At 48.6% G+C, this 70,405-nt stretch overlaps 1 protein-coding gene across 1 annotated transcript; it reads right to left on the reverse strand.

Moving 5' to 3' along the window:
- Nucleotides 1–1,933: 1,933 nt before the first annotated feature.
- Nucleotides 1,934–25,529, reverse strand: ONECUT1 (one cut homeobox 1). Its single transcript, XM_061347433.1, has 2 exons — nucleotides 24,075–25,529; nucleotides 1,934–9,907 (listed from the first exon to the last, which is right to left on the reverse strand). Exons 1-2 carry the CDS (start codon nucleotides 25,153–25,155, stop codon nucleotides 9,615–9,617), a joined length of 1,374 nt encoding a protein of 457 aa, XP_061203417.1. The 5' UTR covers nucleotides 25,156–25,529; the 3' UTR covers nucleotides 1,934–9,614.
- Between the last annotated feature and the right edge of the window lie 44,876 nt (nucleotides 25,530–70,405).

Genomic DNA, 70,405 nt, shown 5'->3' on the forward strand with positions numbered 1-70,405 from the left:
AGCTTTTTCCTGTACATCAGTAACAGTGCCCAGCTCCAAGACACATGGGTGTGTGGTGCTGCTGTCTCCATCCTGCAGTGACTGTCACCCAGGGAGAGCAGCAACCCAGCACTGGGTGCTCTGCAGCTGCTCTCCCCGCACCAGTGCCCCTGGAGCCCCAGTGGGGAGAAAACCACTCAAGGCTTGTTCTGGAACAGCCCTGGCCTTTGGGCAGCCCCAGCACAGCCACCCCCTGTCCTGGTACCTGCTGGGAGCCCCCTCCCCGCAGGGGTGTTCCCTGCTGTGGGTCCCATTCCCGCAGGTAGCACCTCCCTCAACCCCCTGCCTGCCTCATTGGCCTTCCTCCTGCTTTAGGATTTCAGCACTTACTGTTAATTCATAAAGTTGACAGCAGCACTAGTCCATTCAAACAGGGCACCTGAGCCACCGCCCCGCACATCCAAACACAAAGCCCTGAACAACTAAAGCAGCCATGGCCAGGCCCCCTTGCTGAGAAACTATGGCCCATGCCTGGCAGCTTTATTGGCTTGGGCTGATCACCTGCAAATGGGCTGCAGCTGATGCATCACCCTGTGCTGCCACCGCGGTGGGCCTTATGCCACCTAAGTGGGTGAAGGCAGCACCCAGCCACCGCTGCTTTGTTCCTCACTCAAATGAGAGGGAAATATGGGATGGGAGGTGAAGAGAGATGTCACTGCCAGGGACCTGCTGCAGCTGAGCCAGGCCTGGAGAATGGTCCCCACAGCTGCCCAATGGGCTTCAACTGCTGTGGCATTTCCAGATCATTTTGTCTAGAAAAAAGCACTTTGCTGTGTCCCTGGAGGTGTTCTTCTATCCTGGGTGAGGATGCTGCACACAGCAGGGTATGCTGGAGCCCTCACTTTGCACTGTGGCCCTGGCCAGCACCACCCCACAGAGGTACCAACATGACTGAGTGGCAGATATTCCCAGGCTTGGTGTAAACTACGCTACAGAGAGCAAATCCCACAGGCCCTCCTGTAGACAAAGGACATTCCTGGCCTCCCACCTCCCCTTTGCTTTTGTTCTTGCCCTGGATGTGGGTTACTGGTGATGCTTTGGTTTCTGGCGTGGTCTTGGGATACCAAGCCCAAGGGGAGCCCTCTGAATGGATGCTCTCAGTGCCTCCCTCAGCTTAGCAGTAAAAAGAAATTGCACGTCAGGGCAGAAGCTGCAGGCGCTTCCAGAGATAAAATATCGTCAGTAGAGTCCAGACCATCCATCAGAATAAATGTAGCTGATGCCATGATTTATGGGAGGAAGATGAAGGTTTAATCCTCCTCTCAGCAGCGCAACCTGATTTGCCACAAAACCCTGTTAAATTCTGTGGCACACGCTCCATCACTTCATTAGGAGATAGAGAGAAAGCGGTTCAATGCATTGCTGAATCTTTTACAGCGGGGGACCCTCCTCCCACCACTCCCGAGTGATGGGTAATCTCTCTGATCAGATCCCCGGGAAAAGACCCTGTGGGATTACAGAGTGCGGAGGCATTAACAACAGTGACAGGAAAGGAATACAATATCCCTTTAAACAATTAAATATTGATCCTAGTGGCCTGAGGTGGACTCCATCACACAAAAGGAAACACCTCAGTGAATTAGTTTGGCGCCATCCGTACCCTAGGACGGTACGAAGGAAACCGACATTATTTGCTTCACTTATTTTCTTGATGTTTTTTTTTTCCCCTCAGTTAGAGAAATGCGCCTGGTGTGAGCTGCACTCCCCTTTCCACATGCAGCATGCGCTGCCCTGGAGCGCGGCGGGAGCTGGGATGGGGGCTGCAGAACTCAGCATGGATGGAAGCAGGAAAGAAGACAGAGCACCATGAAGCCAGGGTGCTGGTTTGTGTCCCCCTTCCGTGACCCCCACAGGAGAGCTGTACATGGAGAAACAAAAGAAGGCAAGAAATGTCTAAATTTAAAGTGCTGGAAAATCCAACCTTTTATTTACTACATTTTTGTGACTACATAAACGCTGAAACATTGTAACGCTGAAACATTGTAACACTGAAAAGCATGATGACATCATCACTTGCTTTTTTCTTTTTTTTTTTTATCTTTTTCTTTTTTTTTCCTTTTTTTGTTGTTTTTTTCTCTTTTTTTTTCTTTGCTTAGCAAACACAGCAGATGATATTGCACGGCATAAAGTGAGAACAGTAGCAAAGCTTAAAAAAAGTAACTGAAAGAAATCTTAACGCAGTACAGGAGATACTCATAACCAAACCAGAATAATGCCTAGCGCATTACACTTGTCATCGCTACACACAAAAATACAGAAGAAGAAGCGCTTGACTAAGAGAGAGAGATTGAGGAAATATCAGCAATCAACCGTAATTAGGTACAATAATCACTTAGTCTGAAATGCAGATGCAACGCATAAACTACTACTGCTTCCTAATGGGCAAACTAAAAATGACAGCAACGTTGTTGTTTATCAAAATCTTCGCTTGGTTTCTTTATTTTTTTTTTTTTTTTCTATTTTCTTTTTTTTTTTTTTTTTTTTTCTCTTTTGGTTTTGTTTCATTGCTCTGGAAGAACAACTCCCTCTTGCTCTTGGAAGAATTCCTACCTCTACGGATCTGGGACCTGTGATTGTCTCTGGCGCCCTCTTTGCGCGGCAGCGGATGAAGCTAACAGGGAGGCGGGGGGGGGGAACGGGGGGACGACAAGGGGGACCCAGGCTCCGGCTCAGCTGGGACTGGACTGTGGGCAGGGGGTTACGAAGACAACTACCAAAGCAAGTAAAACACAATGCTTTAACGTTTATTTTCATTTAATACTGTTGTTCGGGTCAGACTGCAAAACTAATGTGGTTCCATGGGGAGGATGAGATAAATGCAGAACAGGCTGTGAAAAGTCAAAGTACTGGAACAGGAAAGGAAACCATGTCTTCATGAGTACGGTTCTGTCCAGTGCTCGATGGCTCATGCTGGATTCGTAGACTAAAACTTTGCCTCCCCCCTCTATGTGAAGCGTAACTCATTGCACGGCATTAATTTAGGTATTAAAACCAGACATTTAGCCAATGCTTACCAACAGACCATTTAATGATCCTGCATTTCAGAGCATCTTTATTGCCCCATTTCAATACTTGAAGTACAAAAATGTATCTAGAAAGTGTAACTTCTGACCAAAAGCTCAAATCCTGCCCTTGTCCTTCCCTCCCTCAATCCCTCTGCTATCTCCCCAAAGGAAACCAAGGTACACCTGGAGCTCAGCTACCATGTGGGGAAAGGAAATATTTACAGTCATCACAAACCATGTCAGTACACAACATTTAGTTGAAACAGAACCTATTTTTTACGCAAATAAAATACAGGTGAGTGGCATCCTATTTCTGTGCCATGATGCCATCATCAGCTTTGCAGAATTATCATTGTCATTACTCCTTTTTTTATTTTTTTTTTTTTTTGCTTTTCAACTCAAAACTGCTTTTTCCTCCCTCGAGCTGCGGGCGCCCAGGGCAGACCAGCACTGGTCCCCTCAGAGGGATGCTGTGCCGGTCCCCTCAGAGGGATGCTGCACAGGTCCCTCCCAATTCTCTGGCAGCCAGGGCACTGGGGGTCTCCCGTGGTCCCTGAGCCTGGATGCAGCCACAGCTCCCAGGGGACTCGGCAGCATCCATGGACCCGACCCATCCCTGCCTGGGCCCTGGCTGGAGAGCAGGGACATAGCGGTGGCCCAAGCCCTCGAGCACTCTCTGAGCCGGGGTGGCTGGCACAATCCCATCACCCGCTGCCCCTTGGACATCCCGCATGCATCCCAGGGAGGAGAGCCCTGGGTGCTGGGGGACTGGCGAAGGCCTTTCCGTGAGCAAGGCTTCCAAATTCAAGTTAGCTTTTCTCCCAAGGCGTACGCCCGCTACTTGCGCTACCCGTGTGAATGGCGAAGGAAAACAAAAACTCAGCAAAGTCTCTCACAAATGCCAGTGCTTTTAAACATTAAACGACTTTTAAATTCTTTGGATGTGTGGGTCTCACCCACAAAGCAACCTCTCTAGAAAAAGACAAATAAATTAAAGGAAAAACACACTAATAATGCCTTTCTGCTTTCTAAGTGACAAAAGTACTACCTTGAAACACTCATTTTGGCATGTACAAGTTGGGGAGAAAGGAGGCCCGGGGGGATAACCTGGCAGTGTTTGTAACACGGGTGGAAGTGCATGCCAAGACGAGGCTGAAGATACACCCTGCAGTCAAGAGAAGCACTCTCCTTCAGTTCATCTCGGCATCAATAATGAAAAGATTGTAACATAAAGCTTTGGCCATTTTTGAATCTACTATATACATTTTTTTCTTTTTTTTTAAACTACATAGTCATAAATTAAAGCAGTGATTAAATAAGCGTATACAAAATGTAATTAAATTAAAGTCACAGCACATTATAGAGAAAAAATAGGAACCATTTATCACAGCAGAGAATATCTTTTTTTTACCCTGTGAAAAGAACATCGACTAGCAAACACAAAGCATCCTAGTTGAAACAAAAGAAATCGAAGCCACGTTTCCCTTTCTTGCATTCATTGCAAACAGCTATCTTTACCCACTTTGAAACATTCCCAGGAATAAGATCTTCCTTGAGTATAACAGAGAAGTTCTGCCAAAAAAAAAAAAAAAGAGGAAAAAAGAAGAAACCCAAACCAAACGATATAAAAGGAACATACAAACAAAACAACCCCTACAAAATAAATAAGAATTATAAAGCTTTTTTTAAGTAACCTTAACAATTATCAAACTAGTAAGTTCTGCCTTATCACATAGACTCTCTATACAACATAACCCTAAAGATTTATTACTATGAGGTATTTGGAGGAATTGGTAAAAGCGATGCACGGCCTGTCTGGGCTGAGGGACTCAAGCTGCTTTGGGGGAAAGAAGAGGGAACCTTTGGTTTGTCAGCAAGAAAGTGGAAAAAAACATTTTCCTTTGGTATCAAAGAAAGTTTCATTGCATGGTTGCACGGCAAAAAGCACCACGGTGAAGAATTATTCCTTTTTTTCATTAGTGGCCTTTCTAAGAGGCTGAGGTATTCAAAGAGTATAAGGTGAGAGATAAAGAGGTCAACAGCGGTTTAACACTTTGGTTCAAGCAAGGCACTCGTCCTATGAGTTTACAAAGTTTGCAACATGTTTGCCTAGAGCTTTATTATTATTATTATCCTTATCATCATCAGTAGTAGCAGTTGTAGCAAGAGAAGCATTCGTAAGGTTATTAGCATTACCATTAAGAATGAAGACAAGGTTACACACTGAGTGAAGGTGAGGAGGAGGGTCAGGGGTAAGAAGGAGGATGAGTTCCCTTTCCAGACTGAGGCCGTGCATGAAAAATCTTTGGTATTCTTTGGTATCATCAATGTGATTAAAATCACCAATGGAAATCGAGTGAGGTAGCGTCTTTGGTTCACACTATAAATAGTAGATCTTTACACACTTTTTTTTTCTTTTTTTTCTTTTTTTTTTTTTTTAACACGTGGAAGTAGCTATTCCTTACCTTTTGCTTCTTTGTCTTTAGCAAATAGTTACCAAATGTATTGTAAAGCTAACCACACCACAATAATAAACCAGGAGGCTAAGCAAAGTCTCAAAATTAGCCCCTGGGCCTTTGAATGCACCCAAACGCAGCAAGATAGAAAAGGGTAAGTGCTTTCTCTTTGTTTGCTAAATGCATAGTTATCATCCTTATGTACAAAGGAGGAGGAAGAGGAGGAGGATAGGAGGAAGAGTAGTAGAAAGAAGGACCGTTTCTCGGGGTAAAAATGTCTTGTTTACAACTCAGGTGAGGAGAGGTGTCCTAAGACTCTTTGGTATAAGCTCAGCAGTGTTCCCTCCAGGCAGAGCCCGCCACCACCACGGCCTTATCCTGAAATCCTTCTCAGGAGAAGAGCAGTGCCCGCGGCAGTCCTGGGCCTGGTCCCGTGACGGGGCACCCTCAGCCACTTTGGCTGCTTGGGAATTCACTTCTGCCATCGGTGGGAGCAGGAGCAAATTCTCAAGCAAAAGCCCTGTTCCTGGCTGGCTCTTGTTGGGATTGCTTTACCTGAGTAAGGAGAGGAGGCTGATGCCCCTGAAAGCAGTGCGGGTATTGCGGCAGAATGGGTCGCTCTGAAGGGGGGGTATTTTTTTTGGTTATTTTTCTTTTCCTGGAAAGCTAATAATGCCATTTACAATGGGGATGGATGTGGACAGTTCACCTCTCGGCCAGCCTCCCCTCGTGGGTTACTGTGGTCAGGTTTGGATACAGGCTATGAGCCGAATGAACGCTCCTAATGCCCTCTCGCCCATGGAGTCACCTTTGACTGAAGCCCCATCTCCTGGTGCTCCCAAATGGTTTCAGGTTCTGCTCCCTCTCCTAAACCTTCCTGGCAGATTTTTAGGTCCCTTTGTTGAATTTGAAACTATTTTATCAGGAATGAAGTGAACCAAAAGACTTAACACTGATAAGACAGAGATAGGCTTTCCTGTGTAACGTTAAGCACAGCATCAGAAAGGAGCCCCCTGTTAAGGATGCCCTTGCTGAGGAATGGCAATGGTCCGAGCCAGGGAGCACCAGGTAACCTGTCCATGCTTCAGTCGGTGTGGCCGGGCAGTCTGCTCAGAGGTAAATGAGCTTTACAGGTAGAATGAGCAGTTCCATAGTTATTTGCTTCATATTTTGAAAATAATTAAAGAAAAGTGTGTTCTTTGCCTGTTCGGAGTATGAGGCGCATATTGCTCACGGGAAGAGTGGTTTTGTTCCTAATGGCTTATAAAAAACCAAAACATTTCTATGTACTTAAACAGACATGTAAAAAAACCCAAACCACTTAAAATCTACAACTTGTGCATTGGGTTTTGTGTGTGTGGATACATGTGTGCACATGTATACATACAGCACCCCATAATAATGTGTGTGCTTGTATATATACACAGACCTATTGAGGGACTTGCACGTGTGTGTATCAGAGATCCTGAAATTGCATATTGGGTGCAAATTTAATGCTGGTATGAAAGTTCTCTTTGGTTTCAGCAAGTAGTCTCTAAAGACAATACAATGGAAATACTAAAAAATGCGGCAATGTACTTTGAATTTCCCTGCATTTTTAAATTCTCAAGTTTTAAATAAATAAGGCTCTCTTTTCTAACCTATAGGTACGTTACAAAGCAGTGTTTTGCTGGAAAGAAACCTAAAAAGTTAGTTATCACTGTCCTTTATTAACCTTGCACTAGTGAGACTGCATCCATAAGATACTTTGTATGTCAGCTTATTAATGTTTCCATGTCAATTATGTCTCTGTGTGGATGGAACACTTTAAAAGAAAGCTGCTAAAATTTAAGGTAAGCTAGAGACTCAAAAAACTCACAGATTAGATTATGTTTTCACGGGCAATTGTTTTGTCAGTCTTAAAGTGGGTTTAACATACGGAAATGGGGAGAAATATTCAGTGCCAAAAAGCTTGGGTTTATTTCGCTTTATTTTAATATAGAGATATTTCAGCTGTATTCTAAGCACTTACTGGAAATTAACTGTATACCCTGAACCTTGACTAGACCCTGTCCTCTCTGGGAAATAACTGGTGCTACAGAATTGCTTAACTTTGGTGTTGCTATTATTTTGAGTGGGATTCATCCCAAAACCCAGTATCTGATTTTGGTGGTGGTGGCTGGGTTCTAGTTTACCTTGAATTTTCCTTTCTCTCTCTCTTTTTTTTTTTTTTTTAATTTTTTTAAATTTTTTTTTAAGGGTGTAAGTAAGAATACCTATTTCTAATCCTTGCTTTGGGCTTAATCGTGCATATTTGGTTACTCTGGAATTTAATATACCTAGCAGAATTACCTCTGTAATTTGAAACACCAGTTAGAAATCTAACAGGCACATGTATGGTTTTTAAAGTCTATTTTTCCCTTACACTAGAATTTAATATGCAGATGTTGCACGCTCTTCTTTTTAATTTCATCAGAGTAGGAATGGGATGATTTCTCTTCTATGGGTCTGTTAGCAACAGAGCATTTAAAGCTTTTCAGCTACAAATGTTAAACTATTTCATGCATTATCCTGATTAATAGATGAGCAAGAAAGAATGCACAGGACAAAAGCTCAGCCTGCTAGACACAGATAGGAAGCCACAAAACATCAGGCTGCATCTCGGTGTCATGGGAATTTTGCTATTGACTTCAGAGGCATCACGATTCGGCCTCCTGAAACCACTACTGCAGCTCCTGTTGGAGCTCTTCTCACAAGCATTAACTGATGTTGTACCACCTTTTTCAATAGGAAAAGACCACGAGCCTTCAAAGCTACTGCTGTTCCTTTGCCTAGTAAAGTCAATAGGTAAAAAAAGCTCACTAATGTCAACGAGTATTGATCAGATGCTGAGCCCTGTGGTTTTACATTTCGTAATTCGTTTCATTTTTGCATACAAAGTGCCTCAGGTCTCCTGTTTGCAGGCTAGATGGCAGAGCTGAGCTGCATTTATATACAATGCACGGTTTGCAAAGAGCGCTGTTCAATGGGCTTCCAGCAATGTCAGCCTGGGAGACGGTAATAAGGGGATGCAGGTACGATAGCTGCCACACTGCCTTACACGTGGCAATAGCGGCCCTTCTTTTGCTCCCAGTGCAGTCAGCAGCAGAAGGGCTCACTGACTTCAATGGAAGCATCATCCCTTTATCAGTATCTGTGCTCCAAAAGGGGCTGTAATCTCCTCAGATGACATTCTTTCTTGCCAATCACGGAATTAGTGGTTTTACTAATTGTAAATAACAGTCTTGATTACAAGTTTTATGTGTTATACAGTTAGATTAGTTTATACCTATAACTCTACATAGTATTTTGTGTAAAAATAGCTTTGGAATAGTAAAATCATTGCAATAAAATACCTGCAATATAATTATTAAATGTGTTCTTTGGTAGCTAGTCGATTTTTTTTTTTTTTAATGGATGGAATAGTTTTCCTTTTTTAAATCTGAACATTCCTTAACAAACAAAGAGAATGCACTGGTTTAGGTACCATTCAAAATTTCTTTGCCTAGTTTGAACTTGCTTCCGGGCATTGCACCAGTTAAGTTCAAACCATGAAACAGCAAAATTCACACTACCGTTCAAATGAATTCAGACGACTCCACGCTTTGTCAGTCGTGCCATGGCACAACCCTCTCTGAAGACCAGCCCTGACTAAGTCCCTAACCACTGGTGTGTACGTTATACACCTTCATGGCAATTGCTGTGGAAATGAAGAGCCATATCTGAAGAGATGTCCGTTCAATGACAAGAAATCACTATGCTCCAAACCACTAAACAGCCAAGTACGGTGAAGATGAGAATGGGCAAAGGTGTAAAACCAGTGGTCTGCTTTTCTTCTCTTTGCATTCCATTTTGTTCCCTCCATTTCACTTTCTTCTTCCTCTGTTCTTTGCAAGTCGTCGTCCTACTAAAGTGTGTGTCTTAGAACAAAGTCATAATGCAGGTGAAATAAGTCTTTGGTTTCTTTGGACTTATAAATAACATTTATTTCAAATAGTTCTAAGTATAAACCTGCTATCTTGAGGTCCTGGTCTGTCTTTATTTATTTATTAATTTTTAAAGCTTTTCCACCGAGGTTTAGTTCGTGGTTATTCCTTCATGCTTTGGTACAAGTGCTTGATGAAGAAGATGAGTTGCCTGAATTGGAGCTGCCCTCGTCTTGCCACTTATCCAGACTCCTCCTCCGTGCATTCATGAAAAAGTTGCTGACGGTGCTCAGCTCCAACCCAAGCTGCTGGGAAATGGTGATTTGTAATTCTTTGGACGGACGCTTATTTTCCTTGAATATTGCATGTAGAGTTCGACGCTGGACATCCGTGAAGACCAACCGAGGCTTTTTGGGTGTATTCCCTCTATCCTTCCCGTGCTCTTGTTCTTTCCTCTTGCACGCTGCAAGAAAGGGGAGGATGGTTAGAGAGGGCTGGCAGAAGAGTGCACTGGTACACAGAACAGGACAAAAGGGATACAGGATTGCTCATGTCAGCTTCCAAATTTGGAGATGATTTGTGACACGTTTTAACTTACTATAAACTACAAAAAGAGATAAGGAATAGAAGTTAGAAAATGCTTTTGTTGTTGTCTGATAAAACTCAGCAAATGCTATTACATTTTAGTAACAGACATTACTGCTGGGACTATAACTATGTAATATTCCTATGAGGTGGAGTGGAAATTCACTGAGCTCTAAAATCAACCTTGCCAACCTCTTCAACCTTCATTATTTGTTGTCAATCCATTTCTGTAGCTTTTTATTGGCTAAGAAATAAGGAACTGGGAGAAACCAGGATGCTACTTACACACCAGATGATTACATACTCTGAACAAAATAAACCATGTTTCAACATGCAGAAAAATGATATCGTAAATGTTCTATATAGAATTTCACCTTATTTCATCTATCATCCTTTCTTTCCTACTCAGAACACTATTTTTGCTCTACATTACTAAAAAGCACTCAGAATTTGAATCTGCCTTGCAGATCACCTGCCAGTTAGGATCCAACAGGATGACAGAGTGACTCCCGGATTCCCCCCCACCAGCCTTTGACCAGTTCATCTTGTTAGCATTTTGCTAGGATAAAGGTTTCCTTGGGAGGGCAGATTGCTCTGCCTCACTTTCAGAAGAGTCTGAAGTTTGTTTCCCCCTTTTTTCTCTAACAATGACCTTTAATACTGATTTAGAGATGCATTTCTGAAGGTAACAAGGATGTTTTGTCTCTGTGCCTGCCTAGTCCTGAATTCTGTTGAGATCAGTGCTGATTATATGAAGAAGAATTTTGTGCACCTATTCCACAGTTATTGGAATGAAAACAGCAAATTACTTTACAAAGGTCCTTCCTACATCTTTTATTGCAACCAAGAGCCAGCCTTGGCATGAGGGTTTAATTGCTTGAGGGAAGTATAAAAATAGTCATCCACCTTTTGTATTTAGAGAAACAGCAACTGCACAGATCAGACAGCAAGATTCAGGAGATGCAAAGGCGCCTTCTGCCGGCCCAGCGGGCAGCGACCAAGACACTGGCATCTCAGCCCCCTCTGAGGAGAAGCTTTTGAAGAGCTCCCTAACAATATGTATTCCAGCCACACATTCTTTCATAAGCAATGACACATCAATCAAATGGACTGGGATACCAAACTCATACCTTCTACAGTTATTTTTATATGAAACCCTTTGAAGAGTGCTTTGAAGTTACATCCTGACCTCTAAAACTCTGTGGAGCTTCTGGGCTGAAACCCAGGTTTCCTTATGGAAGTGAGCCCCCACTGAAGTCAAGATGCTGAATTCACTGTGGGAATCAGTGCCTGCTGAAATAATTCTGCATCCTCAAGTGAAAGTTAACATGGATAACTCAAGGATTAAAAATACTTTTGCGAGAGTAGTCTGTTATTTACTGACATATATTAGGAACGAGGAGCAAAGGACATATCAACAGCATCTCAATCTTTTTTACACGTCTATCCATTTGAAAATCATGGGTTCCCATGAAAGCACATGCCGAAGCTCAGCTCTGTAACAGCCTCAGCCTCCAGCTCTGACTTTGCCCTGCTGACAGGCTCATGCAGGAAAGGAGACAAACCAAGCTCAGGCAAGGTTTGCTTGCCTAATGATTTCTGCTTATGCTGCTTTGCACCTTCCGGTTTCAAAGACTACACTAATTACAGCTTTCACCCAGACTCTCTGTCCAGAGTTTGTCACAAAATCTTAACTACACAGATAGCATGATCTGAGTTGGCCCTGCACAATACTTCAGCAGGGATAGTCGCACCATAAATGACGGTCACAGCAGTAGATACAAACCTAGTTCAATTAGCCATGAAAACCTCCGGGGTTTCCATCACAAACTAGTACCTGAGTTCTCCAAAATCACAGAGGATAACAACAAAACAACAGTCCGCTGTGGCTGTGAAACTAACTTGCTGAACACATTGTCTTCCTGAACTTGTGCTCATCTCCTGAAACATAATATTCCTGAGTAATTATTTCCTTACTCCCAAGAGTTACAGCTTCTCTTGTTGCATCAGAGACCTTATAATTACTGCTCATAACATCACAGAGGTAAGAACAAAGTGCTCATTACTGGAGAGAAAAAAATAAATCCTCTCCAGTCTATGGCACAAACAGGCCAACTGTAGTGTTTTGCAAATAAAGCTTCATGTCAGTCAACCCCATCAGAAAGCAAGCACTGAGGCTCCCGTGGTGCTCTCTGGAGAAGCTGGCAGCCATCCCTTGCTCCTGCAAACCAGTGTGGACTCAATTTTTTAACAAACTATCCTGCAGGATTGCTGATTTCCTAAGGCTTGGTCCACACCTCATGGGAGCAAGGGAAGATACGCTCTAGTTTTGCTTATGAAATGGGATGATTCTTATCTTCACATCCAAGTTGGAGTTCTTCTTCTAGTTTGAATTAGGCACTAATAATGTACTGGTTCAGAGGGATAGAAAGAGATTGACTCGGTTGCAATTGTGACCTTATCTAAGACACGAAGACCCACACGCACGAGTTCAGTTCTCACTGGACACAGCACACCCCCAGGAGGTGGAATTGAGGCAGGCATTGCCCAGGACAGCCCGGCCAAGCCAGCCCGGGCTGAGCAGCACACCACAGAGCCTTTCTTCACCATGGGATGATGGGGCATGGCTTCCAAACCTGGATCATTTCCATTCAAAGCTAAAGATGTTGTCTTCTGAGCTCTACCCCTGTTAGCATTCACCAGAGGTAGATTGAGGGCAAAGACTTTCCAATACATTTAATTGTTCAAAGCGCACTTGCAGACAGTGCTGCAAGGCCTCAGGTTGTGAGCAGCAAGGGTGGATACCACCTCTCATCTTCTGCCTTGTCCAGGCTCAGAAATATTAATAGCACTTAAAAATAAATAATGGTGATAATGAAAAACCGTAATAGGGTTTCCTTACGATCGTTTTTCCTGCACTGGAGCCGATCAATTTTAATAATAAATTGTAGCTTCCAGCTTGCCAGAGAACAAATGTACACCACGGGATAAAATCTGCTCCAACGTGAGACTCTACCCAGAGCAGGCACAGAGACCAGCCAGCTCACATGGCAAGGGCTGACAAATAGGGGCCATCCAGCCCAGTGACAGCAGCCTAAGCCAGCTCAGACAATGCAGCTATGCCTGCCTGGGCCAGGTCCTCCTCCAGCACCAGCGATGGTGTTCACTGCAGTCAGAGGCTTCGGAAACACTGACCGAAACCCTTTTCTTGTGTAGAAACACCAGAGCCTGTCCTCAAAACCCTTTATCACACACCTCCATCTGGATTTTAGTAGAAGGTAATAAAAGTAATTTGCACTGATGTGCCCATACCCATGAGCACTGTGAGCAGACCCTGTCCCACAGCACAGAAGCTGAATTCAGGTGCTTTGTGGGGTGCTGTGCTCCCCGGAGGCGTGCACCTCTCCCCTGCACACCCGCTCTCATGCTGCCCTGGCTCCCTGTGGCAGACAGCCGTGCTCTTTGTCTCTGGGCTGCCCCAGCCGAGCAATGCCCCTTGTGATGCCTTCTGAAAAAGCCTTAACAAAGTCTAGTTAAGAAAAAAATAAAGCAGAGGATAAAGAAAGAGTCGCTATGGCTCTGGCAACACATGCGCAGATATGACAATGTAATATTATCAGTGCCAGAAGGAGCCTTATAAATCCACTGCTGAACTCTGGCCTCTTCCAGTCACTTCCATCTTCCTCTGCCCTGAGCAACAGATATTTTTGACACTTGCAATTCTCCTGATGCAGTCCATCAATCTATTTTTGTCTCCCTTTGTTCCTTCCAAGTAGCCCAAGGGATTTGGCTGAGTTAACTTGCCAACCCTGTAAGGTCTGTACATCTCACTGAGGCCCGGTTGCCTGTGCTTGGTGCCGAACTGGGTCTCACTGCTTCAGCACCATCATCTGTCACTGCTCTCCTGCAGCACCCAGCTGGTCTGGCTCTGTGCAGCATGGTGGGATCAGTCCTGCTCTGCCGCAGGTGTGGCAGGATCATGTCCCCTCTGAAAACGCACTAATTGCATCATCAGGTTGAGATAGCAAAGATGATGTTTTGCCCACCTGTGATGTGAACTACACTGGTCTGTCAGTCTAAAAGTCAAGATTACAGTAAGCTCAGGTGTTAACCCTGACGCTTGATCTAGTCTTTCATCCCTAGAGAGTGGATTTCTCTTTTAAATCTAAGGAAAAAACCATGATTACCATAAATCAATTTTCAGGAGCACCTGGTGCATACACATGTGCCTATCTGTATCTGCCAAACACAAATTTTCCTTTCTAAGAACCAGAGGCACAGAATGAAAACACTAATACTCTCAACAAACCCTCTAGTTTGTTTTGGGCACATGATATACCATAGAATTACAGAATGGTTTGGGTTGGAAGGGACCTTAAAGCTCATCTAATTCCAGCCCCTATGCCACAGGCAGGGACACCTTCCACTAGACCAGGCTGCTCCAAACCACGTCCAACCTGGCCTTGAACACTGCCAGGGATGGAGAATAAAACATCACCACTAGTTCTGCTGGCTGTTTTTGTTAAAATTGGCACTGGTGTAGGGGCAAAGACAATGGAAAACCCTACTTGGGCAAACCCCAGCCCAAGCCCTGTGGCTAGCTGTGGAGGCAGAGGACCACTCTCACTGCCAGAGGCACTCCTCTGCTGGCGGCCAACCACACCACCATCACTAAGCGTGTGCTCTCAGACACAGGGTGGAAAGGCAGCAGATGCTGAGGAAGAAGGTGGATTTAGGGGGGTTCAGACCTGACACTGAGTAAGCCATGCCATTCCATGCACACCAATAGGTCACACTGCTCACCAGATGCCAGCAGCAGTTCCCATTACTCCAGGACAGGCACACGCAATGGCCACAACTGTTTTTTTAACTGTACAAAGTGGTTGGAAAGGGAGGAGAGACACAGGGCAGGAAGAAGGGAGCACTCCCACCCCAGTGCACCACAACAGCACAGCATTACAGCTCCTCTTGGAATGGTCCCATCACTGCCTTGGCATGAGCTTTCTCACCCCATGGAGGTGGGAGACAAGGCACACAGTGTGTCTCTGCTTACAGGGAGCCCTTTTTCCTCTCTGTATCCAGAGCAGATCCAGACAAGCAATGGGGAGACACACACACAGAGTAATGTCTCCAGCTATGCTGAATTCAGAGCCTGGTTGGCATGGGGAGGAGACCATAGCCACCAGTGATGGGATACAGAGCCTTTCACCCTGAAGTGACAGGTCACATTTCCAGCTCTGGCCCAGGTCATGGCTGGCCATTACTGCTTGATGTCCATTGAGTGCCCTGTACAAAAGAGGTAGTGGTCTTGGTTCAGCTCCCTGTGAGCAGGTTCACAACACACACACTAATTTCCATCACATTTGACACATCATTTGACACCAATTAGTGCTGTGGCTGGAAGATTGAGCTGGACACTATGGACAGGAGGAGTCTGTAGGAACTCATTTGTAGCTTTTTGGGTAGTAAAGATGATTGGGGATCTCTCATGACTGTGGGCTGGCTTTGCCTTGCCTCAGGAGGCACTTTCTGGTTGCTTCACACTGGAAGGTAAAGCCAGCACTGAGCCCTGAGATCTTCAAAAGTACCCTCACTAGACTGGTTTAATTTGGGGGACTTCCTCACCCTTACTATTCATGAGCATGATATTTGCTTCAGACAGGTAGGAGAAAAAAAGAACTCTTATGCTTCCTCAGACTTCAGTGTGAGATTCCCCAAAAGCAATGGGGAGTTTACAAGCTTCGTACCTGTGGGTTCAGACCAGTCACCCTTCCCATTAGTGGGAAACCCCCAAGAAATGGTGCAGCCTACCTTGAAGAAGTGCATCAAAAGCCCTGCATTTCTGCAGGGGTCATAGGAGAGAAAAGGAGATGTATTTCAGACTGCCTGGAAAGAGTTCTTAGAAGTCTTGTGATTATCATGTTTCCCCCTCTTCTTGCAAAGTCTTTTATCTATCCCAACCTCTTGTGTTCAGGACATGTCTTAGAGACATAAAAACCCTTTTAGAATCCTCTCCTTATATGTATTTTCTAACCTCTGTTGTGTCAGGTCTACAAACCTGTCCCCGTTACAGTTTGAGCTGTGCCCACTAAGACCCTGGGAATCTTTCTAAAGCATCTGCTTGTAGTTTTGAAACATCACATAATACCCAATAACAGTGAAAACTCTTCACTGGTACAAGCTAGAGAATATCCTCCTTCTGAAGGAGGCTCTACCTTTGGGTAGAAAAGGCAGCAAGATTTCCATTGGAGGTTGAAGCCACTTAAGGACTTCAGCCATCAGAGACAGTCATAATCACACTGCCTACAACAGCTCACTGGGAGTAAGTCACCAAAAGTTTACGGTAAATTCATGGTGATGATAATACATAATAAAGCATGATAAGCTCCATCCTTATCATGCAAATAACACCTCGAGCATGCAGAGAGACAGATGATGACAGACCTTTCCTAATTACCAAAAACTCCACGTTTGGGGCAATAAGAGAACAAGATAAGGTGCCTGTAAGACACATGCTACCTGAGGGCAGACTTCACCACACCAACTAAAAAGCAAGCAAATCTGGCCTGGATTCACTCTGGTACCTCACCATTTGGTGGTCGCCTTGTCACTGGCCTGGGGCCTTTGCAGGGACCTTGGGAATAGGATCCCTCCAGAGAGATGCTGCGTGAGACAGAGACTCTGCATGTCAGGACAGCTTTGGCCACGTGCTCCTGCTCTAGCAGGCAGTGGGCAGCAATGGTGCTGCAAAGAGCATCCCCAAAAGCTCCAACCCACCATAGAACAAGGCCATTCATGTGTCAGTGATGAAAGCCTATATGGGTGATGCAGTTCATTGGTTGCTCCCCAAAACTTTCTCCTTTCAGCTGAAGAGAGCACTGCTCTGAAATGTCTGAACCCACACTAAAGTATTTCTTGGCATTACTACTCCTGGCACCCTTCAGCATTTTGCACTTGTCACTCTAATGATTTGTATTTACATTCATTTAGAGTGCTGGTGCATACATCTACTCAGAGGTCATTTGACCTCTCTCTTATTGCTCTGCCTTTGAGCCCAGGCAATACTCCTCTTTTGTTGTTCCATAACATGAAAAGAGATAAAAATACATTTCTATATGCTCACAGAGTGACATCAACCTGCCAACATATAGATCCCAGCTGAGACTGGACTGTAAACATCTCACTCCGTGCACTGTATTAAAACGAGTGACCTTAATTTGCTGGCCCTGGAATAATAAAGTCAATCTGACTAAGGAGCGCTGACTCAACACTTTGGGATTCTGGGGTTTACACAAACTTACAGTGTTGATGGATCTGTAACCACTGGAGTGAGCTGACATCACCATTACAGAATATGTTGTTAAGTGGATCAATCAGGGGAAAGCACCCGATTTTCCTGCGATATCATTTAAAGTAAACGTTAAATTTCTTTAGCTGGGTCTTTAGTTAACCATATTACTGTGACAAATATTTCTTTGTCCAGCATAAGTAATTAGAATTTAATCACTTAAACTGCATCTTAATTACCCCAAATGAATTGAAAGGACATTTAATAGCAAAGATTAAATTGCCTTAATGAACGATTTTTGCGACTACATCAATATTTTAATCGTGTTAGCCCTTCCCGGCCGCCCCCCCCTCGACCCTGCCGCATGGCTCAAGCAGCACCCGGCCCCTGGGTGGCGCCCGCTCCCTGCGCTGCCGCGGCCGCTGCCCAGCGGGGGGCCCGCACCGCACCCGCGCTGCTCCTCGCTGCCCAGCGGGGGAGCCCGCACCGCCCCGCACCGCTCCACGCAGCATCGCCCAGCCGGGAGCACCGGCCGCTCCGCCAGGAAACACCGCCAGCTTCGCCCCGCACTTAACCTCGCCCAGCCGGGCACCGCCGCCCGCTCCGCACCCGTCTGCTCCTTTCCACGCCGCTCCTCAGCCCGCTCCTTGCCGCTTCACACCGCTCCGCACCGCCCGCGCCGTGTGCGGGACGCATCCCGCTGCGGAGCCACGTCCGGCCGGCCCCTGCTCGCTGCCGCTTGTTTTCATTAGCGCAGCAGGAGCGGATCTTCCCGCGGGGCGGGAGGGGTGGCAAGGCACTTCTGTAACGGGCTCGACGCTAGACCGGCTTATTCCGCCCCTTCCTGCTGCTCCAGCCGCCGAAAATGGGGTTTCTGAGCTGTGGAAGCGACGCAGTGCGTTGCCAAACCTTCGCTGGAATATTAGGGATCGTCGAATTTACTTAAAACCCGGCCAGCTTCTCGCGCCCCTTCCCTAAGGACCTACCTGACCCTTCCCGCTTCCCCTGCTCCAGTTTTTAAGCCTTCAGCTAATTCCGACAGTGTATTCAGCAACGAGATAAGTCTCAAACGGACGAGAAATGCGGCCCCGGTGACACGAGGAAAGTCCCCGCTTTGGAGGCGTTACGGCAGCACCGCGGCAGCCGCTCTGCTCCCCGGGAGGGGGCTGCGAGGATCGCCCTACGGGGGTGGGGGGGGAGAGAATCTCCTTACCCACACCCCCGGGCTGCAGTAAACGTGTGCGGCACTGCTGCACCTGAGAGACACCCGGGCCTTGGGGCGGGATCACGGCAGCAGCTGCTGCACGTAAGTAACTAAGGAAAAGTGCCCCCGTGCCATCCGACAGAACGCTTTTGGCTGTTCGGAGCAGCAGCCTTTCTGATGCCCCAGAAGGTACCTGCGCACCCTAGCCCGCAGCAGCTTGCAGTGCTGCTTGTACGCCCGCGAAACGGCAACACCCGGGTCTGAATTGCCATCCGCATAAAATGTTACCGCTGAGACTTCCTATTGCCCTAAAACGGGAAAAATCAAAACTAATGTTGAGCTAATAAATTGTTCCTATAAATTACGCTTTCAGCATCATAAACATGACTTCCTCTTAAGCAAAATGGCTCAAGCAAGCTGCATTTCCGAAGAAAGTCAGTAAGCATCGGTCGCTTCTCTGTCAGTGTATGGTTAATCCAGATAGATTTATGTTTGAAACGCGAATCAACATTTATCGATTTGATCATGGAAGAACCCGACGTGATGCCATGCTAGGTCTCTGCTCGGTCCTCAGGAAATCCCTCCTCGATGCCTGCAGTCTTCACGTTAAAGCCACCAGCACTTCAACAATAACTCCTGTGCTTAAGAGTCACCTTAGGTGTCCCTCGAAACGAACTTGTCCCTTGTGCGGAGGTTATGGGGATCCTTTTGCTACACTGAGGACAGGAGCAGGCTGCCTGAGGCAAAGCACGAGCTTTAGTGCCGGAACACGCAAACACAGGCACCGATGTGTGCCCAGCCTGTGCATTTCCAGGGAATCTTGCCTTACTCCAACCAGCACGTTCCTTCCCGGCGGTGTAGGGGACAGGGGGCATTCCTGACAGTGCCCGGGCTCCCACCCGTGGCATTTGCGGCGGGCGCCACGCTGCTCTCCTTCTCCCTTATCACTCACCTCCTCCTCCTGAGGCACCCGACCCCTCCAGCTGGATGCAGTGCTGCCGGAGCTCCCTTTCCCTTTCCTCACACACCCCTACGAAGACACCCGTCCACAAACCAGCTGCTCTCGGGGCTCAGTGACTGGTCTGGAGCCGCTGCGCTCCCGCGGGCAACCCGGCCCCGGCCCCGGCCCCGGCCCCAGGGGGGTGATGACGCACAAGGCTTCCCCCCGCCGCGGCCGCACAGCCCTCATTGCCGGCTCCCTCCTCACAGGTGCGGCTCCGGCCCGGCCAATCCCTGCTCCAGGGCGGGACAGCCCGGGAGCCGCTGTCCACGGTACTGAAGCCGAGCCGCGCTCTCCCCGAAGCCTCGGGGCGGTACCCGCGGGCGGAGGCAGTCCGGGCTCCGGCACAGGGCACCCTCAGAGCTCAGTCGGTCTGCAGTCCTCGCCAGAGCCGTTGCAACGCGGGTGGGGTGCCCGGGCCGGCGGGGTCGGCTCCCGCCCTCCAACGGTCAGCAGATGGCGCAGAGCCCCCGGGAAGCGCGGGCCGATGTGCGAGGACCATGGGCAGCGGAGTGGCCCTGGCCGGTGAGGACGGGCAGACGCGGCGGGCCAAGCCGGCATCCCGCCTGCAGCCCCGTCCCCGGGGCGGCCACAGTGGTGCCCTTGGTGGGGAGCAGCCCCGCTGTGAGGCTGCTTCAAACAAACGGGAGCGAGGGTGGGAGCGGAGCACGGCCCCCGGCGCCGCCCCCCACGCGGCGGGTAATTAAAGCAAACAAGCGAACAAACAAGCACGGGCCGAGCCGTGCTATGGGCCGGGGGCTCCGCGGGGCAGGCCCGGCCCGGCCCGGAGGAACGCGGCTGGCAGCCGTCGCCCGGCCCCTCTTCTCCTCCCGCCGGGCAAACATTAACGAAGGGCAAACGCAGCTATGTGCGAGCGGCTGTAAATCAATCCCGCCGCAAGGACACGGCCGGCAAACAACCGCGGCCCCAGCTCCCGCCCGGTGCGGCGGGGCACGACCGCTCCGGGGGCGGGCTGCGTTCCCATCCTCCGATCCCACCGGGCCGGGGCACCGCGTCTCGGGCCCAGCACCGCGCCGGCAGCTGCGCATCGGCCGCTGTCACCACCCACCGTGCGTGGAGCCAGGCCCGTGCCCGTCCCCGCGACGTCCGGGCGGCCCGGGCCGAGAGTGACAGGGTCTGTGCCCCAGGCCCACGCCGCTCTCAGGCTGTCATCGGCCAAGCCCCCGGTCGATGCCCTCCGCCTCCCTGATGCAAATGCGTTTATGCAAAGTTCCCGCCGGGTAAATATTAATCAGGCCGTAATGAGGCAATCGGGGCCGGGGAAGCATCGACCTTCCTTGGCGAGGGGGGCAAGCGGCGCTCATTAGATTTCATATTTAATGTGGAAAACGCTCTGATTACGGTATCGATTTCTTTACAGTTAATTTGGCGAGAATTTCTCGCCGGCTTCCCAAGGCTTCAGCTTCGCCGAGATTCAGACTGGGAGGGGGAAAGGAAACGAGGAGGGAAGAAGAGCTGCGACTACGGAAAATATCAGCCTGGGCACAGGCAAAGACCGAGCAGCTCCGGAGGGCCAGAATGGGCCCCGCTCCCCTCGCCCAGACGTGCTTGGGACACCGGAGCGGGAGGGTGCGCCTCGGCAAGGTGGCCCCTCCTGCAGCGGATCCAGAGAGGCCTCTGTGCTCCCTTGGACCCCCTCGCCTGCTCCTGAAACGTTTATTTGCCTCATTCCTCCCGCGGGGCCATGGCCCAGGGCACATTGGTTTTCCTGAACAAGAGGAGTCAGGTTCTGCCTTCTTTATCCCTTTCTATTTCCCTCCCTATTCGAAAATAACGTGGAATAAATTCCCCTTAAATCCCATCAGGCTGCAGAAGGGCTGTGCATTCTCTTTGAACTGTATTTTTGCTTTCGGTATCACTTCACCGCCCTGCCAAATGTCCATGACAGCGAGGGAAGGCAGGAAACACCATCTAACAGAGAAATGGCCGAATAAATAAATATTCAGTGATCGAGGGGGCGAGAGAGTGGGACAAAGGACAAGAGAAGAGAGAGGGGAAGGAAGATGGGATGAATAAGATGGAGGCTGGAAGAGGTCAGCTTTGCAATTAGCAGTTCTGCTTACATTTCAAGAGACAGCCCAGGAAGTGTCAAGACCTCAATCCTGCTTCCATGTAACTACCAATTTTTCCACTATTTGTCGCAGCTTCTGTAATCTGGGAGGTAGGAATCCCCCAGGGATGGCTGGAAGGGGCAAATACTCAAGATAAAGTGCCATGCAAGACCGTGAGGCCTGAAATAAGAAGGCTCCATCCCCCTCACCACCTCCCGGCTGCTCCCTGCAGGAAATCAGGAAGGGAAGAAATGAAGGCAGCGAGGGCTCTGCTCTGGCTATTTATCTACCTGATAATTCTCTGAACGCCCAGGAGCGAGTTATAATTTGGACATGAAATTTAATTTGCGTCGGCTGGAGTAATTTATAGTATTTTGAATTGATGTTCATACATCAATATCAGCTGGGGCAGATTTTTACCACTTAGTAAGATCATCACACAGTTAAAACGTGTACAACCCGGGATCAATACTTGCTGCATGTGCAGCGCGGTGCTGGCAGCGCAGAGAGGCGCGCAACCTCCGCAGGGTGGGGCTGGGTCCTCCGCGGCCGCCCCCATTGGCTGGGACGCCGCGTTATGCAAATGACCACGTGCTGTGGGGCTGCCGGCGCGTGGGTGCGGTAGAGCCTCCCGAGGCCGGTGCTGGATGGGGACGCAGGGCCCGGCCCGGCCGCTCCTGTGAGGTGGCAGCGTTTGGGTTTCATCGGGAAGGGAAGGCGGAATAATGAGGCTTTGTCTGTCTAACGGGATTACCGGGATCCGTTTGTGCCAGCGCAGCACTGAGGTGGTGGGAGGAAGGGGCGGTGCAGGGGCAGAAGAGAACAATGGGTCCCCTCCGGACACGGCAGCGGGTCAGAGCACGGGGAACTGTCCCCTCCCTCCTGCTCAGGCCTCCCTCCAGCCAAGGCCATGGAGCCTCTGCCAGCAGTGCCGGCAAGGGGAGGCCAGCAGACTCCAGAGAGAGGGGTTGCTTCCAGTATCGATCGATGTAAATGAGCGGAAATTCAGGTCGACCGAATTGTCGTAAAAACATGTTCCAAATCGAAGAAAGCTCGCCTTAGCAATCGCTAGGGGGATACTGCAAACACAAACTCCATCGTCCTCCCACGGGTAGCACCAACAACATGAGGGTTTTCTCCTGGCGGGATGGCTGTCGAGGAAGGGAAGGTGGAAAGGGCATTTTCTGAGAGCTTAGAGCTCTGACACCGACTCGGCATGAGTGGAAGCCAAAGGGAACAATGTCCTCCCACCGGCGTGCACCGCAGGGCCGGGATGGCAGGAGGGAGACGCTGCCCCAGGCCCTTCCCCGTACCGCTTCAGGCTTTAGAAAAGAGAAAGGAGCTAAAAGCGGGTAAGGAGTGCGATGTGGCCCAGCCGGGTCCCTGCAGACTCCCAGCTCCCACTGTCACAGCAGTGGAAAGCGCAGCAGCCTTTGTGCTTGTGCGAGGAGAAAGATTCAATCCTTCCCTTATTTTTGTCTGTGAAACGGATCAGTGACCCCGGCTCCAACTCGGATCGACTGCCTCGCGTTCTCCAGGGACAAATTAATGGAGACCTATCACTTAATTAACAAACCCTCACTCACAGCATATTAAACTCGGGCTCCGCGCTGGGAGTGCAGGCGGGCAGGGGGCGGCGAGCAGGCACCGAGTGGGACGGGACGACTGCTCCGGGCGGGCAACACGGAGCCGATGGGAGGGGGGTGTCTCCGGAGCAGCTCGGAGACACGACACGGACTGCGAGTCTCAGCAGGGGCATCCACGCGCAATTCAAACTCCACGGCCTAATGATAATCACAACCAATTAAAACAAATTAAGTAAATGAACTGATTCCAGCCATCAGCCTCTCTCAGCCCGCAGTCACCCGCCGGGCACGTATCGCTTGCGGGAGAGCCCCTTCCCAGCACACCGAACCCAGCCCAAGCGCGACGCGGGGCTGGAGCCGGCCAGAACCCAGCCGGGCGCTGCACCGGAGCCCGGGGTCGCCGCCACCGGCACAAAGCGGACGCATCGACACCCCTCGGCAGCGCGTTACCGACCCCCCCCCCCCGTCAGCGGGCCGTACCGGGCAGTGCCGGGCACGATCGCTCACAGAACCGCCGAGCAGAGCATTTCCGCCTCGCCCTGCCCGCTGCGGGCAGCGCTGCCGGCGGGCCGTGCGCGTGTCACCGCGCCCCGTTACCAGACATGCTGGGTGCCGTCCCGCTGGCCACGGGCAGGTTGGCGGGTGCGCCCCGCCCGGGCTAACGGGGAGAGCCGGGACGCCGCAGTGCGCAGCCTGGGCCCCGGCTCGGCTTTGTCTGGCAGCCGGGAGCGCGGAGCGGCGGAGCCGGACTGTGCCGGTGCGCGGAGCGAAACGGAGCGGAGGAGCGGGGCTGGGGCCTCTCCGCGGGGGCAGGCAGAAACCGGGGCGGCTTGCCCAGGCCCGGGGCCCCAGCCCCGTCGCCACCGTGCCCCCCCCCGCCCCGCAGCGGGCTCACCTGCCAGCCGCAGAGCAGACATTCGCTGAAACTCCGGCTCCTGGAGCCACTTCCACATCCTGCGGAAGGTCTCCCGGCCGGATTTGAGCTTGCTCCAGGGCTTGGGGTTCCTCAGCAGGTCTGAGAGGGTCCCTTGAGAGCGGCACAGCACCCTCTGGGCGAAGATAGCCTGGGGGATGCTGTACCGTTTGAGCTCGGTGGTGATCCTCTGAGCTACTTCTTTGGTATTGATTTCTTCCATTTGCCCTGAATTACTTCCACTGTTGACCTGCGAACCAGTTACAGAAGGGTTTTGCTCCCTGGCAGAGCCCAGGATCTGCCCGTGGCTCTGGGCATTCAAGTGGGCATGGGGGTGGTGTGGGATCCCGTTGATAGGCACCATGCCAGCGGAGGTGGGGGTGAGGTGTTGGTCGCCATGCCTGGCCAACATGGCAGGGTGGTGGGCTTCAAATCCATTTGGGGTGAGCATTTTCTCGGCGGGCATGGTGGCACTGGGGTGAGCGTAGTGGGGCAGCCCTTGCTGGGAGTTGTGGATGCTCCCCAGGCCCGATCCAGACAACGGAGAGAGGCTCTGCCCCATGCCGGTAACATCCTTATGGTAAGGGGTGTAGAGATTGTTCATAGATGCCAGACCCCTCTCGTCCCGCATGAGCGTGAAGCTGCCGCTCACGTTGCCCGGTATCCGCTGGTGGGGGTGGTGGTGATGGTGATGGTGGTGGTGGTGGTGAGGGAACTTGTCCGAGACCGTCGAGATGGGAGGTAGAGGCTGCAGCGGGGTGAGCGTGGTGTAGGTGCTGCTCATGCTCATGCCGGGGGGGGTCTCGCAGGCCATGGTCATGGTGGGGTGCAGGGGGCCCGTCAGCGCGTGGTCGGGCGGCCGGTGGTGGTGGTGGTAGTCGCCGCCGTCGAGGATGGACGCCATGCCCATGGAGCGCGGGTGTGCGGGCAGGTGGCTGCCGCGGTGGGCCACGGCGCTCCGGTGGTGGGGGCTGCCGCTCATCAGGTCGGCAGCCGCGGGCACCGGCTCATGGCTCACCCCGTGCAGGTCGCCGATGTTCTCCATCGCCAGCTGCGCGTTCATCGTCGGCCAGGCGGGCGGCCGGACCGCACATCTATCTGGTGGGGAGCGGGGCGTCCCGGGGCTCTTCGCGGCGGCCGCGGGCCGGTTCCTCCCGCTGGCTGGCGGCGGCGGGCGGGCGCTGCGGGCTGGCGGCGGTGCTGCTGCTGCCGCGGGGCTGCGGGATCTTCCTTTTTTTTTTCCTTTTTCCCTTCTTCTCGGCTCTGTCTTTATTCGTTGCTTTCCCCGCTGCCGGGTGACGCCGCCCGGCCGGTGCTCTGGCCCCGCTCGGTCAGGCCGGGCCCCGCCGCCGCGGCGGGAGCCTGCCGCGCCGCTCGCCCTCCCGAGCCATGGCTCTCTCTGCGCTCCGCCGCCCGGGCAGCGGCTCGGCTGCTGCAGCGCCGCGGCCGCCACAACGGCGCATGCGCACGGTGTCCCCGCCCCGCCCCGCCCGCCTCGGCCCCTCCCCCTCGTGACGTCACCGCCCCTATTAAGGAGGCGAGCTCCGCGCGGCGGCGTCCAGAGCCGGTGGTGTCTTGCGCCGCCGCCCCGGGCCCTAGCGCCCCCCTCCGCCTCACTCCCGGGCACAAAGGGCCGAACCCTCCCGCACTCCGCCTCTCCCGGGCCGGCGGCTCCCGGGTATCGGGGCTGCCCGCCCGCTCCGCCCCTTCGGTGACTCCTCGTTTTCCGTGAGCGAGGAGCCTCCTCGCCCTCACCTCACAGTGAGCTTCCGGGGGGGGAGACACCCTGCCCCCGGAGCCCGCGGGCTGTGCCCGTCCTATGCCCCTTCTGTGTTCCCCCTAGTGTCCCGCTGTGTGCTGTCCTACAGGGAAACTTCCCTTTAACCGTCCTGGGAATGAGCGCTGGGAGCCCCACAGCGCTGCGTCCGGGTCCAGCTGGGTTCTCCCCTCGCTTCAGCTCCCGCTTACCCTCCCCAGAGCTCTTGTCCCGTGTGTCCCCCTCCGAGATCCCGCTGGGCCCAGCCAGTCGATGCGATGCTGGGACCTCCCCCTTCAGCCCCCTCCGGAGACCTCGATAGCCCGGGGGCCGTGCCCAGCGGCCCAAGGAGAGCATATGCCCCGAGGCGCCCGGCAGCCGGACGTGCCGCTGGTTTTCTTTTATTTTTTTTCTCCCAAAAGAAAGAAAAGGAGGAGGAGGAGAAAGAAAAAGCAAGCGCACCCGCCAGCCCCCCTCGTTAGCTAAGGTGCCTTTATGCTGGAAGAAAGGGCAGATGTGCCTATTGTTCGCCCATTAACAATAACGAACCACGCCGGGCAGAGTGCCGCGCGTCCGCGGCGCCGAGCTGCGGGAGGGACGGGGCACGCCGCGGGAGATCCGCGGGGCCGCAGCCGGGAGGCACCGGGCCGGCCGTGCACAAAGGCCGCCCCTGCTGCCGCCGCTCCCCCCTCTCCGCCGTCGGAGCGCGATGTTGCTCCTGGGCACCCGCGGAGCCGCCTGGGACCCTCGCCCCTGAGAGGCCCTGGGACGGCGAGTAGGTCCCCGCCGCGGTGGGGCTCACCCTGGGGACCGGGTGTCTTTTCTGTGGAGTGTAGGACAGGGCTGGAGCACCTGCCCCTGCAAAGAACCGCAGGCGGGATGCCAAGTAAAAGCACACAGCCCCTTTCCGCCGATGCCCGGTGTGAGCCGAGGTCTGTAACAGGGGGATGCCGCCTGCAAAAAGAGCCTAGGCCCCTTCCCTGGTGAGAGCCAGGAGACCGCTGCAGCAGGGCACCGACCCCACGGGGGATGCAGACCACAGTAGTAGGGACTGGAGCCGGTCCTCGGGCAGGAGTCACCCTGGGAGAGAGCCGAAATTGAACCCTGGGGTTACTTCCCTTGGAGCTGTTGCCCCAGCTCTATGGCCAAGGCCCCTGGAGGTTTCCCTGGGGGCGAGGGCGCCGCACTGCTCCGAGCCCGTGTTGGCACCCGCTCCCGCACTCGCTGCACCAGGCACCGACACCCCTCGCTCCACACTTTGAGCCCGAAGCACCGCGGCAGAGGCCGATGCGGGAGGCGCGGAAGGGCCTCGGCCAGGACCCCCGCAGGCAAAGCCAGGCCCGGCCCCGCTCCAGTCCCGGCCGCCCCCAGAAAGCACCTGGGGGAAAGAGGTGACCCAGCGGGGTGCAGGCATGGGGACCGGCCTCCCCGCACCGGGCACCCGCCGCCCTCCTGTCGTCCAGGCACTATGGAGCATAGCGGTCCCCCGTGGGGTGTTCAGGGGACTGTGCCCTGGGTGCCCGGATTGGGGGCTGCTGCTCGGGACCGGCCATGTGCATGTCTGCAGGTGCAGTCTGTGACAGTGTGTGTGCCATCCGTGAGCTAAAACCAGACCCAGACGCCGGGCAAGCTCGCAGGAAACTTTCAGAATCACGACAAGTATCTGCTAAGCAAGCCCGCATCATGAGCTTTTTTTTTCCCCCTATAAATTCAGAATTTCCAAAGAGGGTTTATTCATTTCCTACAATTAACACACACACGAGGATTTGTAAGAACTCAGCGCCATTGACCCACAGGTCCGAGGGACATCCGTTACTCACCTCCGATCACTCCCCCTGGGTGCACGAAGCTCCTCCGTATTTTATTTTGCGCTAAACCCCACATATACAGATCCCGCTCAGTTCCGGTCTCTCCAGTCCTTCCTGTCCCTAAACCGCTTTCACATCTCTGAATTTTTGTAATGTTACCGTTAACATACTCTCCGTTTCTTACAGAGAGGGACAGATGAGGAGAGGTGTAACTGCGAGAGAAGAAAAAACAGATCCGAAACCTAATCAATGATCTTAGGAAATGTTTAGGATAAAATAAAACAAAATTATCGAGAGCTTTTCGTGACCGAAGTGAACGGTTGCGATTGTTTCCCAGGCCAACGCGAGGTGATGTCACGCATCTAATCGAAACGTTGCCAGCTTCTTCTTCATCAGTATCTGTGTACAATTTACAGTTTAATTTAAAATGTTTCATCTCCACGTTTTTAGCGATTGGTTACCAAAGCGAGCACCTCCGCGGCTGTTCGGAAGTTACTCCCTCGAGTTTGTAGGAAATTACAGCATCAAATTTTTCTTCAAGCACTGAGCTCAGACCCATCCGCAGTTTATCTGGTCCCGAGATGCGCCGGCCTCTGCCGGGGTCCGGTTCCTAACCCCAGACCCGCACCCTCCTCTCTGCTCTCACACGCCTCTCTGCTTTCAAAACTATTTCTCCCCGCTACTCTTCGGGGGGATCCTCACGACGAAGCGGCCCTGGTGCGCAACAGCCGCGGCGCGGAGGGCAGCGCTTGGGCACTGTCCCGGCGGTGCCGCGTTCCCCGACGGTGCCCGGGCCCGTCTCTGCCGCAGGGAGTCCCGAGCTCCCCAGGTGGGCTTACAGGGGCCCGGGACTGGAGAAGCGAGACCGGGCCAGCGACCCGGCTCCAGCCGTCGGGGTGTCCGGGGAGGGCTTCCCTTTACGCGGACCCGTCCGGTTCCTCCGCGGAGTCCCCGGCCCTGCTGGTGGAGTGGGGAGAGCCGGAGAGAGATAATTTCGGTGCGGTAATCAATTACTGCTTGTGCAGTCAAGTACCATATATTTAACAGAATAATCGTTACCGCCCTTAAGTCTTTATTTGATCAGCAGATACTCGGAGCGGACTTAAAACGCAACTTTGCTTGTTTGAATTGCGTTGCGTGTGTGTGCTTTTTAAATCCGAGATAATGACACCATGAAACGGCCGTAATCTCCCACCTGACGCCAGCGAACACCGCCGGGCACCGGGGCCAGCCCGGACGGGGCGGCGCAGCCAGAGACACAGCGATCACGGTGCGGAGCGGACATGGGCTTGGGTTCTACTAATATTATTCTTATTTCCCTTTTTCTCCCCCAGTTCTCATTATTTGTTTTAATTGCGCTGCCCCAGCCCTGCGCGGCTCTCCGCGCCTCCTGCGCAGTGACAGCTTGCGGCATCGGGTACCCCCGCACGGGGAGCGTGTCAAAGGTGACGCTCGAAGGCTCCCGAAGCCAACAGCTGCCGGGGGGGATTAACTTTTCCAGACTTTCCCCTGTCGAGCTTCTTGGAAACTTGCTTGGCGACAAAAACACACACATCTGTCGGGGGCAGGCACAGAAAGGGGCCGCACGGCCGGGGCCGGCGGGGCAGGACCGGCCTTTCAGGGCAGCCTGCGGCGCGGCGGGAGGCACGGCGGGTGCCTGCCCGGGGAGGTGGGGGTGGTCCCGGCTCCCCCCGCAGCCCTCGGGCCCGGGGCTCCCCCCGCTCCCGGTCCGGACGCCCCCCGGCCGAGCCGCCTCGGTCCGTCTTGCAGCCGCGCTCTCTCGCACTCCCCGGAGCAAACCGCAGCGCTTGTTAATGAAGGAACTTAGGGAAGATTGCAAAACACCGTAAATAATTTAGCATTGTATTTCAGGAAAAAAAAAATAGCTTTCTTAAATCACCTCCTCAATATAACTTGCAGACTTACAGTATGGCCCTGGTAAGCCTAAATTTTTAAAGTAGCAATATTCAAAGAGACAGAGATGTCTGTATTAATTATTTATCCGCTGGTGCCTTCCTTCGTTTCTAACTTATTATTAATTAGGCGCCTCTAGTCTTTCGCAGAGAGCTCCACAGAGCCAGTTGCAGCTTTAAATATGAATTAAAAGCAAATCCAAGCTACTGTAATGCGAAAATTATTCCGTGTCTTCCATGGCAGAGATGAATAGCTGCGCAGATCAATACTGTGAAGCTATGCTCCAAACGACAGGGTTATTGATAGCTTATATTAATGATGTTAATGATGGAAAAAGGAAAACAAGAACCCGACCAAGTTATAAACTTTTTATCTGCTGAAACCCCGCAATCAAGCGGACGGGAGCATGAATTACGGTGGCTGGAGATAATAAGGACGTTATTTATGAAACCGGGTAAATGACTTCTGAGAGTTTGATGCCTTTGAACTCTGCGCCGCCGCCTGCTCGGATGCAGGTCGGGGCTGGACCGGCGCTGTTCCCCGGCCCCCAGGGTGCGTGTGATCCACGCGTGACCCACGCGCTCCCCGCCCCGGTGTTTCGGGTCCTGCGAGGATGCCCCAGGAAACTCGCAGGGCCCCGCCGCGGGGGGCGCAGGACCCGCTCCCGGAGCTCGCCGCCAGCTCCCGGCACGGGCACAGTTACGCGCGACGGGGACAGCTCACGAGGCCTGCAGCAGCCGCTCACGGCGTGCCCCGGACACGGGGGGCCGGGCTGGGCCTTCCCGCCCGCGGAGCGTGTGCCGTGGGGCAGGACCCGGGGCCTGTCCAGCTCCTCTACCCCCACGGACACGCGTGGAACCCCCGACACCAGCCCAGCGCCGAGCCGTGCGGGGCCAGCCGAACGCGGAACCCCCGGCGGGACCAACAGAGCCTTGGCCAGCGCTCGCCGTGCGCTCTGTCGTTCAGGAAAGCAGCGGCCGAGCCCTGCGGGCTCCGGATGAGGCTCTGCCGGGAAGGGCAGGCTGCAGGCAGCGTGTGCCCTGCAGTATCAATTCAGGCCGGAACACAGTCCGGTCAGGCAGGGCTGCTCGCTGTGCTGAGGTCTCTATTAGTTACATGCACGAGCGAATACAGTCGCTCACCTTTTCCTTTCCCCTTTTCCCCTTCTCCGGCCGAGGGCTCAGTCAGCGGCTCCCTCCGCAATCCATTCGCAATAGACACTTCCCGTACAACGCTCTGCTGTGCCCGTCGTAACGCGTTTTATAAAACTCTTTGTCTAGATCCCTTCTCAGATACGCATCAAGTTCGTAGAGAATTTTTTTAATGCTTTAAAAAGCTGCTGCCTTTAAACACTATATTTAAAAATATTTTTTATAATCATTATTTATAAAACCAGCTTCTGCTAGGAGAAAGTCGCACTTGTTTCCAAAAACAATCCACAGCAGATCACTTAATTCCTACAGAAATCAATGTGAAAATTAGATTTATTGGCTACTTACATTGTTAAAAATGACAAAGTGCTGCCTTTTATTTTCATAAAACAACAGAAGACCGAAAATCATTTAATAAAGAATCCACCTAGTTTAATTTCACCGTAGGTCTCTTGCATCGAAACCAATTCTTCAAGCCTCTCTCTCATAAACTTGCCTTCCCTTCTAGTACTAGAAGAAACAATAATATTCTCAAAGAGAGTTAAAATAGTAGCATTTGTTTGATGGCTGAAAAACCTTTCATGTCATTAGTTAACTTGAAGGAAGCGTGTAAATGAAACGGGACGTGCTGTTTCACATCGCCCGGTATCCCCGATTAACCCACAGGTTTGTGGATTTCTGTTTGCATTTGGTTTTGTTTTTAAACAAGATGCCCTTTTAGAAAACACTTTATTTATGCAGCGTGTTTAATAAAGGGGGGAAATAAAAAGCGGGCGAGAGCACAGCCTGGCTCTGCGGGGCGAGAGGACAGCCTGGCTTTGCTGCGCTCCTAGGGCGGCCGTTGCGGGACCGGCTGCGCGGCCGTTTCTCCTCCCGCTACTTGTTGGGTTGCGATGCCAGGGACAGGATATGCGGGCAAAGGCGGAAAAGGGCGGGCGCCTTCCCTCCGCGAGCACCCCCAAGGCGGGCCCTGTGCGTCCCGTCGGGCCCGGTACAAGAGGGGTGTGCGCTGACCCCAACCCCCGGGGGTTCCTCCCCGGTTTTCGGCGGGGGAAGTGCTGGGGGAGGTGGTCCCGGCCCCACGGAGGCCCCGGGCCGGAGGGGCCCGGGCAGAGCCCGCCCCACTGCGCAGCCGCGCATCTCCGCGCCTCTCCGCTCCCAGCACCGCCGGGATTTAGGATTCGCGCCCCGACCGGAGAGAGCGTCGATAAAACTCTCCGTATCAAATGAGCAATCATTTGTTGTGGTTACGTGTTGGGTAATGAAAGATGTTAGCAGGATCAATAAAAATGAAAACACTTTTACTTACATCTTGAATTACTGTTTTAAGGGACGAGCTGTGGTGATGCAACAAACCAGAGAAAGATCTACAACCACCAAATGTCCTCAAATGAAACCAAACTGAACGCGTGTGTCCGGGGCTCAGCCTTGTGCCAGTCCGGCTCTCCCGCAGCCCCGCACCCAGGTGAGGGCCGCCCCCCCCCTTCCTCCACCCCCCCCGCCCGGGCCGCTTTATTGCTGCTTCGAAAGGAAAACTCCGCTATCTTCGGGGGTCTCTAAAGGTCAAAGAACGGGTCGCGGCCCAGGGGAAATGTGGATTTTAGAGAGGCGAGGAGCCAGCTTCACAGCTCCACAGCATCCTGAAAGCTTTCCCTTAGCCGTGGCTAAATAACAAAATACCCACGTATCCCAGGCATTTGTTACTGCGCACAGCGACTCGGCGGACACATACTCAGGCATCCCTGCGCCTGGTCTCCATCGCGCACGAACATGCGGAGAAACCGGCCCGCAATCGATCCCCGGTCCGCAACGGCCGCAGCAGCGCTCCGCGCCCCAACGGGAACAAAAGCGGGGCCCTTGTTAGCAGAAAATTATCGGGATCGATTCGAGGGATGTTGGCGGTGAAATTCGCAAGGAGCAGCCCCAAACATGGAGGCTGGCGGAGCTCTGGGGCCGCTCTCGCCTCGGCCGCGCCGGCGGGCAGCAGCCACAGCATGCGCCGGGCTGCGCGGCGGCGGAGCGGGTGCGGACGGTGGCACGGTGCTGGAGGTTGCGCACGGCAAATCTGCCGGCCCCGCGGCTGGCCCGGCACCGAGCAGCGACCGCGGCTCCGAGGGCGCGGAGGCCACCGGACGGGGCTTCCCCCCCCCCCATGTCCCTCCTTCGCGCAACCATCTCCGCGGGTGCGGGGCAGGCTGCGGGCGCCGCGTGGCACCCGCTCCACCACCCGCCGCAGCTGCTGCGCGCCCGCGGCCGCTGCGCCCCGCCCCGCCCGCCCCGTGCCCCGCTGGGCACGCTTACCCCGCCGTCCGCCGCACGCCGCCGGGACGGGCATCCGATGGGGGATCGCCTCTAGATTTGCCCCTGGGAGGAGAAAAATCAAAATAACAAACAAAAAATTTTCTACCTGCAACAATTCAAGTGAGAACGAGAAGAAGAAAAAGAAGAAGAAAAAAATGCAACCGCCGCGGCTGCCACGCCAGTCCCGTTAAAAAATAAAGCACCGAACCCTCACAAGGTGTGGGAGAGATCTTTTATTGCACCAACTTAAACGCAAGAATTTACAGCCAGAATTACCCGTTCTTCATCAGCCCAACATGCGCCAGAGGCAGAGGCAGCAGTTTGTGTATTCCCTGGGTCTGCAGGAGCAGAGATGGTTTTGGTGGAGGAAGGGGGTGGGAGAGGGGATAAACCCTCTTTCTCCCCCAAAGAGCCTCAGTTTGTGGCTTAGGTAAAAACAAAAATAGGAAAAAAGGAAGAAGAAAAAAAAGCTCAACGAAAAATCTCTCCAGCGCCCCATTTTTCTCCATCTTTAAGTCCAGTCCAGGATCAATTCTCTCCCTTACATCCCCAGCCATAAACAAACAGCTTCCAGCTACATCTTTTAAAGGTTAAAAGGAACAAAAATAGAAATAATAATCAAAGGTTTTTTTCTTCTCCTCCTGCTTGTTGGACAGCGCATTTTGGTCAGCCTAGCCTTGCATTTAGGGATGCTACTTGCATTTGAATAGCTGCCTGCCTGGTTATGGATCGGGAAGCTATGAGAGGAATCAGTATGCAAATTGTTTCAGTTACAATCGAAGGGTTCGATCTGGAGAAGGTGCCTGAGCGGAAGTCGCTGTCAGCCAGCGGTGCATTAGGCTGCCATTGCCTCCGCTGTCTGGGCCTGCTCTCCCTTTCCCTCACCCTTTTTTATGCTTGTGTACAGGTTTCTCCGGCGGTAATTAAAACATACACACAAATCAGGGGCTGCTGCATATCACGTTGGTGCCTTTTGCAGGCTGCGGGCACGGGGAAAGGGGGAGTAGAGAGAATATATCACCATGCTGCTGGGGTTATTATTATGCAGCAAGGGTGAGGCGATCAGTGAAATAAAACATTTATAAATGGTTTCGTGCTTACAGTAGGAGAGGTGGCCCGGGGGGGCCGCCCGGGCGCTGATCACACAGTGCAGGCTGCAAATCGATAATCCTTTCCTTGTAATCCCAGTAATTGTGGGAATCACGGCTCTCTGTTAAAGGGACAGCGGGCTGCAGTGGGGGCAAAGGGGCTGCGCTCGGCAGGCGGGCAGCACAGCTCCTGCACCCAAAGGGTCCACCCGGGCCCCCAGCTCTGTCTTGATGGAAGCCGGAGGGGCTGTGGGCAGGAGGCAGGGACAAGATCTGGCTCCACAGAGAGCCCTTTCCTCAGTTCCCTTTGCGGTTGCAGTTAAGGCCCCTCTTGTCACCTGTGGCATTCTCCATCCAGGGCAGGATGTGGCTGGAGCCCCCGCTTGAGGCATGGTGGGGAGAGAGCAGCCCTTGGAGTGCAGGCAGGAGTAGGGGCTGCCCACAGTGCTGCCACGCCTGCCCAGGCTCCCTGAGGTGACCCATGTCCTTATGGAGGCCCAGAAGCTCAGTGCAGCTCTCATTCCTCGGCTATGGCACTGCCAGAAGCAGTGAAAAGCCTTGGCAGCTCTGCACCCATCAGGTGTCCATGAATTCGGTGACGTTTTGTGGTGTGACAGAGGGATGGACAAGGACTAGAGAGGTGCTGGGATCTGGCTGGCCCCAGGGTGCCCCCCGCGCAGCACCCAACCCCAGCCCTGCCCCAGCTCCCTGCGGCTGCGGGGCGCAGTGCCGGGCAGCCTGGGGGTGTGCGGGCAGGAGCGCCGGGGGCTGGGGCCCTGCTCCTGCCCTCTCCCTGCCGCTGACCATCTGTCATTCAATTAGGGCTGGGAGGCAGCTGAGGGGCTGTGGGGAGTGGGGCTGGGGGTCAGCGACCCCGCACACAACGGCCTGCTGCCTCGCAGACGAGAAGAAGTTCAAATGTTAAATGCTCTCCGGCCCCGGCTCATCCAGGGCACTCGCCTTTGGAGGCAGCAGAGGGGTGAAGGGCATCAGTCATTAGCACTTAGATTTCAGCTCCGAGGCTGACCCTGCCTTCTGTTGGGGGATTTTGGCCTGAAAAGCCTTAACCCTTCCAGGGCAGCCCACCCCCTCCCCAGCCCCTGCCCTGGCCAGGCTGCTCCCCGCAGCATCCCTGGCAGCCTGGAGCTGCCCCCCGGGCAGGTGGGCCTGAGGGAGAGGAGGGATCCCGGCAGCCCTGCCCCATAGCTGGTCTCTCCCCCGACCCTGACCAAGGGGTAACAAGTCCTGACCAGGGCAACAAGTCTCAGCATGAGAGGGAGCTGGGATGTGGGCTGGTGATGGAGGCAGCCCACACGCCCTGCCCACCCACTGCTGCATCTCCTGCGGGTGCCTGATCCCCCCCCCTCTTCTTACAAACAGACCAGAACAAATTGATGAATTGAGCTTTCACTATGCTAATTTGGACATTATAAATATTTAACTATCAACCCTAGCAGCCAGCCAGAAAGCTCTCCTCTCTCTGCTTTACATGCCACTTAATCTAAACTAAACGTTTGCCCCAGAAGTGGCTGGGGCATTCTAAGCATCCTATTCCCTGCCCCTTCCTCCCACAGGGGAGCTGAGTGGATCCAAAAGGGGGGGGTCTTGTCATGCCTGACTCATTTCTGAGGCCTCCCTGGTGGCTGCCTTCATTTGGGTGTGCTAAGAAGCTAAGCTAAGGCAGAGATGCAGCACTGCTCTGGCTAGGAGGATGCTAACACTGTGCCCCACTTCAGAGAGGGCCTGTGGCCACATCACCCAACACTGGGGATGCTTTGCCTGCAGCAGGTTTCACTATTCAGAGAGGGAGAGATTCCTGACTTGGGATCAAGCCCTTGAAGAATGAGTTTTCACTCTCTTTCGAGGGGAACTGCTGCATGCAAGCCCACAACATTTATTATTCTTGTGGGATGGTACCTGGCAAGTGAACCTGATGGCCTTCATTTTGACAACAGATTATATACCCTCATGACATCAGCATTTGATAGATTTTCTTGTTGGATATACTTACTGTTTGCTGCTGAAAGGGAGCAGTTTTCTCTTTCAATGTGGTAGCACATCACAAGTATTTGTTAGTGACTGCAGAGCTTCGGTTTTTGTGAAGGGCTTGAGCAGCTGTTTGATACCCTTGGCTGTAACAGTTTTATGAGTTATTCACCTTAGAGACTGTAGAAGCAGAAGAAAATGTCACTCAGAGTGGTACAGGGGCCTGGGGGCTTCCAACAGCTCAGCTGGGGCTTGGTCTGGCAGTTTTAAACCATTTGTGTGGCATCTGTGCCACTTATCAGAAGCAGCAGATCTTGGAATGCTGCTTCTCTCTAGTTTTGAGCTCTGTTAATTTGTTAATGAGACACTTATGGCACCTGTCACTTATCCTGACTCTGGCTCTCACCTGCTAGCAAAAAGTGAAGTTCTCCTCTAAGAAGGAGTGCCCTGTTGTTTTGTCAGCTGGCTCAGGCGGGCACCATGTGCCACCACACAAACAGGGCTCACAGCTCATGTTGTGCTAGCTGTGTCAAGAGAATAGCAATAACTGTGGGTTGTCTTTACCTGAGCACACACAGGGACCTGACATCAATCCCTACATTAAGATACACACAAGAACAGGAAATGATATCTTGGAATGACCCTGCAAATCTGGGAGGCTTCCTTCCCGCTCTCAGCCCTCAATTGTTTAGAAACACAGGGGATGTCGGTGTACTTTTGTGCTCGCTGACTCTCCCTTGCCCAGGACAAGCTGGCAGCAGCCTGGTAAGGTCCCAGGAGAAGGGAGGATCCAGCCTGAAACCTGCCCTGAGCTCATGCTGCAAAAGGGGCGTGGGTGCCACACCAGAGATATGAAGCACCAGTTACTTTGCTAAGGGGTCAGATGTTGGATTATCAGCAAAAGTTAATCCCAGTCACATGATAGATCTTACATTTGCTGTCATAAAATCTATCATTATTTAATAGGCATGGAAATCAAATTCTTCTGTGGACTATGAAGCAGGAATCTTTTAAAAATGTCTGTTTACCACGACAGACAACATATCGATCATTAGTTTTGAGACATCACAGGCAATTCAGAAATGTGTGTGAATACAAGCTGGCAGCCATAGTTTTGCTTTATTCACTGTCCAGACCCAAGCCCTACCAAATGGGTGCACACCCAGCTTTCCAAGCAGGTAGGGTTTAATTCCTTTGCTTTAAAGACTGCTCTTTTGTTAAAGACAAAGAACAAGGAGTTTATATGACATTGACCTGCCTTTTGTGATGCTGCTGTTTGCAGTGATGCTCAGTGGAGTACACAGTGAGGAGATACACTCCTGCCTTTTACCACAGAAAAAAAGCTGCCTTCTCTAGTATTTACTGCTGTGAACACCCTCATTTATTCTGACAGCACAAAGGGGCTGATCTTGTCCCTGCTTGAGTCAAGACAAATTGTTTTCCTGGTATTAGGGGCCCTGTCCTGGGTGGAAGGTGGCCCAGGTTGCTTTGTTGCTTTGCAAAGGCTACAGATATTGTTTCCATTCCTCAGTCCCCCTATTTCTGCTGTAGAATCCCTGGATGAGAGTTCTGGGGGATGTAGAGGCTCCAGCAGGTTACAGCACTGTCCCAGCACTTGGGTTCCCCCAGCACATGACAGAGAGGTGCCCACTCCTCCTCTGTGCCATGGAGAGAAGGTATCTCAAGTCATGAGAAAGAGTTCTCCTGCATGAGGACTGTTAACTACAGCTGTGGTTTGCACCAGCTTTCCTCATAGATGCTAAGCCATTTCACATGGATTGCAACAGACCATTTATAAAGGAGTGCTCTTCCCAGTCCACACTTGTGGACACCTTGGGCACTCCATGAGCTGCCACAGCTCCAGGGTCCTCTCAGGCTGCTCCCACCCTGCCCCTGCTGCCAGTGGCACTGCTGCGACACCCTGGCACTGAGGAGAGCGGAGCAGATCTCCCTCCTTCTTTAGAATCAGCACAGTCTTACATATTCACATATTTGAAAGTGTGGGGATCCCATAAATCCTTCCACATCTGGGATCGCTTGTAATGGCCAGTGTCAGGAGTGTGCAGAGCTTTCCTAAGATCTACCGCCCAGTATCAATAGCAGCTGCAATTCTAGGCAGGGGGATAGGTTGAATCCCTATTTGATTCTCAGGTGTTTTCAATTGTATTGCTAGCAAAAAAAAATACTGTTGTTAAGCGATTCTGCTGGTCTGCTTGTGCCTTTTGAAGTTGCCTTCATTTCTTTGAGCTCAGATTCCTTGAGATCCTCTTGCTGTGCCGTCCCCAAACCCGCATGTGTCTAATAAATCTGACAGCTTCCCAGCAGATGTCTCCATCTTCTCCATTCTCTCCTTTATTGAGGAGACAGACTTGCACTGCAGAGTGCACCTTAGTGTGTGGGGTCAATGCAAGCTCTTCAGAGAACTCCCAGACGCCCAACTCATCTGCTCCAGCCACGGAGAAACAAGTGGGCATTCCCTGGCAAGGCAGGTTTGAAGCATCCAGCAGCTCCCACTCCCTTTATTTTCTGTTTTCCTGCTTATTGTTGCACAGTGCACACCACAACATCCTCTCCCATTTGCCTGGAAGCCCACATGCTGCTCTGGGATGAGCTTCTGGAGGTTTCAGCAACCCCACTCCCTACAGGGACTGCCCCTCATCAATAACATCGCTCCCAGGGCTGCCAGGGAGCTTTCCGCAAATGGAGCCTGGAGAAAAGGGCTCTGTCGTGCAGCAGCCTTTGGCCTGGGTCACAATGTGCTAGCTGGAATCTGCCCTCTCCACAAGGCCTTTCTCCATGCTAAACCACAGGCAAGCTGGGGCCAGACACCCTTGCCCATTCCAGTTTGCTCTCAAGTGCCTACATCTGAATTCCTTGTGAGGGGAAGAAAGGAACATGGAGGTGATAGGCAACATCTATAATAGGAAATTGCTGTCTGCAGATGTGTGTGTGAAGGAAAGCCTGTGTCAGGCAATAGTATCAAGAGATAAATTCCACAAGTGAGTGAATCCATCTGAGTGTAAGACACAGGTTGTGCATTTTCTTCAAGAAGGAGTTGAACAGCTTCAAGGACATTAATCCACCTTATGAATGACATGGTTTCCCTAGCGTTGCCCATGCTTACTCAATAGGAGAGAACACAACAGGCAAATAAACAGGTATTTGGCTGATCTTGGAGCAGCTTTTGAATCCTCACTCCCTTTGTACTTACATGGAGCTGTGCTGGAAGTTTTGCTTGAATAATGAGCATGATTACATTCCTCTTTCAAAGGAGTAGTGTGATAGCATCCAAGCTGAAACACCTTCAGGAAAACGCAGCCTTCTCTCCTGGCTTGCTCTGCAGGTGGGAGGTATGCAGTGGGAGATGTTCCAGCTCTTTTAGGACAAGAATTTTGCCCACTGAATATAGTGGAAAGCAGCCTGTTACCACCTCTAAGTATAGAAATGTTTCCTGCCTTTGCTCTGAACAAATGGAAATCTGATTGTTCCTCCTAATCTTCCCCTGTACACCTGGTGTTGTAGGGACCAGCCACAACCTGGCCCTGATAAAGACTTCAAGAGTGGACCCATTACCTATATCCCAGAAACAGTCCGATCATGTGGGAATAGTTAAAAGGTAAGAAAATATATAACAGGTCATCTGTCTTTCAGCTATAGACAGCTCAGAGGTGGAAACAGATTGACATAGCTGGGTGCAGCCATCATGCTGGAGCCTGCAAATGCCGGCCAGCAGAGCTTGCAGCAGGCACAGGGCGCAGCCTGCACGTTTCCCTTGGAAGTGGTTTGGCTGTGGGGGCTTAGCCACTAGCTTAGGAGAGCCCAGCCAGATCACTGAAGGTGTTTTCTGCTGAGCCTGCTCTGATGAGTTAGCAAGACCTAAGACAGGGTTTGATTCTGTCCTGTAGGCACGTGGGGTGACATGACCTTTTCTCATGCAGCAATCTCTGCAGCCCCTGGCACTGTGCTGAGGGCAGCGATTGCTGGCAGCAGGCTGGTGCCTGCAGACAAGGGCTCTTGGGCGCGTCAGGCAATGCATCCCTTCCCTGCCATCCAGCCCTGATGATGTGGAAAGTATCATGCTGGGGAAGCAGTTGGATGCCCAAGAGGAGCAAGCCTTCATCTGTACACTGCTCTCTGGGTATATGCTCATACACAAGATTGTTGTAGGCAGGGTGTAACCCGGTCTCTGGTGCAGATGGTTGCATGAAAACAATTAGTCTTTCAGAGAGCAGCAAATGGAAACATCAGCGTTTTGAGCCCCTAACACAAGTGAGCATCACTGCCCAATTCAATGGCTCATGTGCACAGGGACCCTTTGCTGACTGCTAGGTTCTGGAGGCTTGTGTGGCTGTAAGGAAAGGCCCAGAAGGCTGGAGAAAGGGATATAAGGAAGCAGAGAAGCATCATATTCATCATAGGCAAGCAGTGGGGCAGGAACCCCAAGGAAAGCCAGGGAGCCCTGCTGGGTGCAGCCTGGCAGAGGGGCTGGGAGAGGCAGGCAGCAAATACCCCTCTCTCTGATTCCTGCTGCAGAAAAGGCAGCATGACATAGCTGTTTGCTCCTGGCAGATAACCTGGAAGCCATCTAACAAATACCCCCGCTTCACCTATTTCTATCCCAGGGGGAATCAACCATCTGCAGTTTGCTAGCTGTGCTGGATAGGAAGCGATAGTTCATTAGCAATTTATGCATTTGGTTTGCCTCCTAAAATGGATCCTTCCAGCAGCGGCAATGTGTCATTTCCCTGTTGAGATGCTCCTGCTTTCACAGGAGTGACTCCCAAGCCAATCACTCTCAGTGTGAGCTGGAGTTACCAGCCTATGTAAATGACGTAAATAAGCTGCAGGAGCAGGGTCACATAACCGTTTTGTTAGGTTCTGCCCTGTCACTCCTATTTCATGGGTTCTGATGGAATATTAACATGTTTGCATATGTAAATGTGTTAAAGAGAGCATCAGCTGAGGGAATACATTAAACTCAGTCGTCCTCCCAAGTTGATTTAATCTGACAGCACCTCCATTAAAAAAATAAAAAGCATCAGTTTTCCCTTTGTGACTTGATGTACAGTAATTAGCTTGTTAGAGCAGGAAACACCTCCTTTCATAATTGATTTTGCACCCCTTTTACTTGGATATCTCTGACAAGCTGTTTCTAGTTCCCCAAGGACACCATCAGTACTTCCCATGTGTTTGGAATTTCATGAATGTGAATAATGAATATGATTTATCCCTCCCACACTCCCACGCACAGATTAATATATGTAGCCAATTTGTGAACTGGACCTTGCGTCGGAAAGATCGGTGTCAAAGTATTAACAGTGAGGTGCCAACCGTGCGCAGGAATTACAGCGCAGCTAAGCAGTGATTTTCTGGGCATTAGAGAGATGGGAACAGGTTGCACCATGTGTTTGTCCACCGGGGAGTTAAAAAATGGAGGAAGATTTTCTGAATGGTCCTGTGTATCTAAGTTAGCATGCCAAATTGGTTGCTTATTACAGCTGGCACAGTGCCTTAGCGGGCTAATGTGTTAATAATCTGTAATGTTTCTCTTAGGCAATGGCACCACTCTTCATTAGTGCTTCTCAAGCCCTGTCACTGTTGCTTAGCTCAACATTTTGTTTCTGATGTTCGAGTGAGGGTATTTGAAATCAGGATTTCAGATCTGCTAATACATGTCACACACTCTTTAAAAATGGATTTTAAAAGGGCCTCGATAATTTTATGGCTACTAATAACATTTGTAGCTATGTGAGCTAAGCTAATGATAAGAGTAATCAAATTTCATGTTTCACGGCATAAAATGAGCAACTGTAGGGGTCAGGAAGGTATTCACTCCCTGCCCTCCTCCCCTGGGAACCACTGTCTTTTCCGGTTGGTTCAGGAGATGAGCAGTGTTTGGGATGTAAAACAGCACAGTGCTGCAGGAAAGTTCAGGGTCTCACACTGAACAGAGCAAGGATCTTATTTATAAGCATTGGAACTCTGGTTTTGGTTAGTAAATGGAGTGAAAGATTTGAACTATTTGTTTCACTCCAATTATCTCCTACCTCAGCAGCCAATATATGGGGCTTGCTTTGGGTCTGTTTGCTCAAGCCCCCTCGACTCAGATGTATAAAACTCCTGTTTCTGAATGGCCGAAGCCCGGCTGTGTAACTTGCATCCCAATTTTTCAGTCATTGAAGGTGCCTGCTTAGACTTTCCTCACCTTCCTGTGTTTTCACTCACTCTATTAGCAAGTCTGTTTCGAGCCCTTCTTTAACACTGAGACTGACTGTGAGAGGTGGCTGGAGCCACCAGCAAACACCTTCCTCAGCAGCTGCCCCTGCAGCATCCACCCGGTGCTGAATGGCAGAGTCAGAGCCAAGAGGCTGGCATTTGGCAAGGCAATGACCTGTTTAATGGATGTCTGGCTTTGATAAAGACTTTCAGTCCTGTGTTCTGCCATATAATGCCCAGAGCATTCTCTAGCACCCATACTTTTAGTGTGATGTGTTTTCTAAAGCCTTTTAGTGCATTGTACCAGTGATGTACTGATGAGTCTAAAAGGACTCACTTAACGCAATGCGTAATAAACTAAAAAGGTTTATTACTAGGTACTGAGTTATAAAATCTAGCAGATACAGTCAAAAAGTTCTCTCTATGTTTTAAAGAATGAAATACCTTTTACTTCTTAAATACCTTTTACTTCCTCTTTTCCTAAATGTAGATACTCATTTAAATGAGTAAATAATTTGAGAAGTTTTTTTGTTCACCTACATTTAACCTGAGATCTTTTGATTGCTCAAGTGGCATTTTCAGGGATTTGGTATTATTTTACAAAAATGCAAAAAAAGTTAAAAAGCATCTAAAATAGTTTCCATTTCAAAACCACGTTTTGTAGGAGTGCTCTCAGTGAGCTGTGTCTAACCTGATGTAATTTGCCTTTGGGCTGTGTTCCCAGGCAGAGGTCCATTGGCCAGGAGAGTGGTAGTGGAGCCTGTGCACAGGCAGGGAGCAGCTCAGGGCAGATGCTACCCCAGAGAATGGCAGGGTGGGCTCTGCAGGGCTGCCCAGGGCAGCTGGCTGGCTCATGTAAGCAAGGAGTGTGCAAACCCACAAACAAAAACAGAATGTTTATAGAGGCAGCCTTGGACATAATCAAATTAAAGGCAGAGATCAGAAGAGTGCTCTAGAAAACAGTTTTGAATAGCATGGTTAGAGCTGAGCACAAGATAACATGAGACTCTAAAAAGGATCTAGCACAGCAAACGAAGTCCTGCTCAGTTCAGGCTTCCCAAGTGCTGCTCCCATGCCCTAGCTGGGGCAGTGCTGGGGATTCCTTCCCACAGCCTCCCACTGGCACCAGCCTGTGTCCCTTCCAGGGGACAAAATCCCCACATGCCAGCAAGTGTTGCCTGCTCCCATCCTACAGACACGTGGCCCTTCTGGCAAGAAACATGGTTAAAATTCTATGATTATAGGTTGAAACAGCACCATAGAAACCCCCCTGTTTTGCTTCCCTTATCCTGTCACTCTCTGTTAGGTTTTCTCAGAGGCTGATGAGACGCTGCCCCCCAGCCCGTGTCCCTGCTTGTGCACAGCACAACCGATGCATCTGCAGCAGCCTGTGTGCTGTTACACCCCTGATGCTGCCCCTGCCCGTGCACCTCCTGGCTTTTGTGCCGGCGGTGCCCAGGGCTGCCCTGGAGCTGCTGGGCTCTGTGGGCCTGCAGGAGATGTGGGCTGATGGGGATGCTGAGGTGCCTGCTCCTCCCTGTGCTGGCTGGCTGGTTCATTCAGTGCTTGAGCAGGGAAGGGGACTGCTGAGGGAGGGATAAAGCTTGGCTGAGCAGCATCAGGCACTGCCAAGAGCATCTTTTTTGAGGCTCAGATTGGGCTGCTGTGAGGAGGGGGCTCCCTGGTACGCCAGGGAACATAATGGGAAAGGCTAGAGTTAAAGACCCTGTAATTGAGGCCTTCAGAATGGCAAGTACAACACTGCACCACTCTGTTTAGGGGATTTGGCGTATCTCTACCATCAAGGCTACATTTGTCTGTAGGATTAATCACTTTTTGATCCAGAGGGTTTAAGACAGACAGCTTACTAGGAATGTGCTGCACGGCTCTCCCAGGCTGGCAATTAGCTTTGTTTCCTCATATTGTCTTGTTTATTATGCCCTTCTCCACCTCCTTTTTTTCTGACTAGCATGTTAATACACTAATTCATTTTTAATCCATTTGTAACCGTGATTTTATGCCTTTTTAACAGAGGATTTTTAGTAAAAGCTCTATGTCAAATACAGAAAATGAAAATCTCCTAGTGCAGAGAACAGGTTTGTATATAGATGACACTGAGAAGAAATTCTTGAAGAAGTTCAAAGACAATGTTTTGCTCTATTTTATTGCTTTGTCTCTAGACTTGCTGAGGTTCTCCTATTTTCCTGAAGGTCATCAAGAACCTAAATTACGCCCATTGCCATTTAACTTGAATGCAAACAGATTTCTTTGAGACATTATTTGTACTCCACATGAAAGTGTGTCCTGGGAGCTGCATGTGTGCACATCCACTGAGTTCTCTTCAGACATTAAGAAACTATCTCTCTCTTGTGACAGGGTGTTTTCTCCTGCACATCAGTCTCTGACCAGCAGAGAAATCTCATGCCCCTATGTTCCTTCATGCAGCCTTCCCTCCCATACTCTGAATCCTTTACTGGCTACCACAGAAGCTGGGCAAAGTCTTTACCTCCTTTTCATGTGTGCTGTTTGAGCGGAGAGGACAAGCAGCAAACTGTCCTTGGGCTCTAGACCAAAAACATCCACCAAGGCTGCGTTGGGAGGTATCCATCTGCAGCTCTCATATGGGATTGCACAGGTATTGGACCTGTGAGCAACAAGCAAGTAACATGGCACTTGGCAAAATCCTCCTCCAGACCTGGCAGCTTGTGTTGTGGCTGAAACCAACCCCAACACACTTGAGCATTACCTAAAGTCTCAGAGTTTTCCTGGCTTTTCCTTGAATCTCCTGGGTGACCTTGGTCAAGCAAGTTCGCTGCTCTGCTTCCATTTCCTGCTTGGTAACCTGTGGGAATGATGATGACCACCTTTATACAGCATTTTGCTGTGCCCTGAGGACAAACACAATGTAAGGACTTAATATTGCTGTGTAGAACAGCACTTTGTTGATGTAACTACTTTGCACCAAGTCAAAGCTTATTGAAATACATGGGAGCTTTTCATTGACTTTGGTTGGGTTTGGATCAGATGCTAAAAGCTGTAAAATTGTTTTGGCCTTCTGACATCTCCAGTGTGAAGTTACTAGCACGGTCAGAGCTGGATGCAGCACAAGCCATGCTTTTCTGTCACAGGCAGTTTGTCTTCCTTTTTCTTGGCTCCTCTTTTAATAAATGTAACCTTTTCTCCTATGGCTCAGGCACTGTGTTGAACCACCCCGACAAATGTTCTCAGGTTTTTAAAATATTCGGTATTAAAGAGATCAGGCCAGATGTGTTCTGCTGCCTTCATCACTCTAGGTTGTGTACTCTGTGTTGAAATGATTATTGTCATCACCCGGTGAAAGGCAGCTGATGAAAGGCTCTCTCTCCCTCTGATGAGCTATCCATCCGCCCATGCCCCGTGCAGAGTGCACAGGTTTTGTTTTTGAATGATATATTGCTGTGTCAAAGTGGCTTATGTGCTGCTTAAACTTCGGCTGGTGAATGATAGAGAGTATGTATTAAACAATCTCATTGCAGTGGGAGCTGTATTTTCTCATGTCTAGCTTTGGGAGCACTGCAGCAAAGCACCTCACTGTGAGTCCATCAGGGGCTCCTGGAGCAGGAGGTCCGGGTACCCCTGCCTTCATGTTTGGGTGTTCACACTGGGCAGTTTTAAAGAACTGCAAGTGGATACCAACCATTTTAAGTATTTCTAGAAGACACAACTGTTCTTTCTGCCCACCCTATTCTGTTGAAGAAGGAAACCATTTTACATAACATGTTTTGAAATGTTTTGGGTTTGGATGAATTTCCCCTAAAACGTTTTCTGTTCTCAAGTAGTGCAGCTTTCATTTTCCCACTCTTCCCACTATACTCCACTTTATTTATTTCTTTCAATCTTTTGCAAAGCTCAGCAACAATAGCTAAGAGGGGATAGAAGAAGGGGAAGCTGTAATGTTTCCATGTTGGGTCTATTGCCAGCCTCCCAAACCATCTCCAAAGGAAGCGTTTGATGAGCAACACATATTAAAAAATACCACTTTGCCATGAAAAACACTTTGAATGGAAAATTCAGTTCTTAAAGCCTTCCACACTTCCACAGTCCTCCAATGCATCTGGTAAATTCCAGCATTGCTGAGCTGAGCCCATAACATGAATAAGACCTTTCCAAGCAACTAAGGATAATTAAAAAACCCAAGACACAGACATTTTCTCCATGTAGTGACACAATCAAGTACTTAACTAAAAATAATGTAATGAAAAGTCTAGGTCACAAAATAGAGTACTGCAGCCTGGTAAAATAGTTTTCTGACCTTCTGGATTTCCTCTATTAGAGGACTACTCTGCAGTGAGCAAACCCTATTTCTTACAACAAAGAAATTTAGCAATCTGTGAGGCTATGTCACCTTGCTGGCAGAAACACTGAGCAGCAATAGCGCTGAAAGTCAACACTAATAGCTGACACCAAATTAAACTGCCAGAGTTTGTGTGATGTAGTTCTGTCACCCTTTGACACATTTGATGTGAATTCAGAGGCTTCTGCTGTAAACTCATCAGCAGAGCTCATGACGCATCATCTTTACATATCTGTCCATCCACATTTGTCAGCAGCTCCTGCGCCTCAAATGACTCCAGCGATTGGGGTATAGATTGCTTTACCTTCACGTATAGTAAATAGAGTGTTTTAACACTTGTGATACCCTCAGCGCCAGCTTTTAACTGACAAAGTCTTGTTAGCTGCACTTCAGCCTTTCTGCATCCACGCTGAATGCGGTGATTGATGAGGGCTGATTATGGCAGTGGGGTGGCCCATCCCTTCTTAACCTGTGTCTCAAATCATCTCCAGTTTGCCCATGCAGAAGAGCAGCAGGCACACTCCTAAGTGTCTTCATGAAGTGCCTGACTGAAAGGCCACAGCCAATTAGGCTGAGCTGAAATGGACACTTGCAGGATGTCTTTGCCTCTCAATTCCCCATGCAGTGCCTGCAGAGAGCAGGCACTAAACAAGCACAGATAACCCTCACATCTGCTTGCATGCACCCAGCAGCTCTCAAACCCGGGCTGGTGTTTCAGCCCAGGAAACACAGCAGGGTGGCTCTGCCCTTGTGTCACAGCCCTGGCCTAGGCACAGCCCCAGCAAGCTCTGTGGGTCAGATCCTGATGCAGCAAATAGTGCTCACAAGTGAAGTCACTCTGCTGAGGCAGTCATTCACCAGTGACTAATATACAATCTCCCCCCCCCAGAATAACAAGGCATTTCAAAACACAAACAGCTGCCCCACCTTTTCTCCCTGGGCAATCTGAAAGGGATTTCTAGTACCTGTTTCTTCTCTAAACCCGTTAGTGTTATTGTTGTTTCAGACTAATGCCTTTTGGTTATTAGCTCCTGATTTTCCTGGTAATTTTTGACTGAGTGAAATAATGAAAGCAGATCTCCTTAGCCGACAGCACATCCGTGCTGGGGTGCATGTGAGAGCTGATGATGCAATGCTCCGAGCAATGCTGAAGAGAGACTCCATAGGTCCATGCCACACTTGTGTCTATCCTATGGATCAGAAAGAAAAAGGGCCTGCAGTTTCTGTTTATATCTCCGTGGCACTTAATATACTTCCTAGCTTCACTATCAACTTATTTGCCACATATTTACCTAGAATATCTTGAGCCTTTTTCTTTCACTGACTTGTTTTTTCTACGGTGTAAATGACTATGGAGAGAAAGCTGTATTTAGGCTTACAGGAGCAACAAGCAGAACAAGAACAAGAACTCAGGTATTTTTTATGTCTATTTTAACATATGGCTTAAAATACCACCCTCATAAAGTAGTATGCATCAAATCATATTTGTCCAAGTGTAAGCTATAACAGAATAGGAACAGAAACATGATGCCCTACAAGAAAACCCATTCTATTTTCACTCTGTATCTCCATTCTTCTCATTATATAATACTGGCAAGAAAACACTGTGTAGCGTCCTACATTCCAATAACCCTTTGCACCACTAGCATTCTCTCCAAAAAATGATAATAGATGATTTCCATCTTTGGAAGAAGATTGTGAATCTTGTGCCAGGGCAGGGGGTCGGGGAGACTGAACCAGGCAACATCTTTTTCCTATGAAGTATTAATGTGGTCAATAATCAAACTTTCTGACAAAAAGCAGGGAAAATTTGCACACTTTTTGTTTCTTACATTTGCTCTTACAAATCCTAAACTGGAAAACCTTGCAAAAATTAGGAAAAGAAGTAAACATTTGAAAAGTATTTCCCAGCAACTTCCATTGCCACTTTGAGCTCTGCTCTGGTTGGAAACTGTGAACAGTGCCACTCGGCTTGTGTGAAGGAAGCAGTTTGAGCTTGCAGACCCAGCACCTGAGATTTGGCTTGACATCCTAAACATTATACTTTTGTCCTCTAGAAATGCCTTTCCTTGCTATGATTCGTTTCAATGTCTGCAAGAGCTGAGCACATCATTTGAACACAATTGTTGAACAGCTATTTCCCTCCTTGCCCAGCGCAGGTGCATTAGGAACACCGGGGTGGCCAGGGAGAACCCCGGGCAGTGATTTGATGCAGCTCAGAGACACACACACCCGCAGTCTGCACACAGCCTCCAGCCCACCGCCTTGAGGCATCTGAGGCTCGCTCCATGCACAGAGGGGATTGTAATGGAAATGCTGACAGCTCTTAATAATTATGACGCTTCTAGACATCTTGGTAATTACTATACAGGGGCTTCTGGTATGCAGACAGTATTAGGGTACATCTTGCGCCTGACTTGCTTTATCTGCCTGTGTGGCAAAGCTCTTGAGGACAGGAAGCCATAGCTTCTCCTCACACTTTAAAAAACACTAGTTGCTCTCTTAGCAGTTTACGGTTACTAACAGCAGTAGCAATTGGGCTAATTCAGTGCTTATTTTCATTTCCAGAATTCCTGTTTATAGACTGTGGAGTCAAGATGCCCAGCACAAGATGCTCAATACAACAGAGCTTCTGCAGTGTCCCAAGGAGGATAAATATGAAACCTGCACCTGCAGAAACTACTTATACTGACGTTTGCTTTTGTGTCATGTTACCATTGGGATCAGGGCGGTTTGTCTTTTCCTGCACCCTCCTAGTTGGCAGCAGGGAAAGATAATTTACCATCTGCAATGGGGCCTGTATTTGGCACTTTCTGAAGTAATGAACAATGTAAATCTTACGAGTATATTTTATGTCACTCATGGGCAGGTGAAAGTTCAACTTAGGAAAGTTAAGATGGATGAGATCCAAAGCTGCCATCTCTGATATCATCTGGACTATGGCTGGTACACCACAGCATCCCTGCAACTGCACTGCTTGCATGAGGAGTGATGACCTGGAGATAACACTACATGACAGCAAAAAATCAAGCAACAAAGCAACAGTCCCCTAAACCTTGCCTCCAAGTGATGAAACCATGGGTGCAGTCAAGGGCACAACTCATCTAAAGCAGGCAGTGGTGACAAGGGAAGTGATGTGGCTCAGGGATGTGTTTTCCACACAGGCTGCAGCTCTCGGCATGGTATCTTTACCTGGCATTTTCTTCTCCTTGGACACAGTCTCCAACCCAAACCGCATCAGCCCAGTAACGTGCACACCACTGGGGTCACACTGACCCCTGAGGTAACTGAATTTAGGCTGGTGCCCAGTTGGGAGCAGTTGGGGCTGGGTTGTGTGCATGACAGATGGAGGGCTTCACAGAGGTATTTCAATAGTAATTTAAATAAGTTCTCTGATAATTAGATATCGTAGCACCCTCTTCTGGCTTCCTGCACGCCCTGAGTTGTGACCGTCTCTCCCCTTCAAGACCATTCAGCTCACACAGGTTTGATAGTTATGGATTTGGAACCGTGTCAGTCCCGATCCTCTCCCACTTTCTGTAACTTCGTGGCTTCGTAGGAGAACCACTCCTGAAGCTCATGTTTCGCACACTGAGTCCCTTCACAATTAACCTTTTTGTGCAACCTTTTTAGAGCAAAATCCCCTTTCTTATATTTTTAGTTGGTGATAATAAAAAAAACCCTGACTTTGCACATTTTATATGGTTCTGACTGTACCTCTACAGAAAGGGTTACCATGAAACCATGAAATCAGAGGGAGGGATCCTGCACCAGGAGCAGGAACTGCTGCAGCCTGTGGTGGTTCGAGGGACATAGTGGCCTCTGGCAGCAGCAGAATGGGGAGGGTCCCTCAGTGCTGTTGCTATGGCCTTCACACAGGTTTTAGGGGTGCTGCTTCCCCTCTGGTGTCCTCACTGTGAACCCAGAAGCAGGTAATTATAACTCATAATGTGGGAGTGCAAAATTCCCTTTAAGAGCTAATTAACTGTGAAGACTAATATTTCTGGTTTAGGGTCCACAAATGTCATTATACCATTATAAAATAAACTCCTGAAAAATAATTCACTTTTAAAATAAAACATTGCTTTCCTTTTATCCAGTAGGTTAAAGTACTTTGTTCCTTGGTACCAGCTTTAAATTTTTCATGTCAGGGTGAAAAGCAATTTTTTAATTATAATTTTAATGCATCTGACCATATTTCGAAATGATACATTTTGAACCCAACTTGTAAAGGTGTCAGAAGAAAATATGACTATTCCATAGAAATATCTGAACCATAAGAACACAGTTGAAATAACGTAGTGCTTTTAAAAGTGCCAATTATTTAACTGTGATATTACATCTGTCATCAGCACCATGTGAAATATTTGATGTGTCAGTAGGACAGTTTCAAATTCACCAGTTTCAGTGCTCACACAACTTGCAGAAACAAGAGCTACCAGGTTATAGCTCCTCTGAAGCAGGCCTAGTGGCAAAAACCAGCCTTAACTCCACTAACTAGATTCTCTTGCCTTCCCCCTTCAGGTGACAAAGCCATCCCCCCCTGCCCTGCACTGCCCCACATCCTTTGCTTTATTCCCTTGGGGCACTGGGCAGGTCAAACACTGTGTAAGCGGGAAGGGGATTATCTTTGCTTTGCAGGCTTAGCAGATGAAGAGCTAGAATCATCACTGCATCCTGCCAGCAGCCAGCCAGGAAAGGGGCTGGGAGGTGCAGGAGGAGAGCGCTCTCAGCCCCCAAGGCAGCAGTGGGGCTGGCCAAGGGGCTCCCATTGCATGGGTGCATCATGGCCTCTCCAGGACCTGCAAATCAGTGGTTTCCCTGGGTGCTGCTGCTGTGTGTTGGTGCTCTGACCCCAGTGGGGTCATGGACCTCCTCCCCGGGCTTGTGAACTGTCATTTTTAGTGCCATGGTTGCGTGTGGGCAGGGAACATGGCAGGAGGCTTGGCCATGGCTGAGTACTTCTTCTTCAAAGACCATGGAGGTGTCTGGCTGCCCTGCAGCATCCCCCCTGTCAGCACACACCTCTCACGATAGTGGGCTGCAGGTCAGGTTGCCTACCTGGAGCTGGGAACACTTAGCAAATTCTACCAGGATCAAACCCTGCTGATTCTTTGAGGCTACAGCTTCATATTATCTGTCTTGGCCATGGGTTCCACAGGATAACCTATGTGCCTCCTCACTCTCTGCTTGCAAAGGCAACAAAACTGTTGCAGTTAGTCTTTTCCAATTAGGCTGCCTGGCTTTAGCTGTGGGGCTTTAAAAAAACCCTTATATCACATACCCATAGGACATCAGTGATAGGTTTGCCACTCCTCTTGACAGCAACTGGAGCTCACAGCGTACTGAGGGGACACTCATGCAGCATACAAGAAACAGGTATTTCTACTAGGGGGGTGCTCCAAAGCTGTGAATGCAAACACAGCTTCATCACTGTCCTGAGAACAGTCTGTATGAAAAACTGCTTACATGCTTAGCAGTCAAACAGGAAAACGAGTGCCTTTTGGAGAACAAAGCATGAGAGGACCAGGATGGGATATGGTGAAGTTTTGATGGGCACAAGCAAAACATAATCAGCGGCTTATTCAGCTCTGGGGGGGCGAAAGAACAGATTGCAGAGGATATCACAGATTTAGGTATTCCTTTGTTACTCCTGCCCTGAAATCTGGACCTGCCTCAAACCCCAGCTCAATCAGAAGTCTCTGGTACTTTGTATTTCTTTAACGCTTTCTGTGCCCAGCACCTCAAGGCTCCTAAAACCATGTCTTTGTAGTAGGACTCAAGTAGCACTTAGACTTTTGGCTCAGTACCAGCACTCACTCAGCATAAGTCACTCATCAGCCCTGTTTGGTGACCGCTTTTTGGCATCTCATACTGATTCCTCAGTATAGCTTATACACCTAACATGCCTAATCAGGGTGCTCTTCCCACCTGTCTCCCTCAAGAGGGTTTGGTGCAGACCTGTTTTGGTATCTCTGCCTCAAATTGTGCCTTCCACCCTCAACACCACTCAGTATACCCCCTTGTTGGATGTGTGAGCCCCACAAGGCAGTGCTGGAGGAGCACAGCCATGTCAGTAAAAGCAGCAGTAGCCTCCAGAAGCACGATACTTTCTCCCTTTCAGACAAACATCTCTTTCACCATTTATAATGGATCAAAGGTCGAAGATAGCTGCTCTACCACTTCCACAGCTTTGCTGAAATTTTATGCCCTGGAATTGCTGTCAAGTTTAATGTTCTTGTTTTATACAATGAAATAGCAATTGTTCCAGCTCTGCAGCCTGGATGAATTCACACTGAAAGGGATGGAAAATTTCAGGTGAAATTTCACAAACTGCTCAGACCTTCAGCCTGTTGCCTTACATTGGATTAAAAGCAGACATAACCAGTATTTACTTGGAAAACGGAGCACCAGACATACCTGGAGAATTCTTTCTGAACCTAATATCAATGCATTTGAGAGGAAACCATCAGAATATTTACCCTTTTGTACAGCTTCATTGACCTTTTCTCACAAATTCTTGTTAGCTTTTCCCTTTACAGGTTTTTGGTATAGATCCTTGGTTATAAGTCCATGGATCTCTGACACGTTATTGCTCTGTAGAAAGGATGGTCTTTGTGTTTTACACTTTTAAAAATACAAAACCTCAAAATGATTCCCTCTTCAGTAGTATTTTTACATAAGCATGGCACCATCAACAAAACTCTCATAGACTTTGATGGGTATAAAACCCATGGTTGAACGCTAAGGACAAAACATTAATTATGCCTTAAATGTGACAATCTGACGTTCTCAATACCTTTAAATCTGGTAGAGCTGGTGGTTTACCTAAATGCCAAACATGACCCTCAGCATAACAAGTCATAAGTTAGGGCTGCCTGGAAGCCCCTCTGAAACACCTGACCACAGTTTCCAGCACTTACAAAGCAAATGCAGAACTGCTGAGTTACTCCAGAGGATTTTCTTATGGCTCATTTTATAATTGCTGTGATGAACAATCCCAGAGGAGCCCTGCTCTTCACCCTGGTGGGGGAAGCAGTACTCTAAGGTCTAGCTACATCTGCAGATCTTGACACTTCTCCTCATTCCCCTCCTGGCAAGTGGAAACTGAGCTAAGTCTGAAGGCACAACGTGTAGCTGTGATGCTGAAGCAGAGACAATGAGCAGAAAATGCAGAGCCCCAGAGCTACCTTTGGTCCCTGTGAATTTACTTGCATGTCCACAGCAGAGCTAGGGGTCACAGGTTCACTGCCACGGTACCAAACCTACTACAGAGCTGTGCCTAAGCCTGTCCCTGGGGTGTCAAAGTAGCTTATTCTGCACTAGGAAGAGAAGAAGAAAAATGTCTCCGTGACTAGTAAGTCTAAAATCTGTATTATTGTCGAAGAAACAATAGCAGCATCAGCTGCTGCTGCTGCCAGGAGAGGGGCAGTGTCATTAGCAGCGCAGGGCAGGGTACCTCCAGGGAAGCAGTGCTGCCTGCGGCACTGCGTCCCTTCTCCACAGCCTTGGGAGGCAGTGGCAACCAGGCTTGTAGGGCGGAAGCATGGGAGAAACAAGCCGCTGGGAAATGCTTTTCCTTCTCCAAAGGACATAATGAAAAACTCATCACTGGCCACTCTGGAAAACACAGTGGGCTGTGGTGTTCTTCCAGCTCTTATTTAGCTGGCAATTTGCCTTATGTGTTTCAGACGACTGTTAGTGGCCATATTTCCACATGGCCCCATGCTGCTGATTGCTGCTGCCATGCTTCAGACATGTTTGAAATGTTCTTATTTGAATTATGACTCGCAACAGCTGTATTTAAAATCATATACTTCACCTTCACTTTCCACAATCAATATTGTTAACAGGGATAAAGCTATGGAGGGATAATAGAAAATATTTATTCATTCCTCTCTGTGCAGCCATCGCCAGCCCTCCATTACCACATGCTCTCAGCCACCCTCCACCAAGGGATGCACCTCATTGCTGGATGTGGGCAGTGTTTTGGACCCCAGCAGCAGCAGGATGCACTGGCAGCAGCACTCACAGGGCACTGGGAGAGATGTGCTCAAAGGACCAGGATCTTTCCCTCGCATGCTGCCCCTGGCCATGGAGCCTCATGTGTTCCCTACACATTACAGGAGGGCTTGCCAAACCACCCCATTGTGCCTCAGCGTGCTGGGGGGCAGGTGGAGAGCAGGGGCTCCCAAATGGTTAAGGGCTGCTCAGTGGACTGGTGGTGGGTCACACCTCCTCTGCCATGTGCCAGGAGACTGCTCTGCCCACTGCGTACTTGCCTGCGCCACCCTGTGTACCTATGCTGCATAAAGGCCATTCAAGTCCTCCCCATATATTCTGGTAAGGCTCTTAAGACTGGACTTACCCGATTCAAACTGATGCAGCTCCATCAAGTCAGTGCAGTGATGTTGTTGTATGGTAGCTAAAGCCTTCACTTGTTAGTTTTTATAATTGAATATACAACTCTTCCAATTTCAGGTAACGGACACATTGGCAAGGGGTTGATTTACTCCAATAAATATTGACCCGCTGTGATGAAGCATTCTTATTATCAGGATGTATTAGTACAGCACAGATATATCAATAGATTTTCAACTCAATGTTTTATAAACATTTTACAATGATATATTTTGAACTTACACTGACATGCCTCCGAAAATATTTGTGCTGGTGGGGAAGCTGTGAGCTCACTCAGTTATCTCTGACATGGTAATGGCTGGCAGGATGACCAAAGATTCACTAGAGCTTTGGGCTGTTATCAGTTGTTTTGCATGTACAAGCCCAAGCACGGGTCAGGAGTCTGTTTGCAGTGTGGATGCACTTTCACAATTCGCCCCATAAATGATCCTCCATTCTATCCATTGATAAAAAATGGGTTTCTGAAGCCCCAAATTCTCACACTGATTTTTACAGAAAGGCTGTTTTATTTGACCTTCAGAAATTTCAATATTTGCATGTTGCTCCTCCCAAAGGTTGCATGGTGGAGCCAGGGACACACGAGCAGCCTAATGTTTCAGCTCCAAAGCACACTGCTAAGATAGCCTTCTCCCTCCTTGTATTTGTGAAATAAAATCCGTGAAGAGGCAGTGTAACAGCTCTCTGGGATAACGAGCAGCATGGTGTGTAGAGGAAAACACGGGACCTACATTTTCTTAAGCATTTTTTTTCCCTGAGAGCAAGATATGTTTCTTTTTCTTAAAATGACCAACTAAGCTATTGACTGAGCAGGGGCATTTTCACAAGAGCCAACAGCCTGGGCAAGATGCTGCTGAGAACCTCTGGCTGGGTCTGTCCCCCTGCACAAACACACTAAGTACTGGAGGACGAACAGCCTATTTTTAAATCACTGTAATGGGAAAATTTCAGCTGCTCGCTGGCGAGGGGCAATTCTCTAATCCCAGAAGAACCAGTATCATTTGAGCTGTCAGCAACTGGCAGCCTCCAGCTGTCAGGCAGCGCTGCGAACCTGGCGGTGGCCTTCCCTCCGTGATGGCATGTTGGTGCGCAGGAGCCCCAAACTTTTCCAAACTTGTTTGGTTTATCTTGATTAATAAGCTCAAGTATGCATAAAGATGAGGCCTGCCATTAAGGAGGCGATAAGCCATAATTTGTAATAAAAGAGCTACCTTTTCCAATTGTCTTCAGCTGAAGCAGAGAGTCCCCGTAATGATTTATTGCCTTACTGCCAGGCTCTTGATAAGTGGACACCAAATGGCTCCTCATTACTCAAAAGCTCCTCTGATTTTTTGAACCAAAGTCCTTTCCAAGCTCCACTTAGTCCACTTTCCTTCCGAAGAGAATGAATCAAGGCCCTTTTCTCAGTAGCCTATAAACTATTTTAGCATAAAAAATATCATAAATGAGAAAGGAGAAAATCTTGTTTGCTAAAGGGCTGCTGGATGAACTGCCTCTTGCCCTTTTGATAGCATCTTTGAAATGGAAATGGCCAGCTGCCTGACCTTCTGTTCAATGACCCTTTTTGTACAAAGTCAAATTGCAGTGGCTTCACAGCAGCAATTCACCTATGGACATAAACTGGATTTCAGGGGGAGTATGGAAGAGGAGGCTTCTATCTGCAGCTTCCTTTGCATATTTCTTCTGTGTTAGTATTTCCTACACACACATGAAGAATCAAGCTTATCAAATAAAATAAATTACTGTTCGTTAAAGGTATTTAGAATTTTATTTCAGTGCCTTACATCCCTCTACTTTTTTACATTATGGATGTAACAAGCCTTCTTTAAAAGTCATTAATCAAAAAGATTTAGTATGTGAACAGTGCTACATGCAATTCTGAAGAAATTCTATAATCAGTTATTGGATTGTGGCATTAATTATTTAACTCATTTTATTAAAACACACGGAAAAATATAATTCTAAGGAGGATGAAAGATCAGCAAAACCAAAAGAACAGAAGAAATACCATATTTTCAAATGTGCTAAGACTTAGGTGCCCAAATTTAGAAGCTGGCTGCCCAGGTGAGGTGTCCAAGTACTGTGAAAACCGGCTTCCCCGTCCAATTTATGCCCATGAAGCTTAGTTCATCTTGTGACACAACTGCTTTTTAAGAGCAGTCACTGTTTGTTAAATGTATTTGCCAAATTCAAACCCATTCTTCCAGCTGGGGTAAATCACTCGTGCTCTATCATACCAGCTGAGAAGCTGTCCAGGGTTTCCCAGATATTCATAGGCTGAGAGTGCTTGTTGGAAGGAGCCAGAATCAGTGTGGACCACGGCAGGATTTCTCTGGCTAAAAATCCAGTCCTTTGCCTTGCACCACCATCACAGCAACTCATCCTTTATTTTTTCACTCCATGTCTGTCTCTCTGCCAACTGCCAAACATCATCCGGCCAAAAAGGAAAAGGGGGGGATGTGCCTTTCTAAGCAGCACATTTAGCAGTATTTCAACTTTGTCTAAAATCATGCCGGGATCATATAAGCATAAGCAATCACTCATAGCTGTCAAGAAAATTAGACCCTTAAGGTAAGCTAGTACATTTTCTGATTAAAGAGTGGCCCTGATTGTTGTTTTACAGCTAACAGCTGGTATGTTAAAGCCAAAATCTGAGTGTCAATTAATTCTGTATCAGATCAGCTGAGAAAGACAACTGTGCACAAGCATATGGTCATTGCAGGACTAAGGCTGCTGAAAGCTGAGGGTGTTTGATGGTTTCAGCCTGTCGCTCTTATGATATTGTAAATGAGGCTAAAACAGTTTAATTCATGTAACTGGCAGTCAGGAGGAGTGTTTAATTAAGGGAGAGGGGAGGGCTGGCAGCACTGTCAGGTTCTCCTGTGGTTGCTTGATGCACAGTGGATTGTGCCCAGTGGCAAGTTGCCCAGTCTTGTAGCACACACAAAAACAGTTCATAATTACACCATAATTCAATCTGAAGTCTTGTTTCCAATAAATCCCTTATGAAATTAGTATTCTACCCAGCAGCAGCCCTGGTAGCTGCCAGCCCTGCCACCCTGGGCTGTGGCATGAGAGGGACCCTGCAGCCTCAAGCCTGTGCCTCTCACTCTTGGTGAGACTGTGGTGGTGGCCAGAGGGACAGACCATTAGCCAGGACCCTTACGTGCTGCTGTTGTGCCCTGTCCTCTTGCTTTTTTTTGGCAATGGGTAGGCATGGCTTTCCTGTTCAGGATACACTAATGTCTTGGGAATGTTCTAACTGGTTACAATGCAACTTTGAAAGAGAAGGAAAGCAACAAGCAAAATGGGGGGGGATAAAGTACAGACTAAGAGATGACCCTCATTCTGTTCCTGCTTGCACAGGTCAGGCCAGGAAAAGTTTCAAGATATATTTTTGGGCCCCCAAGCTCAAAGGAGCATCTGTGCATTTGGTTAAGCTTTAAGCAAGTGTTTCTGTCCATCCCTACACAGCAGCATTCTCAAATCATGTGGAAATTCTGTCAAATCCAACAAAGTGAATTTTTAGGTAATGTCTTGTAGAAGCTGTCAAAGGTTTAATCTAAAAAGAGATTTAGGTGAAATTCAGATTCCTTACTTCAGAAATACCATCCTCAGAAATACTATCTGGCTTTATTTTAATTTCTGAGGTGCTTAGGCTTCATTTTCAAAATTGAAGTTTGAGTGGCCACAGCTCCATGCTGCCAGAAGCTCCTCTGGCATGACGAGGCTCTGTAGGTTGGCACCTTTTGGGGTCCAAGAAGGGGACGCTCTTCAATTTGCTGTGCTTTCCTTCATAACCCTCAGCCTCCCCTGTGCTATCTGGTGTCTCCTTTCTCACAGCTGGGGGAAGAGGTGATGCCTCTTTTTCCACAGAAACCCTGTGGTTAAGGCAGAGGGACACCTGGGTTTCTCTTCTTCTGCCTGAGAAGCTTGTGTACAGGGGTGTCATGGCTACTGAACTGTACTCCTCTTCTACAGGAAAAGCTTGTGGGGAGGCCAGGAGAGAAATCGCTCTTCACCCCTCCTGTTGAGAAATGCAATTTGGAAGGGTCCCTGGGGGCAGCAGGAGCAGTCATGAGCCCGACCACCTCACTGAGAGAGCAAGGCACTCACCTAGGAGGCAGGATGGGCCCCGCTGGCTGTGCACTTCATTCAAGGACTGATGTAATTAGAAAAGACACAAGCGAATAGTCATCTGATGTTACTTCTTGTATAAAAGTGTCTGAAATACTACTGACAGAGAAGGAAGTGCCCCTTCAAGTTCCACATGTGAAGGACTCTGAAATGGCCAAGAAGTATATCACAGTTGTTTAGAGGAAAATAAAAATCCCTCTCTGAGCTGAGAACAAGGATGAAATATTTAGACCAAAGGTTAGTGTCCTCCCATATATATAAACCTCCTGGGTCACTGGCTGTTAAGACAAAAATGTTTCCTCCATAGTGGGGCCACATGAAGCTGTAGCACCACTGCATTTACAGGAGAAATAGCAAAAGGGAGCAGACATGTTTCTGAATGGAGTCAAACCACACAAACCCTGCTGCAGAATAGGGACAGCCCCAGAGTGCAGCTCCAGGGAGGAAGCAGCTGGGTGCCCATGGCTCCAAACTGAGAAAAATCTGTAGAAACTTTTCCAGAGGACAAGAGTGATTTTTTTTCCCTCTGTCTAGAGCTTCCCCCCTTCACCACTGCATGTGAGCAGCTCCCAAGGGAATGCCCAGCAGCCCAGCTATGTGACCCACATGGGAGGAAGCCCCCCTGTAGCCATCCCTGTGGATGCAGCATCCAAAGACAGGCTTGCCAGGAGCTACCAGCCATTACCTCTACAGCTACAAAACAGAATGCTTATGCTTCCTTTTCGTCCAAGCTGTCCCAGTGAACATAAGGCTAAAATAACCACACCAGTGCCTTGTTTGAAATGAAAATGGCTGAACTTTTTCATCGGGAAAGTCTTTTATCATCTCCCTTTTCACCAGTGGCACCGTGACAGTGAAAATCAGTTAATGCAATCCTCACAAATCAGCACTAACCCCACAGATGCCGCAAACCTTTGACAGAAGAGCTTCATACCCTGGAGGAAGTTACCTAATTCCTAAAGGTCTTTACAAGTTCGGCACTCCCTGTTGTTTCTGCACAGTGGCAGTGCAGGATTAGGGGCATGACACAGACACCACCGCAGATAGAAGTGCTGTGCTAATGCCTCTCTGAAAATCATCTGTTGGCTCTGCTTAAAATCCAGGGCTTCTAGGTTAAGGAACAAACACTGTTGTACTCAGATTAAATATGTTTATCTCCCCAAAAGGAATAATTATGGAATCCCAGATTAATTCAATAATTTTACTTAAAATAACAAGCTGAATCCTGCAGTGCAGCTTAACCAAACTAATGAGCACAACAGCAGGGACGAGCAGAGTGCTAGCTAGGGGGAAGGAAAAAGTGGTTCAGAAACCAGTGTGAGAACATGCAAATAAAACACCTACCAGGTTTGATGACTTGCCCTTATAATCATTGCCTATGCTTTGAGGAGCTCTGCAGTGCACAACTGCTTATGCACACTTATTTTCTCCCAAACAGTTGATTGTTTATTTTTAATGATAGAAGTATCACGCGGACTATAGCATATAGATTGAAGATGCCACATCTGTATCTGCTTGTTGCTATTATTCCTGGGTTGTGAATATTTTTAAACACATGCCAACTCTTTGCGTCTGAAAATCAATGGAAGTTTGGCTGTTGACTTTAACAGAGCTGGATCAGATCTGAAGGTCTGTACCCCCCACCCCCTTTTTAAATAAGTGGGCATTTTATAGGATAATGGTCCTGGAGCGTATTGATTGGCCTCAGCTAGGCTGTACATTGCCCTTGCTGGAAAATGTAAAACCTGTAATGGGCTGAACACAATGGGGATGTGACTGGCATGTGCCGAGGGCATTTTGGGGCTCAGGGCTGCACTCTGTTTAGGGTGCTGCAGTGGTGGGAGGTGTCATGAGGAACACCCGACAGGCCCAGCATCCATAACCCTGAATCTGCTCTGTGGTGACGGCAGTCTTGATGCGGTGAGCTTTGTATTGTCTGCAAGGACAGCACACGGGCTGTATGTTCCCCTGACCACAATGGAGTACAGTGCTACACACACACAGAGTGCTGCGGGATGCAGCAGAATGGCCATGTGGGAAAATGTCCACTTCTCTTTGTCTCAACTACCTTCTTTGTGTATCAGTAATGTTAATATTACTATGACTAAGGTAAGTATGGAGAGACCTGTGGGATCACAGAGAGATGATGTGGGCTCTAGTAAGGTGCTGATGAATATATCAGCCACATGCCAGCCTCATCACTGCCTTAAATCAGCCCCTGCCCTGTCCGGTGGCTGGGTATCTGTGTTTGTTGCTCTGTGCAAAGAACATTCAAATCAGAGCCAATGTCCTAGAAAAAAATCTTTCCAATACAACAACTGATGATGAGAGCCCACGTCAGCAGTAGCCTCTTATTGACCGGTGGGGGTTTTGGATCAGGCCCTCCCTCGTGGTCATTTCCAGAGGCAATTATTCTGATAGCTCCTGCTTTGCCTTCTGTCACGTAGTGCGATTGCTCTGGGGCTGGCCAGGCTACCGAGCTCTCCTGGAAGCCATTTCCCTTCACTGAACTTTGATTATGAGGAATAGGTTATTGTTCAGGGTTTGAAAAGGAGACTGTGCATGAGGCTGTGCTGGGTTGAGGCACCCAGTTCACTCTCTTCATAGCCCAAACCAAACCACAGTTTTCTGATGGCTGCATATGATGGCAATGCAAGCTACACACACCTGCCTGTTCATCTGAATATGGGAATCTGCTAAAAAACATCATATATTGTTGTCTGCTTCCAAGACTTAAGAGTCTGCACACACAGGAAATAAAATCTGAGCTTTGCAGAGATCAGAGGAACTTTTTGCTTTTTAACCTGACTTCACCCCACTCAGAATAATATTTTAGGTACAGTATTAATGCAAAGCTACTGTCATAAAAGCAGAGAATGTGTGTGTCAGCCAGTGTAATAAAGGTAATGTAAAAATCATAGAAAGTTGATGGGTGACATGTACTAGCCCTATTACACAGGCTGTGCACGCACGTGCATGATATTCAGGACACCCTCTTATCAGGTTTAATTATATTAGTGCCCACTGCTCATCTATATCCTGTATAAAAGCAGCAAGGCAATCATTAGAAATAAACGTTGCAAGGTAAAGCAGAGAACGGAGCACAGCAGCGGCTTTTCTCTTGTGGCTTGATTTGATATGCTTGCATAACCACATATAGGACAATCCTTTACTGTTAATTTCAGGCAACAAACAACCAAAAAAACCCCCCAAATTGAAATAATTTGATCACATTTTTCCATAAAGGAAGAAGCTGAACTACTTATGGCTACAAAGACAGAGGAGATTGCATTGAAGGACTGTGAATCTAGACCTCTTTGTTGTGTTCGCAGGGATTTTCAGGGTGATTTAGTGTGGATTGATTTGCAGTTTATTCTGCAGCCATTGTTTGTAATGTGCTTTGCAAGCTCATGTACTCTGAACCTTAATTGTTCTAAATTAAACTATGGGGACCAGACAGAACACATTTCAATCAGAATTACAAAATATTGCACCAAATTCCTTTGGGATACATAATCTCTCGCTATGTCTGCAGCGCTTGTATACATGAAGGAGGAGTGAGAAAGCATATTTAGGAAGACATTTTACTATAATTTAATTTACCCTTTTCCATTGGCAAAGCAAACAAGGATGGGGATATTGGCAGAAACAAGCAAGCGAAGACGTTCTGAAGCTGCCTCACAGCGGTATGCTTTGCACCCTGCTTAAGAAACAGCTTGTGCATAATTCTCTGCACAGGGCATGGCAGATAGAAAAGCGCTGCCAGCAGTGAATGGCTGGGTACCGACTGGGATCACAATGACTTTGGCAAGGTACAGAAGGTAATAAAAGCTTACTTGGGCTAGCATGGGAGAAAGGAGCACTATAACTTCCATTGATTTGGGCAATTCTGAGTGAAAAAAGCTCAGATATCAGTAGGGTTGGAGCCCTTTTAAGCCAATATACCTTTAGAGAAAGCTCTCTGTTATATTTGCTTGAAAAATACTTGTATGTATCCTTGCTCAGACTGACCCCCTTCCTGGAAAGTTGGCAGCCAAGGAAAACTCTTTGTTTTTTTATTTTTCCCTTCTTCAGATAATTGTTTCCTCAGTGAAATTTCCTCTGAAGAACCATGGAGATGATTTTCTGCTAAAGGAGTTACATATTAAGATATAATTTGGGAGGAAAACACGTGGTGAGTATAAGAAAGAACGTGAGAAGGCAGAAGGAGAGGCAAAAGCAGAGAGGGATTTTTGGGAAGAGCAGATGATGCCAGCACAAACACCATGGCCATAGGGAAATGAGGGCTCAGGGCAGCTCTGCCACACAGATTCAGGTGTTAGGCTTACACAAATCTCTTCTGCTCAGGGTACCAAAGCCCCAGTAGAAGTTTCCTTTTCTATTCAGCACTAGACTGGGTTAAAATTATAGAAGAACATTTTTGAAGATTACCAAAAATAATTCTTCCTGTGCCCCTGTCCCAGCAGGACAGAAGGTGGCTGCTCCAGAGCCCCACGGGCACTTTGGCATCACATACCTGGAACAGGGTCATCATAATTTTAGGCTATATTCTACATTGCTATTTGGATGTTTTGAACTAGGAGCTCCCAGCAGTGGGGAATCTCAGCAGCTCTGGGGGCAGAAGCAATGTCAGGATGCAAACCTGCCCAGGCTGCACTCCAAGGAGACCACCTGAACCTGCCTGGGGTGGGCAAGGGGGAAAGAAGGGTCTCCCAGCTTCATGGGGCAGATGGTGGAAGAGGTCCTGAGATGGTCGCTGAACAACTGTGAACTTCTGTGGCAGAAATAAGGAAGGAGATGTGATGAAGGACAGAAAATGACAAGCTGTGTCCCTGCCTGAGGCACCAGGTGCTGTTCACACAGCCAGTCCTTGGAAGGCACCATGATTTTGGGATAGGAATTCAAGTCCTGTCCGAGCTCACAAGTATCAGTGCCTCTTCCTGTCACTTCCAGTCTAGAGAAATACGGATCAACTGAACAGCAGCTCGACAAGCTCTGGAAAGTCACAAGTGATTTGTCAGAGCTTTTTCTCTGGGAGGTCACTACGAGCGAGAGTGTATTTAGGCACCGTATGTGTCCCTATTTATCGACTGCACCTGTGCTTCCATGCCGAGCCTGAAACAAACCCGCTCATACTCAATTTAGCATAGCAGTCTGAATTAGTTAATTTTAGTCAGTCGGTGATTGTTACTGCTAAGATCCACCACTGTTCTGCATTGCACAGGCATTAAAAGTAGTGTGAAGATTGACAGGCTTTTTCCAGAATGAATAAAAGTATCTGCACATTCATGATGAATATAAACAGAAAGGTCAAGACTCAAAACCCAGCAGTCACCTATATAGTCTCCGAACAGTAGACTGTCTCATAAGGTCACAACTCATTTAAGCCCAATGCTTCCTATGAATGCTCTGGCAGATGTACATAAGTGAATGGCTTATTTATCATCAAAGACTAAGCTCAAATATAACTTTATTGAAAACACTAAGTTTTTACTCCTGTGTTTTAATTTAGACTACCAAATTAAATTCAATAGCATTAGAAGAATAGATTCAAATGTTCTGACTGAGATAGTACTGACTGAATATACTGTTCTCAGTGTTTGTAATGGTCTGACTGCCTCTTTATGTCAGTGGTTTTTAATCTTTTCAATGTTCATACATCTAAAATCTTCTGCTGGAGGAATGGGCAATTTTACTGAAAATTTAAGCCAAATGACAATAGGTTTTCTATCCTTGATTATCTTTTATCGTGCTCTCATTCACAGTCCACAGACCACAGGTAAAAAACCTCACTAACTGAGGTGTTTACACAGCCCTCCTTCCCAAAATACCTGAATACCACAGTCACCATGGATTCACTTTCATTAGAACAATGTGAATCGTAAGAGCGTTATTTTTTTCATCCCACCTAACTGAAGAGCAGGAATACTGAGGGTAAGATTTTAAAAACAAATAAACAAAAATCAAAGATTAGCTGCCCAAATCCATCCTTATGAGCCTACTTAATGTAAAAACACCCTGCAACTCTTGTTTGCAATATCCATGAGCAGGCCAGGATTCTCAGACCCATTTATCCTTTCCACTTTCAACTGAATCCTTACAGCACTAATATTTGTTCAGTGTTGAGATTTGCCTGACCGACTTTTCAGAGTGCAAATGGAGACAAAGATGTGAATTGTCGGGGCAAAAATGGGGTAAGAAAAGTCATTTATAGCAGTTACAAGGTTAGCTCATCCAGAGGTTTTAGGTTTGGTGATAATTTCAAAACTAAAACTGTATTAAACTCATTGCGTAAACCTGTGCATCTACCTAATTAGTCCTCGTGGGATCTCTATTGCAACAGTGCTCCAAAAATGTAAACTAATTTTTGTTACAATGGCTTATTTAGAGTGAAGCAATGACAGAGGCAGTTGCATAAAGACAGACCTGCTATGTGCCCTGCTGGTAATCAAATGAGATGGTGATTTGGTGACTTAAAAGAAGGGATTTCAGTGGGTCCAGCACAGGCTATTTCCTATGTGAAAAAAACTGAACCCCAAACCCAGTGTCACACAACTGACAGCTCTGGCATGATGAAAAAGGCTTGGTAGGCACAGACACAGATCTGCCCATCTTAAATGCTGCTGAAATCCCACTGCCAAAAGACATTGCTTGTGTTCAGAGTGCCAATCCTACCCCCACTGTAAGATGCATAAGTCAATACACGAGTAAATACAATTTATGCTGATTACAGAACTGCTTCCTTTTCTTTCCTCTGGTGTTGCCACTAGGACAGAAAGAAAAAAATATTTTGGGGGAGAACAACTCAGCAGCTACAATTTCTAAGTAAAGCTTATTATTTGTACGGCAGAAAATCAAAACAACCTTTTATTTGTCACTGCAGGGAGAAGAAGAAATATGATTCCTGTCTCCTGTCTCTGTAATGTCCTCTTCTTCAGCTGTGTGTTTTGCCCAGTTGTGTCTTACCACGTTAGTGAAAAGAGGGTTTCTGCTGATTTCTTTCTCTTTCTGTCTGTCTTTCTTCTTTCTCCCTTTCTTTATTCTGTTTGTCCTTCTGTCTCTCTCTCCTTTTTAATACCTCCCTGTTCTTGACCTGACCTCTTGCTCATGTAACATCTCAGTTTTTAAATGGTCATTCACTATCACTATTTCTTTTGGGAAACACGTTTCTAAGCCTAAGCATACAAGATTATAGCAGATTTCTTAGCTTACTGTGCAGTGTGTTTCCCATGTGATAGCTTCTCCTCAGGAAAGCTATTCTTTCATGCAGCCATAGCACCAGCATTGATCAGTGGAAAAGTTCAAGGCAGCAACTCATCAAGCACAGCTTCAATACTAGATTCCAGACAAGGTCTGCAATAAATAAGACCAGTAACAAAGCATCATATTTCCTCCTTACACAGAAAACCAACAGTGACACAGTTCTAAATTTCAGAATATAAGGACAATTTCTTCTCTGCATTGCAGAAAGATGAAAGCTGGAGCTATACTCCCTTTTAATATAAACTCTCTTTAAGTAATCATGAATTTTTAGGACGCTAGTCTTTGAAGTGTGCTAACATATAATTTTAAATGCACAGGTTCTTACTGTATGAGATTTTTCAGTGCCTTCACTGAATAGGACTTTAGTGTCTGAGCACCATCATATTATTGAATATGAGTGTTTAGAATATATTATTCTGACCCCAGCGCTAGTTACTGCTTTTTATAAAATATAATAAGGGCTCCAAGATTTCAGTGTTAGCCAACAAAAAAAGAACAATCTAGTGCTGTAAGCAGATAGGAAAAAATTCCAAATAGCACTGCGATAAAAAAATATACACCCTATGAGGCCTTCACAGATTATTGCTATTGATTTCTTTCCTGGAGACGTGGAAATGTTACCAGATGGGGTGTTAGGCAGTAAGTGTGTGGGTGCAAACGCAGTTTATTGCTTGCTGTCTAGAAATCACTGAAAACCTTCACAATTCTGTTTGGCTGTGTCACATAAAAAGGTAAATTTTTTGCCCTACACCAGTCCTTACAAAAAGCTACATGACATGCTATAGCAATGAGCATACAGTAAATTTGTCTCTAAGGAAAAAAAGATCAACAAGGGAATTAAACACACACAGATACGTGCACACGCTTCCCAGGGACCGTAAAATGCCTTGCACATATTTTGAGTATTTGTTCCCATCTTGGTCATATCCTTGCACTATGCTGATTTAAATTCATCTGAAAGACTAAATTGATTTATTTCATGGTTTTTCTCTTTTACTTCTGCCTGGAACATTGGGCTCTGTCCTGTATTTTATGCTTATGGAAGTGCTAATAAGATTTGCTGTAGATTTCTAAAAGTCAGGTACTGGAGCTGGAGTATAATGCACAAGTGTGTCTGACCCCCTTGGGGATGCACCCATTAAAAAAAAAAAGGCTGACCTTCTGTCACTTTCTTCCTCCTCCCTTTTAATGATTCCTTCTATATCCTTTTGAGAAGATCTTTACAGCCCTTTGACCCCTGTTAGAACAGGAAGACTTAAACAGCTAAAAGTACCCTCAATATCAGCAGTTGCCAACAGGAGCTCAAGAGGCTTTTTAGGAAATGCCAAAAGACAATAACCTACATTTTCAATGCATTTAGAGACAGGTCCACATTCAATATTGTATAATTCCCCTTTCGTTTGCTTTAGCAAAGCACTGGCTTGCACTGAGATGAGGCCTGACAGTACAGACATTCCCCCAGCAGCAAGGCTGCTGTTCTGGCAGCAAACCCATTTTTAATGACAAAGCAGCAAATCTGTGCTAAATCTACACGTTATGTTCCTTCTTATTTAGCCTTCAGAAAAGCAGACTCGTGTGCTTTGGAAAGTTCAAGCAGCTCTGGCTTTGCTCTGGCAGCTATGCCCACCTCTTGCCCTCCACCAAAACTCATGCCTTGCTGCTTCCTGACCCTTGTAAAATCCTCCACCACTGAGCCCAGCACATGCCACTGTGCTCTGTGAAGAGAAGCAGCGCAGCAGAACCAGGTCATGCCAGGCTGAAACCAGTCTTTGCCTGCTCCCAGTAGATATTTCTCACGTGGTGAGAAACAACCCAGCAATCTGTAGCAAAGCAGACTGGTGCTCACAGCTGGATAACAGCTTGTTACTGAGGTCAGGTACAGGCATGAACATCTGGTGGGAGGGAGCCTATGCAGGCCAGCTAGAACAACAAGATGAAACCAAGGGGTAAAATCTCCTTTGTAAACAATTGCTTAAGGAAGCTTGATTAGAGAATGCAAAGGAATCTTTTATTTGTGCTTTTCTGACATACTGTATATTCTTCTCTCTTTCTCTTGAAGAGGAGCCTCTGATTCTGCTCTGGCCCTCTGCTCCGATCTAGTCAAGCAGCAGGACTCATCTGAACAGGGCATTTGATAAAATGGTCAGTGCTGAGCTGGGGCACCAAAAAGCAATGAGGTGACAGAGGAGTAAAAATCACTTGGGAAGTTACATGGACTGCTGCAATGGTATCATGCAATGTCACTAACAACTTCTTATGTGTGTCAGCAAATAAAACATCATTAAAATACCAATTAAGCAGTGTGATGTAGCCATCATCTTTAAAAGCTAGGGAATGGTGTTTGGGGATTACTTATAAATTAACAGAAACTGAGGCAAATCCACTCAAGTCCCCATGATCTGATCTTTGGGGACACTAACCATAAGAGCTGGAGCTGTGCTGAGATCGACCTGACCCATCTCACTAAGAGTCTGCAAAATGTTCCCTGATACAACCAAGCCCTGGGCTGTCAACACATCCAAGAAAGAAAGTAAAACTTGTGTTAAACTGAGGGAATTTAGTGAACAACAGGGATGAGTAATAAAAAGGTATTTCAGGAAGGACAATTAAACATGGACACTTAGGCTTCTTTCGGAATTTCCCAAGACTCTGGTTAACATTCATTGCTTGCAGCACAGACTAACTGTGATAGCTCAAGTAGTTTTCCACTGAATTGACTTAAAAGAACTTGTCTTGATGCAAGTGTGCCTGCATACTGCAATGGAGTTCAGCCCCCTTTGCTGCTGAGGATGAAGATACTCTTTTAAGCATACAAAACAAATGTCTCTGGTGTATTTGAGCAATTACAGTATGGAGACTGAACTGTCGTGGATAACCGTACTGGGTCATTTGTAGACCAACAGGCTTGGAAAATTAATGAAACTAGTTTTCATGGTAGAGATTTCAAAGACAGTAACAAGGAGATCCCCATGTGAGTGATGTTCAAACTCTACAAAATGAATGGCAATGAATATAATTGGGCAATACCCCAATAAAGTGTGATCCTCCAGACAATCAGATATATTTTATACAATTCATTCTAAAGGAAAGCCTTGTGTTTGCATGTTTGTGTGACCTGGTGGACCATGCAATAGTAACCAGGTAGCCTTGGTGTCACACTGACAAAGAACAAAACTTAGTCTAACGTTTTCCACAGAAATCTCCTGTGAACTCAAACACACTCATGGTGGAGCACCACTTCCTTCTGACTTCTACACACTCTTTGGTGGCCACATAGTAAATACAGATACAGAAGTTATCTTTGTTTCCCTTAACAAGCTAAATGTTTCCCATTAGCAAGGGAGACCAGGTATTTCCCCCTTTGTGAATTTGCAAATCTGGCCCAAGGGCAGTGATTTTATAATTTCCGGAGAAAAAAAGGAGCAGCCCCAAGGTAGGGAAAACAATTAAAAAAACCCCAAAGGTAAAATTTTCCTGCAAACTTCTTGCTGAAGATGAAAAATAAATCACAACACAGGTCTGATAAGCCTTGTAGGCCAAAACAAAGCACAGCCTAGAGTCCCTGGCTCTTGCTTTGTCCTCTCTGAGGCGCCATGTCCCTTGGGGACCAATTGTGCAGCTCAGAGAGTCCTTTTGCCTAGTGGCCTGTCATGGAGTCTGTTGGACTATAACTCATAGCTGCTATTTCAGAACCATGCATTTTTGTTTGGTTTAATTCATTTCATACACATGCATGTGTGCACACACATATACAAAAGCCTGGCTCTGCTTTTTCAAGAGGCCTGGAGTGCCCAGGCATTTCATTGTTTTTCATGCATTAGCTTTGGAGGGCTTCAACAGTGGAGGAGTATTTATTTGTGGATTAGATTGACAGAGTACTGCCTACAAGTGCTCCAGATTCAGCTCTATTGAATTCAGTGCACTTACACTGAGGTTCTGATC

Source organism: Neopsephotus bourkii, unplaced genomic scaffold (assembly GCF_033783945.1).
Source record: "Neopsephotus bourkii isolate Nb327-2 ecotype Australia unplaced genomic scaffold, CSIRO-AGI_Nbou_v1 NB_318, whole genome shotgun sequence".
Classification (NCBI taxonomy): Eukaryota; Metazoa; Chordata; class Aves; order Psittaciformes; family Psittacidae; genus Neopsephotus; species Neopsephotus bourkii.

What these genes read in the sequence shown, in the direction of transcription:
- ONECUT1 (XM_061347433.1), bottom strand. Translation starts at nt 25,155, where the DNA reads ATGAACGCGCAGCTGGCGATGGAGAACATCGGCGACCTGCACGGGGTG. An exon ending in GTCTGCTCTGCGGCTGGCAG is followed by an intron (nt 9,908 to 24,074) that starts GTGAGCCCGCTG and finishes CCTTTCTTGCAG; the next exon opens with CGTGCAAGAGGAAAGAACAA.